The sequence below is a fragment of the Berghia stephanieae genome, chromosome 13 (assembly GCF_034508935.2).
Source record: "Berghia stephanieae isolate SIO BIC M18660-M18661 chromosome 13, UCSD_Bste_1.3, whole genome shotgun sequence".
NCBI lineage: Eukaryota > Metazoa > Mollusca > Gastropoda > Nudibranchia > Aeolidiidae > Berghia > Berghia stephanieae.
In genome coordinates, this window is record NC_088372.1 from 34,817,246 (window position 1) to 34,889,334 (window position 72,089).

General features: G+C 36.4%; 2 protein-coding genes across 3 annotated transcripts; one reads left to right on the forward strand and one right to left on the reverse strand.

The window, feature by feature from the left end:
- Positions 1-22,697: 22,697 nt before the first annotated feature.
- Positions 22,698-33,699, reverse strand: LOC144958732 (elongation factor Ts, mitochondrial-like). Of its 2 annotated transcripts, none has more exons than XM_078890901.1 (6): positions 33,526-33,699; positions 32,576-32,763; positions 30,677-30,805; positions 27,965-28,072; positions 25,580-25,751; positions 22,698-23,931 (listed from the first exon to the last, which is right to left on the reverse strand). In XM_078890901.1, exons 2-6 carry the CDS (start codon positions 32,735-32,737, stop codon positions 23,483-23,485), a joined length of 1,020 nt encoding a protein of 339 aa, XP_078747027.1. In that variant the 5' UTR covers positions 32,738-32,763; positions 33,526-33,699; the 3' UTR covers positions 22,698-23,482. The 2 variants fall into 2 exon arrangements, with proteins under 2 accessions (XP_078747027.1, XP_078747026.1); XM_078890900.1 differs by lacking the exon at positions 33,526-33,699 and adding an exon at positions 33,248-33,448.
- Positions 33,700-33,751: 52 nt separating this feature from the next.
- On the forward strand, positions 33,752-57,678 carry LOC144958772 (uncharacterized). The gene is made up of 10 exons (XM_078890965.1): positions 33,752-34,386; positions 40,040-40,262; positions 41,616-41,749; positions 42,900-43,039; positions 43,293-43,455; positions 45,385-45,547; positions 47,089-47,175; positions 49,757-49,807; positions 56,383-56,732; positions 56,967-57,678. Exons 1-10 carry the CDS (start codon positions 34,326-34,328, stop codon positions 56,990-56,992), a joined length of 1,398 nt encoding a protein of 465 aa, XP_078747091.1. The 5' UTR covers positions 33,752-34,325; the 3' UTR covers positions 56,993-57,678.
- The last annotated feature ends 14,411 nt before the right edge of the window (positions 57,679-72,089 follow it).

Sequence of the window (72,089 nt, forward strand, 5' to 3'; positions counted from 1 at the left end):
ATTATTATTATTATTATTATTATTATTATTATTATTATTATTATTATTATTATTATTATTATTATCATCATCATCATCATCATCATCATCATCATCATTATTATTATTATTATTATTATTATTATTATTATTATTATTATTATTATTATTATTATTATTATTATTATTATTATTATTATTATTATTATTATTATGATTATTACTTTATTTTAAATTTTAGGCTCAAAATAAAACAACTTCAATGTTTATTCAACTATTTTCAAAAGTCTATTCACTGTATGTTGATTGAAGAACTGAAGGCTCAAACTATAAGATAATCGAAAGGAATGGCTATTGGTCAGTACTGACCCACGGGCGCTGGCACATGTTGGTCAGTCCTAACCGAGCCAAGGAGGCTGGGCCTGTACTGACGATGAAAGATTGCGAAAAAGTTATAACAAAATGCCAAAATTATGGGAAAGTACCATTTTTTTTTAATTTGTTGTTCTGCGAAAAATAAATCCTCATTTCCTGTCCCATACTAGTCACAGGGAAGTGTCTTGGTTTCACCCTTTTTGTCGGTTTACGTGAGATTTGTGCGCATTTATCAATTAAACAAGTAGAATGTTTCAAACTTTGGAAAAAAGACCAAATTTGGTGTCGAAATGCCAAACTGGCAACCTTTCATCCAGGTCTCCAACGCGCATGCTCACTGAAGTGTGATTTTTTTGCCCCCCCCCCCCCCCCCCCCGCCCACCCCCCATTGTCTTTATAACAATTTTCTTTTTTTCGCAATAATGATGATAATCCATTGGGAGGGGGGGAGGGGTGGGGGCGGGGTGGCTTCCCCATGCCAGGGACAAGTATGAGACCTATGTGCACATTTGACCCGCGATTCCTTGAAGTATTGGGTTTGGGACTTGAGGTTTATTTATGGTAGATATTCGTATTATAGGAAGGGGGGGGGGGGGGGGGAGGAGCAATCTTGCTGTTTATTCTATCCCCTTTGTTGTCCTCTTAGGGCCTGCTCTCAACTTGTTAGTCCTCTCATGTTAAAATCCTCTCGACATCTATCATCTTTTGTTTTTGTCAATTTGTCAATTGTTTTTGTAGCACCGAAAGATTTAAAACTGACCTAAGAGAACTCTTTCTGTCAAGATTTTAGGATGCACTAGAATTGGAAGGAGAGAGGGAGTTGGTCCCTGTGCTAAATGAATATCACCTATCGTATGGTTGTGATAATTTGTGGTTGAAATATATATTGGTGGTGGAGGCAGTAATGAGAAGTACAGAAAGTCTAGTTGCGATCGTAATAGAATAGAGAAATGGCGACGTAACACCTTCTACTCTTCTGGTTCCAAACTGATGGGAAGTGTGTATTTGACCATTTTTTTGGAGGACTTATAATGAAAAGGTTACATATTGAATTATAAGGTGCAAAACTTGATTAGTTTCAGTTAGTAGTAGGATGTATACCGTAGGCAGATTCTTAAGATTATTGGACATAAAAGAGCGAGAGAAGAGGATCTTTGATAGACGACCAGCATTTATTTAGACTAGAAAAAAAAGATGCCATCAATCTGGAACCAGAAGATCAATTACAGGTATCCTGTCCTCCGGAAGAATGGTTTTTACACTTCCAATAAGATTGGAACCAGTTGGGTTTTTTTTTTTTACATCACACTTGTGTTTCCTAATATGATGATGTCGTTGTGGTGATGATGAAGAGATCAAATGATATCAAATGTTGGTGACGGGAATAGATACTGAGAATCTCACAACATTGCCATCCGGAAATATAACGGACCAACAAACAAAACTATGTGTAACCTTATTATTGTCTTGCATTAAGTGAGATATTATCGTCTCTAAACCACAACCATAATATTGTATCAAACGATTTTATATCTATGTTGTTCTGCCCTCCAGACTATACATTAATCACTCTCTTCAATAAAACACAAAAACTCGACACAAGTTTTATAGATTTCGTGCATAAAATCAATTTGAACATTTTCAATCAGCCCGACATGATACCGTTTTGAGGAAATGGGTAACAAATTTATATGACTTTAAAAACAGGTTGTTTTGGTCACGCTTTAACGATTGTCATTTTACAATACGATTGTTTTGTTGCATAACTCTTATACTTATATAGAGGCACAAAATATTCACTCTTCGTGGATTCTTTTATAACAAAAATTCTATTCATTCCGAATAGACGATTGTGAGAAATTGTCGAGAAATGTCAATACCAGTGTTAGAATAATTTACAATGTAAATGTTACTGCTCGAAGCTCCAAGAAATAATTAATATGAAATTGAATGTTTCCCCTTTATCAACAAAACGATGAATGAAACGCTACGGATGAATGTGATGTGGTAGTGGCGTTGTTACGCTGGCTTCCGGCGACAACAGACGTGTTGTGAATGTTTACCTATTTTCTACACATATTTTTATTCATTTATCATTCAATCGTCGGAATTTAAGCCTAATTTTTATTCAAAATGGATGTGAAGTATATATTGTTCCTGATTTTTATATTTATTAGTATATTTATAGGCATAAATGGTGTTTTAGCCTGTGATTTTGCTGCCAAAATAAGCCTATCGATAACTTATACTTCAGAGACTCTCCGATCCCTCCAACCCGTGTCACCCCCACCACCCACTATTGACACATCGTTTATTAAAGTAAGAAAGAGGGGGAGAAAAGGAGGAATAAAAACAAAATTTAACAGACGGCCTTTTCGTCCATTTTTACCCTGTGTAGTGACAGGTAATGTAAGATCACTGAAAAATAAAATTGATGAACTGTTTTCACTGTGTCGTTTTAATAGTGACTATCGTCAAGCCTCCATAATAGCGTTAACAGAGACTTGGCTATCTCCTCACATACCATCATCATGTTTTAATATTGAACAATATTCACTATTTCGAGGAGATCGGACTAATGTAAATAAACGAACTGGGGGTGGGGTGTGCACATATATTAACAACAAATGGTGCCACCCCAATAACAGTCAGATAAAGAAAATGTATTGTGACGATTATATTGAATTTATTACTGTTTCGTCACGACCATATTATCTACCCCGAGAATATACTCATGTCATCATCATCAACGTCTACATTCCACCATCATCAGACAACACCACAGCGAAAAATATTTTGAGGAAAGAAATACAGGACATTCAAATTAAGTCACCCGATGCCGTATTGATGGTCACTGGCGATTTTAACCAATGTAACGATTTTACTCTCCCGGGACTTCATCAATACGTGGACTGCGAGACAAGGGACAAAAAAACATTAGATTTATTCCTGTGTAATATTAAAAATAGTTATAAATGTTTACCCCGTGCCCCATTAGGTTTATCTGACCACTGCATGCTCTTGCTACTCCCCACCTACCGCCCTGTTTTTAAACGTGTAAAACCAGTAAAGAAAAGTGTACAGATCTGGAACGGAAGTGTGTGTGAAGATTTACGTGGTTGTTTTGAATGCACTGACTGGAATGTTTTTATCGAATCATGTGATAGTGTGGATGAGCTGAATGACTGTGTGAGTGAGTATTTAAAATTCTGTGAACAGCTAGTGTCTTGTAAAAAAGAAATAAAATATTATCATAACAACAAGCCTTGGATAACAAAAGATCTAAAACTTTTATTGAACCAAAAGAAAACTCTCTATACTAGTGGAAACAAAAAAGATCTGAAAACAAAACAAAAAGAGATAAAGAGGGTAATATCTAGTTGTAGAGATAAGTACAAAAATAAAATTGAAAAATGCTTTTCTTCTGGGGATATACGGGACACGTGGCGGGGGCTTAAAACTGCTGTGAACTATAATCCAAAGCCCACGATTATATCAGAAGATATCGAAATTGAAACTTTAAATAAATTTTATTCACGTTTCGACACAGCAAACAAATTTGATATTGAAAATGAAAAACATAAATTAGACAGGGCTTTGGAAGATGAAATGACTATTGAGGTCAGTGAAGAGGAAACGAGATTCGTATTTTCGAAACTAAACGAGAGGAAGGCTGCTGGGCCGGATGGATTGAAAGGAAAACTATTAAAGGAATGTGCCCACCAGCTTTCCCCCATTTATACACATATTTTTAACTGGTCCCTCCAATGCGTTTCGATCCCTGAAATTTGGAAAACTTCAAAAATTATTCCTGTTCCAAAAAAAGAAAAACTTGAAACTATGAACGATCTCAGACCTGTTGCACTGACTTCAATAGTCATGAAATCTTTAGAAAAACTTGTTCTTGTTAAAATTAGGAATCAGTTTATGCCATTGAGTGATAGTCATCAATTTGCTTACAAACCAGGACGTGGCGTAGAGGATGCCATTTTGCTGTTTACAAACAACATCTACAGGCATCTAGATCACGCTAGGAGCTATTGCAGATTGCTTTTTGCAGATTTTTCTTCAGCGTTCAATACAATGCAACCTCAGTTGGTTGTTCAAAAATTGACTAGTCTGAATTTAAACAAGTATATAATTGCTTGGGTGCTCGAATTTCTTACGGAGAGAGCACAATATGTTCAATTAGGACAAAACAAATCTTCCTGTATAACTACAAATACTGGTGCTCCTCAGGGTTGTGTATTGTCCCCTGTATTATTCACAATATACACGAATGACTGTAGAAGTCAAAACCTGAGTGTACCTTTAATAAAGTTTGCAGATGACACCGCTCTTCAAGGCCTCATAACAAATGGCAACGAAGTGGCTTATAGGCAAGAAATTGATAGATTTGTGTCTTGGTGTGATGCCCACCACCTAGAGCTTAACATAAGCAAGACAAAGGAGCTAGTGATTGACTTTAGGAGAGTGAAGGAACCGATAGAACCGTTAAAATTAAAGGACCAATTCGTCCAGCGAGTTCCTCACTACAAATACCTTGGTGTAACGATTGATGACAGGCTCAAGTGGGATGAACACTTGAAAATAATTAGGCATAAGATGTGCAGACGTACATATTTTTTATCAAAACTCTCTCAGTTTAGAATAGATAAAACCCTCTGCACATTATTTTATAGAGCAGTCATCGAAAGTGTTTTGTCATTTTGTATAACAGCTTGGGGAGGCAATTGCTTAGCAGTGGAAAGGAACAAAATAAATTCAAATATTAAAAAATCCATTAAACGCTATATAAATGATGTTGACGATGTAGATCTTTTATACGAGAAATTTTGTATAAATAAAATAACTAAAATATTAAATGACCAGTATCATCCACTAAGACCATCAATTATTATGTCAGAAAGAAGTGGTCGCCCTTTCTCTATTTCAACGAAAACAGAGAGACACCGAAAATCTTTTCTGCCGTCCAGTATTAGGCTTTATAACAACAAGCAATAATCATTTTATATAATTATTTCTCATTTTTACTTTAAAAAAATATAAATATTAATTTATTAATTTATTTGTTTTGCAATCTTTTCAATTTTCAATTTATAGTGACAGTTTTAACTATTTTACAGTGTTTGAAATTATTCATATTATAAAGCGCAGCTCTGGTTATAGAGCTGCTCCTTTTTTATATATATACATCCTATTTCCATTGTATTTTTATCTTATGTGTAAATTATAACACGTCTGTACAAAAAATTTCCTTTTTGGGATGCAATAAAGTATTATTATTATTATTATTATTATTATTATAAAAATAAACAAAACATTGGTTGGCAGGAAATAGTATGATACTTTGTAAGGAAGCACGAATTAAAATAGAATAATAGATATTTCTTAAAGGTGCGCAATTGTGAAAAGAGGTGAGGCGGAGAGGAACTGTGTAATGCAGTTTAGAAATTAGAAAGTGGAATAGAAAAACGTGTAGACCCGAGACTGTTGTTGGAAAATAAATATAACGGAATTGGAAATAAATACAAAAATTAAAGGATGTCGGTATAAGCATAATCATTAGTGGCAGTAGCAACAGCAGAAGGTACAGTAGTACTTTTAGTAGTAGTAGTAGTAGTAGTAGTAGTAGTAGTAGTAGTAGTAGTAGTAGTAGTAGTAGTAGTAGTAGTAGTAGTAGTAGTAGTAGTAGTAGTAGTAGTAACAGTAGTAGCAGTAATGATACTGATTTGTAATAATAGGAAAAGACGATGGATGACCGGGGGGGGGGGGGGGGGGGCAAGAGACAAAGGTAGTATAATATTTAAATGAGGTCGAGTCTCGAGTTCATCCCGTGAGGGTGTTCAGTTTTAGTATCCGTTCTGCCTCCCTATATTTTCTATGTTGTTTAGTGGTGTGAAGGAACTAAAGGACGGCAATTTGGATGTCGTGCAATCCTCGATGACTGGACCCATTGAAGTGGTGGGCGACAGATTTGTCCTCGTCGTTTTCAATAGACCGCAGATGTTGTCCAAACCTGACGCTTAGTCTCTTGCCAGTTTCTCCCACGTAGGTCTTGTGGCAACGTTTGCAGATTATAGCGTAAATTAGGTTACGATCCGTGCAGGTGAATGAGGATGAACTGTGTGATTGCCCAAAGCGAGCTAAAGTATCATTGTCTTGCTTAGAAATTCTGATTGGAGAAATGCACTTCTTAGGCAGAACATGCGATTAACCGGTGTAGACTTAAGTACTATGGTCTTGCGTATAATAGGATTCCATAGCCTGATGCCACGTCCGCCCAGTTAAGAGCAGTTTGGTTCAAAACCAAGAAAATCGGTACTCTTTATTCTTCATGCTGGCTAGAAATGTTTCACATATCATGTGATCATAATGTATAAAAGTCAAAACATGATCAGATATATACTGTTTTTCTCATCTGGATACACGTTTATGCTCGTCGGAAAAGTACGAGGGCTCTTTCAGAAATAACCGAAAAATGCCCATTACTCAGCAACCAGTGGAGATTTTTTAATTCTGTAAACGACATGATATTCCTTATTTCCTTACGGATATTCCCAGAAATTATGAAGTGCATCATTTTGCACAATGAATTTCTAGACGATTTTAAAGATGGCGGTCCACCTTGAAACTTGGTCAAAGGAGGAAATCAGAGCTGTCATACGTTTTTTGAATGCCAAAAGTCTGAATCCTACCGAAATTCATAAAGAACTCCAGAGTGTATATGGTGAGCATGTTATAAGCTGTACACAAGTCTATCACTGGTGTAATTTGTTTGAAGCCGGCCATTCCGACTTGACAGACAGGGAAGGGAGAGGGCGTTCGATAACTGCGACGTCAGAAGACAATGTGAAGCGAGTTGATGAGCTTATTCGTCAAGACAGGAGGTTGAAACTTCATGAAATCGCAAGCAGTCTTAAAATTTCGGAAACTTCTGCCCATAGAATTGTATTTGATGAACTTGGCTACAGAAAAGTCAGCGCAAGATGGGTTCCTAAGCAATTGACAGACAATCATAAAGAACAAAGATTGGACATCTGCAGGGAACTTTTGAGAAGAAGCAAGAGCTCACGCAGGGTTCACGGGCATACTGCCAACGCCGGCGGAGACTTTCTAGGGTACGATGTGACTTTTCTTGACAGCATAGTCACCGGTGATGAGACTTGGTTGCACCATTGCACCCAGAAACAAAGCAAGATTCGATGACATGGAAACCCATCCTCACCTGTCGCGAAGAAATTCAAAGTCATGCGGTCAGCAAAGAAAATAATGGTAACTGTTTTCTGGGACAGTCGTGGTGTTATTCTGTTCGAAACCTTACAACCTGGAGAAACAATCAATGCTGCAAGGTACTGCCAAACTCTTGACAAGCTTAGGGAGGCCATTCGCAGAAAGCGCCCAGGGCAGTTGACCAACGGGGTCTTTTGCAACACGACGACGCTACACCCACACAGCACGAGTGACGCAAGGTTGGCTAGAGAAATATGGATGGGAGATTTTGCCACACCCACCACACAGTCCAGACCTCGCACCATCTGATTATCACCTCTTTGGGCCACTGAAACGTGAGCTGGCAGGAAAGCGCTTTGATGTCGATGAAGAGCTTGTTGACCATGTGCGGAAATGGCTACAAAACCTTGACGGAAATTTCTTCCGAGAGGGTATCTATTCCATGGTGCGGCGTTGGCAGAAGTGTGTCGACAGACTTGGCTGTTACGTAGAGAAATTAAGGACGAGTCAAGGTATGAACACGTGCAAGAATTTTGTTGATAGCAGAAAAAACGCGGATTTTACAGGCATTTTTCGGTTAATTATGAAAGAGCCCTCGTATTATATTCATAAGGGCGTCCGCCATTGTTCTGATAGTTTAGAACCAGTTACTAAGTTACTATGCGTCATTACGAGGGAAGTGACGTCACGACTGTTGAAGCCTTTTAAATATGATTCGAAGAATGAGACACACGGGTAGAGTATGCGATTACCCGGTGTTCACTTAAGTGTCATGGTCCTATTTATTAGCAATGACTATGAAAATTTTTTTTTCCCTTTTTGAGGAAATTTTTTGTCTAATATCAAAGCCCTATCTCCACTGAGTAAAAATGTTTTTGAATTTTGAAAATCCATTCATAAATAAACAAGTTATGCAGTTTCAAAGGTGTCATTTATTTGGATGACCGGCAAAGAGGGAAAAAACGCGAAAATATGGGACGCTTTTTCGGCATTTTTTTTCGACCTTTGATGTATCTTGCGTAATAAGTGGATTAAAAGATTGCAACTTGAAGAGCAAATTAGGATGGTGTTTTGTAAAATACGGGAAAAGTACTCGTAATATTCATATGAAATTTTACAACCAAAAAGAAGAAATGTTCATGTATTACCTTGTCAGCGACAAAACCTCCACGCCCGGTAGTTTTAGAAATATTTTACTCCAAAGAGTAAAAATCTATTTTTAACGGTCTTCTGGTAATCGCACGAGTTTTGTCGCTTGGCATAATCTAAAATGACATTTTTTCTGTGTGCCAACTTTCGGTCATATTCATCGATAAACAGCGTCGTAATTAATTTTTTTTTAAATAGCATATACGAAACGGCTTCGTCCCATATTTTGACGCGAATTCGGGCACTTCGTGAGCGAAAAAGAGGCCCAAAGATTTGTGCGGGATAGTCATTGCTATATTTATAAACTGCAGACACTTTGCAAATAAATTGATTAAATGGAAAAGAATTCAATTCAAGAAATGGAACACAAAGGCAGAATTTGCGACCTGTGCAGACTGTCACTAATTTTATGACATTCACTCCTGATCGAAGGTACCGGGTTCAATTTCGATTTTTGAGCAAGTTATTTTGTGATCGGCGGTTCAATCCTTTTCTCACCACGGAGGAAGCCGTTCGCTGTTGACCGATTTAATCCCATTTGCTGAGCGAGTAGAATGTAATCCTCATCCCTGTCAAAACAGCCATACAGTCTTCGTTTGTCTTTATCGCTTATTTTGTTGTGAGGTTGCCTCGGCATCTTGTTTTGGGTGAATTTTGATGTAAATCGTAAGTAAAATGCTACTTTGTTATTGACCCGTATTCAGAAGATCAAGTAGCAGACGATAAACTGAGTCGTCAGGGAAACTAATTTGTTGACATAATCAGAGTGAGTTCCCTTGGCCCTTGCCTAATGGACAGAAAGGCTGTGATGATAATGTTGATGATTATGACGACGAGAACAATGACGACGACGATGATGATGGTGATGATGATAATGATGATATTTATTTATTTTGTTGCATTTCATTTTGTTTTCATTTTATTCCTGTAATACAACTGTTTATGTTGAATGTGCACTGGAAAACATGAATTCGATTTGGAAAACGGATATATTCGGTCTTTAAAATGTATTAGTATTAATTTAATCCAGCTTTAACCGAAGTTGAGATTCCTGCCCACTATTGCAACATTTCCATTCTGAGTTAGGTCGTATACCCCCTATTGTAAGGCTATTACATACATATATAAACTTATAATAGTTCAGCATACGACTCGCGCTCCAGGGTCTCATTTAAAATGTCTTTGTTTGGGGTTTTTTTATTGTTGTTTTTTTGTTTTTTTTTTTTGTTTTTGTTTTTTTTTTTTGGAATGTACCAACAGTTGTACAATTTTCACTAAATGTGCACAGGAATCAAACTGAAGGAGGGAAATGAGTGGAAGAGCAACATGCAGATTTTAACATGAATTGATACTGTTAGGTTCAGCTTTTATGTACCGGATATTCAAGAGAGATATAAGTAGATATTATTTTTTCAGATAGTTTGCAACATGTTTCTGGCAATCCAAATCAAGTTAATTGCAAATTATCTTAGATAATCACTTGAATTCAACTTGCACGGTCAAATTGGTATAAAATTTCAATTTAAGAAAAATCACAAAACTTTTCTTTGATTCTGAATGGCTTTATTTTCTTTTATTTCCTTGGAGCAGATAAAATTGGTTCATTCAATATTTTGACAGAACTTTTTTTCAGGCAAACCTCTTTCCAATTTTGTTAAACAGAGGCCTTTCTAGGCCAAAGCTGTTGCTGGGGACCTTTTGTTGCATTTCATCACAGATTTTTTTAATGGGACCGTACAGCTTAGTAATATATATCAATCCCCCCCCCCCCCTCTCTCTCTCTCTCTCTCTCTCTCTCTCTCTCTCTCTCTCTCTCTCTCTCTCTCTCTCTCTCTCTCTCTCACAGGATTGGAATACAAGCATACCTGTAGTAGAGATACATCAAATCTATATTTTTGTGATTTTCATCATGAACAATAAAAGTGATATGTATAATATAAACTTGTAATCTGTTTTTAGTTTCTTTGGATTTAACAAGTTGTATAATGGCCCTCAGATACAGACGGGTAGGGGAGACTGATAACTATTCCTCATAATAATAACATCATAGGTAAATTCATAATGCAAGGTGTGGTTTCCATCGATACAGTTTAAAGTGAAACAAAAATAAGAGTAATTTTTGGTTTCCTCGAAAACCGGGTATTTATATTTCATATTTGATGCACATTGTTGGTTTATTTATTGTTGTTGTTATTTTTGTTGTTTTTATTTATTTTTTGTTGTTGTTGTTGTTGTTGTTTTGTGGGGGGGGGGGGGTTGGTTTGTTTGGATTTTGTTAGTTTGTTTTTTTTTTCAATTAAAGACTGTTGAGTTCTGACTCAATGCAAAACAACTTTATTTCAACTCCTTAATTACAAGGAACTCGTATGCCTTTCTCTGTTAACCTTTAGTAGTAGTAGTAGTAGTAGTAGTAGTAGTAGTAGTAGTAGTAGTAGTAGTAGTAGTAGTAGTAGTAGTGCGGCTATGTGGTCTAGTGGTATGACACTCGCTTTCGGATCGGAAGGTCCTGGGTTCGAGCCTCGCGTTCGGCGCATAGTTGAGTCCTTGGAAAAGGGTCTTTGCTCACATTCTCTCACCGTACTCAGGTGTAAAATGAGTACATGGCCGTTAACAGCGTTGTCTTTGTCCGAAAAATTGTAATATCGCCTAACAGGCGTTATGTCCCGTCCTACATGTTAAATGTTGCTGTTGACCAGGGACCCCTTGTAAAGCGCTTTGAGCACGTTTAGTGGAAATTGCACAATATAAAAGCTCAATTTTTTAAATTATTTTTTTTTAGGCTTTAGGTTACTTTTTATGTACGTGTAATAAATATAAGTATAAGTCTACCACAATGATAGATAATCTATTTAACAGATCTCGCAATCATTCTGGGTTACACACACACAAAAAGTTGTTACTGAAGTACCTTGATGTTGAAAAGATAAGCATCTTAACATTTTAATCTTTACCATCTTACTTTACTTCACGTGTATGAGTTCTTCATTTTGCAATCACTCAACCCTAACACTGACTATATCCGTAGTTTACTAGGGTTACTTTTACCCCATGCCTATTTATTACAATTTTCTGAGACAAAATATAGGTGCAGTATCAAAGCTTATGTTTTTAGTTTTTACATGTTAATGATAGTTGAATAAAACTATATATGTAGATACATGCTCATTTTAAATACATTTTTTTCAATTTTGAAGAGTAGCAAAAATCTCTAGGATTGAGTGAGTTAACCCTCAAATGGCGATGTTGATAAACTTTGAAGTCATCATGTTATACCTCTTACACTTTATACATTGGTATAGGCAAAGCTAAACGTTTTCGTCAAGAGAGCTGCAGTAACATTATTTTGTAAACCCGTACTCTTCCTTTAACGGGCTAAGACAATCAACTTTATGTGCTATCTTGTATAATTAAAATGTTTTCACAAAGTCACTGGAACGCCATGAAAACATATATAATATTAGACCTTTATTATTTAAAGATCATCTATCCTTTGTTGTTGTTGTTGTTGTTGTTGTTGTTGTTGTTGTTGTTGTTGTTGTTAAAGTAGTAGTAGTAGTAGTAGTAGTAGTAGTAGTAGTAGTAGTAGTAGTAGTAGTAGTAGTAGTAGTAGTAGTAGTAGTAGTAGTAGTAGTAGTAGTAGTAGTAGTAACAGTGGTGCTTAGTAAATAAATATGAACATTCATTTAGCGCATTTCTATATATAGCCATGAATAATGCATCCCCCTCCCTTCTTTTAGACTTTAAGTTCAAATTTCTGGTCTTGTGCATAGAATTGTAGACCTTTAGAGCCATTGGGCTCATGGAGACGGAGCTTATCCCGGTTTCTATTTTGTGAGAAAGATAATAGCGTCTGATAGCAACCGTTTGGATAGGACGCAAGTGTATCACAAAGTACTTTCTCTCAGATGTATAAGACCCAGCTACCCAATCACTACTGGGTTAACAACGATGGTGAGTCATAACTAAATCACGACTTCACTCGGATTAACCTCGGTTCCTTTGCGAGTGACGCGAGTGCTCTAATATTAGCCTATCGATCCCCCCAAATAGGTCAGAAAAAGGGATCAATAATAATAATAATAATAATAATAATAATAATAATAATAATAATAATAATTCTCAATGCACAGAACATCTTCTTTCTTCTTAATATCTAAAGATGTTACGAAAAAAAAAAATCATTAGATATAGAAGGTATCAGTATCGCTTTGGCGACAGCTGACAGCCTGCTAGTTGCTCCCTTCCTCGCACAAACTACCTGTGTTATCTATGCTTCGTCGGGTACACGCCAAGCTAAGGACAACCCTAGAAAGAGGAGAGCTAACGCTTCTAGAAGGGACATTCCTTCTTTGAGCCAATGGTCACAGCCCTCGCACACTGACTCGCGAAGTGCGTGTGCCTCGCTAAGTGTTAGCCCTAGATACGGCTGTCGCCTGCCTTTCTGTTTATGGATGTGTATCTTTATGTGTATGTTTCTATGTTTGCATTTAGTGTGTGTGTGTGTGAAAGAGAGAGAGAGAGAGAGAGAGAGAGAGAGAGAGAGAGAGAGAGAGAATAAGTAGGAGTGAAATATCTGTTCAATGTTATCGTTATTATATAACGTCATAACAAGTGTAACTAAATGACAAATTGCCATATTGATGGACAATAAAGATCTATCATTATTATAATAATCTGTGATTTTAAAATTCATTTTGGGGTTGGGGATAGATAGATAGATATATTGGTAGGTAGATAGGTAGATATAATATATATATATATATATATATATATATTATATATATATATATATATATATATATATAGAGAGAGAGAGAGAGAGAGAGAGAGAGAGAGAGAGAGAGAGAGAGAGAGAGAGGGGGGGTGGGGGGGAAGAGGGATAGAGGCAGATAGATAGATAGATAGATAGAGAGAGAGAGAGAGAGAGAGAGAGAGAGAGAGAGAGAGAGAGAGAGAGAGAGAGAGAGAGAGAGAAACAAGGTGGGGGGGGGGGGGGGCACATAAAATTAACAAAATGTACAACTCAGCGTTTTCCATGTTCAACTCAATCTCTAAAATATCTCAGATCTTATTTGTACTAGCCAAGGAATTTACCCAATGGAAACCGTACGGTGCTCTTATTGGCTAACCAACCAGCGGCCTCGATGAGAAAAATATCCGCCATTTTGATGTTGGCTGGGAATCGCGTTACTATAGTAAACAAGCGCTGATCGGCCGTTCATGAAAACAAGTTGCTGCTCGCTCGTTTAACTCAAAATTATTCAAAACGATCTCTCTAAAATGATATAAATGTGACTTCTTAAGGTTTTCTTCACGGTCAAAACCACACAACATTCTATTAATGATTACGTCCGAGGCAAAAAGGAATATTGACAGGTCGACCGAGAGTTGAACTCGTGAGACGACAAACATCAATGCGAAGTGTAGCGAGAGTCAAGCTATTGTTTGTCTTGTCCTATTCTATATAGTCCCCGTGTGGTGTCCGGGGTCCCTCAACTGAGAGGGTCAAGAATAGCCCAACGCCAAGCCAGCGTGTCGTAAAAGGCGACTAATGGTGTGTGATTCCCCCATCTTTGAGTCACCTGGTCCTCCAGGTTGGGGGTTGGCAAAGGGTTAACACCCCTTTCCGTTAAACTCAAACCGTTACAGAAACACAGACAGACAAACCAAATCCTTTTTTTAGCTTGGGCGACGAAGAGTTTCTGGAATTACAGAATTTATGAAGGACAACAGACAAAGCCGAAAGGACTCTGCTGACCCGATGACATCTTCGCCAAACAAGCAGCTTCGAATTGCGTCGTGGAACGTTCGCACCATGTATGAAGCAGGAAAAAGCTCTCAAGTTGTGACTGAGATGAGAAGATACAGGCTGCATATACTTGGAGTAAGCGAAACCCACTGGATACAATCCGGACAGAAACACCTCAAGTCTGGGGAGAAGATTTTATATTCAGGGAGAGGGGACGGGATTCATACACAGGGAGTAGGAATAATTCTAAGCAAGTTTGCCCAGAAGTCACTGAGAGGATGGGAACAATGCGGAGAAAGGATCATCATGGCGTCCTTTACAACACGGAGTAAGAAGATCAGCATGAACATTGTACAGATCTATGCCCCAACAAATGATGCAACAGATGAGGACAAAGATACATTTTATGGTCTGCTACAACAAGTCATTGACAAGTTGCCAAGGAAAGACATCAACATATTGATGGGAGATGCTAATGCAAAAGTGGGACAGGATAACGTAGGCTATGAAGGTATCATGGGACGTCATGGCATGGGAGAAATGAATGATAATGGTGAGAGATTTGCAAATTTCTGTGCATTCAACAGTTTGGTGATTGGAGGATCAGTGTTCCCCCATAAGAGGATCCACAAAGCAACTTGGGTCTCACCAGATGGTGTGACAGAGAATCAGATTGATCATTTTTGTATCTCTCGTAGATTCAGACGTTCATTGGAAGATGTGACAGTACGGAGAGGGGCAGATGTTGGATCAGACCACCACCTGCTATTGGCAAAGCTTAAGCTCCGACTCAGAAAACACGGGGCCAGATCACATACAAGAAGAAAATTCGAGGTGAATGCACTTGATGGGGAAAAGAATGAGGAATTCAAACTACAATTGAGTAATAGATTCCAACCTCTTACTGAGCTCGAGGAGGACATAGATGTAGAGTCACATTGGGCAAAGATCAAGGAAGTTTACATAACAACTTGCCACGAGGTATTGGGGGTAAAGAAATCGGAACATAAAGAATGGATAAGTCCAACCACCTTGGACCTTATTGAAAAGAGGAGAACAAGGAAGGAACAAGTGAATGCAAGCCGAACAAGGGCTTCAAGACTGGATGCACAAGAGCAGTATCGAGCCATAGCTAAGGAAGTCAAAAGATCTGTGAAGAAAGACAAGGAAGCATTCATGAACAGACTTGCAGAGAAAGCAGAAGCAGCAGCGACTGGAGGACACATGAGGATCCTTTATCAAACTACCAAGACACTTGCTGGAAAATATGGGAAACCAGAGGTACCAGTCAAAGACAAAGATGGGAAAACTATTTTTGGAAAAGAGGCTCAATCTGAACGATGGAGGGAACATTTCAACTGCCTTCTGAACAGACCACCACCAGACAACCAGCCAGAAATTTTGCCTGCAAGGAATGAGCTACCAATTAGCTGTGATCCACCATCGATAGCAGAGATTGTGGGTGCCATTAACAAGATGAAAAGGGGGAAAGCTGCTGGACCAGACCAGATTCCACCGGAGGCTCTAAAAGTTGATGCGGAAAGAAATGCTGAGGCCCTGCACCCACTATTTGAGAGAATCTGGAATGACGGGATATTCCCAAAGGATTGGAAGGAAGGACATCTTATCAAGCTTCCAAAGAAAGGGGACCTCAGTAATTGTAATAATTATCGAGGCATCACTCTTCTTTCTATCCCAGGAAAGGTTTTCAACCGTATTATTTTAGAGAGAATTAAGAATGCAACAGATGCTAAACTGCGGGACGAACAGGCAGGTTTTCGGAAAAACCGTTCAACCACCGACCAGATTGCCTCTCTGCGAGTCATAGTGGAACAGTCTATAGAATGGAACTCTCCTCTTATTGTCAACTTTCTGGATTACGAGAAGGCTTTCGACAGTATTGACAGAGCAACATTGTGGAAAATTCTGGCACATTATGGACTCCCTGAAAAGATAGTAAACCTCATTAAGGAAATGTATGAAGGATCAAGTTGCAGGGTTGTACATGAAGATCAGCTGACTGACAGCTTTGAAATTAAGACTGGTGTCAAGCAGGGATGCTTGCTCTCTACATTCCTGTTCATCCTTGCCATTGATTGGCTAATGAAGGAAACCTCCAAAGGGAGAAGAAATGGGATACAGTGGACCCCCTGGACACAGTTGGATGATCTGGATTTTGCAGATGATCTGGCTCTTTTGTCCCACACCCAGGACCAGATGCAAACAAAAACCACAATTATAAACAGCCTCTCGGAATCAATTGGTCTAAGAATACACCCTGCAAAGTCAAAGGTCTTGAGGATAGGTACGCGTCAAAGGGAGCAGATCAAAGTAAAAGATCAGGAACTCGAAGATATAGACACTTTCTGCTATCTCGGAAGTATAATTGACAAGGATGGAGGCACGGAAGCAGAGGTGAAAGCACGAATAGGAAAGGCACAGGCTGCATTCACATCTTTGAACAGAGTTTGGAGAACTAAAGATATCTCCCTTCAACTAAAGCTAAGACTTTTCAACTCAAACGTGAAGTCTGTCCTACTGTATGGATGTGAAACTTGGAACGCATCACAGGCATGTATAAGGAGGGTACAGATTTTTGTAAACAGGTGCATGCGTAAGCTACTCAGAATAAAATGGATGGATAGAATAAAAAATGAAGAAGTATGGAAAAGAACACAGCAGAAACCAGTAGGAGAGGATATAGGAAGAAGACGATGGAGGTGGATTGGACACACGCTTAGAAAGAATGACTCAACTATAACAAAGAAAGTATTGGACTGGAACCCTCAGGGCAGAAGATCAAGGGGAAGGCCACGAGGAACATGGAGAAGAATTAAAGAAGCTGATATACAGAGAAGTGGTAAGACCTGGAATGAGATAAAAAAGTTGGCTCAGGATAGAGAAGGATGGAAACTGTTTGTCTGTGGCCTATACCCTGACCCAGGGTGAAAAAGGCAATGATGATGATGATTCTATATAGAGAAAAGGATAAATAGTATAGCCTCGTGTGTGAGTGGTTGCGTGTCATAGTCTTGTTTTTAAATTGTTTCTGTTGTTTATGTGTGTAGTGATGACTCTCTCACACTCAATTTCAATGCCGAAAGAGGAATTCCCGCACACAAGAAAGGGGAATTGGGGTGGTATTTGGCATACATATTGTATAGTATCTAGTTCTAAATAGATAACTGATTAGAATTATATTATGATATATAAACACAATGCCAAATACAATTCCGAAGTTTCCTTATTTCAAATGAAGTAAAGCTCCAAAACCTAATGGTAGTGATTGTAGTACTGAGTGTTAGTGAGGTGATGTGGTGTTGGTGGTGGTTGTAGTTGTAGTAGTAATAGTGATGATGATGTGGTGGTGATGATGATTGTAGTTGTAGTAGTAGTGGTAGTGATGATGATGTGGTGGTGGTTTTAGTAGTAGTGGTAATGGTAATGATATGGTGGTGGTGGTGGTGGTTGTAGTAGTAGTGGTCGTGATGATGATGTGGTGGTGGTGTTTGTAGTAGTAGTGGTAATGATGCGGCTATGTGGTCTAGTAGTATGACACTCGCTTCCGGATCGGAAGGTCCTGGGTTCGAGCATCGCGCTCGGCGCATAGTTGAGTCCTTGGAAAAGGCTCTTTACTCACATTCTCTCACCGTACTCAGGTGTAAAATGAGTACCTGGCCGTTAACAGAGTTGTCTTTGTCCGAAAAATTGTAATATCGCCTAACAGGCGTCATGTCCCGTCCTACATGTTAAATGTTGACCAGGGACCCCTTGTAAAGCGCTTTGAGCACATTTAGTAGATATTGCACTATATAAAGCTCAATAAAAAAATAAAAAATTTCAATGATGATGATATGGTGGTGGTGGTTGCAGTAGTAGTAGTGGTAGTGATGATAATGTGGTGGTGGTTGTAGTTGTAGTAGTAGTGATAGTGATGATGATGTGGTGGTGGTTGTAGTAGTAGTGGTAGTGATGATGATGTGGTTGTGGTGGTTGTAGTAGTAGTTGTAATGGTGATGATATGGTGGTAGTGGTGGTTGCAGTAGTAGTGGTAGTGATGACGATGTGGTTGTGGTGGTTGTAGTAGTAGTGGTAATGGTAATGATATGGTGGTAGTGGTGGTTGTAGTAGTAGTGGTAATGGTAATGATATGGTGGTGGTTGTAGTAGTAGTGGTCGTGATGACGATGTGGTTGTGGTGGTTGTAGTAGTAGTGGTAGTGATGCTATTGTGGTGGTGGTTGTAGTAGTTGAGGTAGTGATGTGGTGGTGGTTGTAGTAGTAGTGGTGGTGGTGGTTGTGGTAGTAGTGGTAATGATGATGATATGGTGGTGGTGGTTGCAGTAGTAGTGGTAGTGATGACGATGTGGTTGTGGTGATTGTAGTAGTGGTAGTGATGATGATGTGGGGCTGGTGGTTGTAGTAGTAGTGTTAGTGATGATATTGTGGTGGTGGTTGTAGTAGTAGATGATGTGGTGGTTGGAAAACACATTACAGGTTATTATAATACATGATTACACACATTCTCTAACTTCATTTTTTGACAGCTTCGTTGTGCCATAAATATACGCAACAGTTCTGAAACATTTTATTGTGGATTTTGATATTGTTTGTTGTTTTTCTTGTGTCGTTATGTTGACATAGATACCGAATGAATGGTAATTACTACATTCTCAGCCAACAACAAAATGGCGCTGAATGCTTTCATTGGTGGACACTTTTTAGGCTTCGTACGTATTCTCATTCGTTTAATTCTATGGTACTAGCCTACTATAGATCTAGAAATCTCAAGTGTCACTGATGGTTGTCTTTAACATGTGGGAACAGATCTCCACTCAATACTAAAATGAAAAAGACTAAATTTCAACAAAGAGTCACTGATGGGTGTCTACAACACATGGCCCAATAAAAATAATAACTAAACAAAGGGTACACACACACGTGCCCAGTTTAATTAGACCTCCCCTCCCTTCCCTCCCCTCTAGTCTAGCCAAGCGAAACCGGCGGCCAGCCAAGGAGCGTGTTGCTAACACGCGCTAACAAATCACTAGGCAAGTGTGGTATGTGCCACGCGAACGGCGACTTGTCCTTTCCAGTCGTAGCTCCTCTTTCTAGGGGACAACGACAAAGTCAAGGTAACCTCGGTACACGCCTGACTAGCTCAACGGTCCAAGGGAAGGAACTAGTAAAATATAAATTACATAACACAGGCTAGGGTTTTCACGATTGTCGCCCTTTGCCTTCGAATCGCAGTTGCTTCAGTATAGATAGTATGCGATTGGCTAAGGAGCTCACAACATTGTCATCCGGACGTACAACAGACCAACACACAAACTTCAGTGCAACCATGAACTTTTATAGTCTGGATAATACAATTAAGTGAGGATTACTCATAAACGTGGATGGCAAGAAACAATAACAAAGACCCGAGTGACGTCAACTTCGTTCTATCTATAAGGGGGATTAGGTTTATCCATAGATTTGACCTATAAGGTCAATAGGTTTAACACTGATTCTGTCCCTAAGTTGTGTCCAACACAGTTGAGAGGACAGCACACATATTAACACTATTGGAGGGGGGCGGGCGGTTTGGCTCTATGGTTTCTATGAACAAAACTCGCAAAATTGCATACACTTCATACAAACAAGCTACAACGATGAGATAAAAAAAAAAAAAAAGAATATATTATAACAGCTTCAAAAAATCGTTATTTCCTTGACAACCCAACTCTTTATATGTTTGGATGCAGAACATTGAAAACAAAGTTGAAACTGTCAAATGACTAGCGTAAAAAGCCTCATTTTTGAAAGAGGAAACAATAAACGAATGAAAACAACAAAGTCTTGTGCGACTCATGCATGCCCAAGGGTTAGAAAATATGACTCAATAAGTCTGTAAAAATATTGTTAACTATGAATCACTGAGAAAACTTGCCTATGTACTTTTTACAAGTTTGGCAGAGTTCCTACAGAGCAGAAGCAAAACAACACTCTAGAAACAATAGGTTGTTGTTTGTTTTTTTTACTGAATTGGAAAGAGCCGAATTTGATTTGGAACGTTGAATGTGAACTTGTGCATTTGACTGGAATTTTTTGAATTTGGTCTGAGCGTGCCGAATTCTATTTGGACAATGTGTGAATTTCATCTGGAATGCCGAACTTGCCAAATGTTCTATTTGATCAGGGAAAAGGTGTAGATCATTTCAGCACCTTTAAAATGTCTTTTTAATTAATTTTAAAAAAAATGATCTTTAATGTAAATCAATATTCATAAAAATGCTCAGCTTTTTGCAATGGGTCCCAAGCCAACAGCAATATTAAACATGTAGGACCAGAAATGATGCCCTTAAGGTGCTATATATTTTATTTGAAAAAAGGGACAATGCTGTTATCAAACGTGTTCACTTTACGCCTGATTTCCGTGACAAACTCAGACTCTACCCTTCATTAGGCAAATGGAGCCGGAGTTTATCCGCGTTTCTATAACTTGAACTGGACAATAGCAATTGTTTGCTACCTTTTGGATAGGATGATAGTCTATCACATGTACTCTCCACTTGATCTACCAGACCCTGCAACCCAATCACAGCTGTGTGGATAGAGGGGAGATGGGGATGTGGTCAGAAAATAATCTCTTACCTTGAAATGAGACAATGATAAGGGTTTCCTTCTCAGTAAAAGATTCTGGGCGGAGCTAGACAAAACTAAAGTATGGTCCCATTTCACAACAAGGACAAAAAGTCGCATGAACAGGACAAATGATATAGGAGGATAAAAGAAAAAGCAAGGCTGATGACCAATGAAATGGTCCAAGTTAAGCTTGACCCACCCACCCACACTTACCCCCTCCATGGGAGAAAAAAAGATGAAGTTAGCAAGATGATTTCTAAGCAAACATATCAAGAGATGATTTTAAAGTAATCCTTCAGAGTTATGGTCCATGACATCAATTTTTTAGCACTACAAAGGTGGGAACAAGGTCCGTCTGTATGGAACACCATTCCACAGAGCATCTGAGAGTCCAAATATTTGTCTGTGTTCAAGAAATCCTTGAAAATATTTTTTTAAAGTTATGTATTATCTTTAATAATATTATTTTGTGTTGAAGTAAAGTGCCAAGAGCCTCATGGTTGAGGATACCGTGTGCTCTTTAAGAGTCCATTATTATTATTATTATTATTATTATTATTACAGACAGTAGAAATAGCTTGCCCCCCATTGAATGGGATACTCACTCACTCACTCACTCATTCCCATGACCAGATGATCATCAGGGAGAATTGTGGGTGGGATGCAGACTTTCACAAATTAACATCACCCTTTCCGGTCGTTGGCCTTATCCAGAAGCTCACCCATGTCCAATCCCATCCATTCCTTGATGTTGTCCTGACACATTTTCTTTTGCTGTCGATCTGTTGTTTTGTTTTGTTTTTTTTTTTGGTGTTTTTTAAAATGTATTTGTAATGTGTTTATGTTTTCATTGTTCTTTTGTTGTTGGCTGAAAAAGGGTTTTGAGCCCGAAACGTTCGTGTTTTTGGTATTTTATTCTTTTTTGAAGCCGTTTATATTCATTTTTGTTCATTACTTTTTGTTCAGAAATAGTGGTTCTTTACAGCCATAAGGCCAATGTTGGTAATGTTTATTCTGGTAGCCTACTTGTACTATCAGAAGAACAAATAAATTGTTTACTATCGCTTGGATTAGACACGGGTCTATTGTAAAGTACTTGCAACAAGATTGAATAGACCCAGCTATCCAAAAACTGCTGGATGAATAGAGGTGTTATCAGTAAAAAAACAAAAAAAACCTAGACTGCATCTGGGATGGATACTGGTCTTTTTGTACCACCAACTAAGCTTTCAGTACCCCTGACATTCAGAATAAAACAATATACAAAGGAATCCACATAAAATCAACACTCATTTTTTTTAACGTAGCCCATGGAACTGAAGTTTATCCCAGTTTCTATAGAGTGTAACGGACAAAAGCGATCCCTGCTACCTTTTGGAGTCTATTGCAAAGTACTTTCCACCAGATCTAACAGACCCAGCTACCCAATCATTGCTGGGAAGACGGGGAGTCAGAAAACAATTATCGACTGCATCCGATATCTATCACTGTCTCATTGTGTTTTAAGTGAAAACTCTACCAACTGAGCTATCAGGACCCACAATAACATCATATAATGATAAAATAACATTGAAAACAATAATCAACTCTTCAATTACTTTTATTCTAAGTCAAACATCAAACATTTCAATCATCATTTACATCATAACTCTATCAAACTCACTCTATTCTGGTTTTCTATCACTATAAACCAAATAGGGAACAAAAGTGTGATGTCAAAAAACTGGTTCCAATCTCATTTGAAGTGTAAAACCACTCTTTCCGAAGGACTGGATACATACCTTGTGTAATTGATCTTCTGGTTACAGAGTGATGGCATCTTATTTTCCAGTCTATGTGTATGCTGGTCATCGATAAAGACCATCCATCCATCCTTGCTCTTTTACGTCCTGTAATCCTTGGAATCTGTCTATAAATTCGTGCTACTAAAATAGTTATGCCACCATGGGACATGGGACAGCGTGGCTCAGTGGTACGGTCTTTGCTTCGTACCCGAAAGGTACCAAGTTCGATTACCCGCTGCGTTGTGTGGCCTTGAGCAAGTCACCTCGCCCTAGCTCAGTTTGCGGTGCTGCACTGCGGCTGATGCCTGGGTTATTCCAGTCTTCCCTTGGAATAGACCCTAGAGACAACTTTCCCCTTTGGGATGAATAAAGGGAATTTTATTTTATTTTATTATGATTCGATATGTACCTAACCTATTCCTTATTGGTCCTCTGAAGGACCAGAAAAGTAGAAGGTGTGACATCATGACTTTCCTTCCCTATTACTTTTATTCTAAGTCCTCTCATCAAACATTTCAATCACCATTTAAATCACATCTCAATCAAACTAATTGTATTCTGGTTTTCTATCACTATAAACCAAATTCATCCTTCCACCTCCTCCTCACCTTCCTCCCCACATGCAAATCGAACAAAATCCTTCACTTCCACTCCGTTCGAATGCAGCAACTCTCCCACCGTCACAGACGTGTCCAATAAGAACTCCTGTGACAACAAATCATTTGCTTCCTGCTCCTGTTCTACTGCACTTGTCTCCTCTTCCTTCTGACCCTCACCGCTAACTACATTTGAATCATCCTCTCCAGATTCAACTGACTGGTGCCTTGTTTTGCTACGTCCTGTTGCGTCTGGCAAGAATTCCCCAATGCTCTTTGGGTTCATGCCTACGATGTGCTGGCAGAGATGACTGCCAAGCTCCAGAAGGTCTGGACTTGTATCAGTTGATGACGACCACGACGATGCATCAACACGACACAATTCTACCACTGCCCCATATTTGCCGACTTTTAGATTGTCATTTTTTTGGTTTGGACCTGTTGACAAATTACAATACACGTGTGATACACATCATATAAATCAATCTTCGCATAAAAATCTGAGGTGTGCATGAAACAGCTCCTGAAAAAAAAAACCAGCAGAACTTTGTCTGGCACTGTTTCATACACATTTTTCAGATGTTTATCTTACAACAGTGCCTGCTTCCTAATTTGTCACTCTGATATTTTCAAAACAAAAATCTCCAATGTCATCAATTCCATCCTTTTGTGTTCAAAGTGTGTTTGCTATAGAGCAGAAAAAAGGGTTTATAGCACAAACAGGTACTCTAGAAGTGCTGGCAACCCTATCCCATGACAATGTGTACAATGGAGGAACACAGTAAGATTTTGGAAAAAAAGAGTACAATCCTTAAAAACGATAATTAACACTAAATCTGATGATGGGGAATTTGACCAAACTACAAAATTATGATTGATATTGATATTATTGAATTAACTTACTCTCTGTAAATAGTATTGACTTCCAGAATCCACATATTATCTGATATGGCCAAGCCAGATAATATTATATTGAACTTCTTTTACGAACTTTCAGGTCAAAAAACAGTCAAAGGTTTTAAATAAGTACACAAAAAATATGTATGATTGTTAAAAATGCCTTAATGATAGAAACTTAAAAGTAACGTACAACCCTAAACAAAATGAGTACAATGAATGAAAATGCGCAAGAATATGTATTTTTATACATAAGTTTGGGGTCACTGCTCCTGTTAAGAATATAAGCATTGAAATACTGATACCAATACAGGGACTAGGAAATTCTGATATTACTTGGCTTTCAACCAATCAGCTGATGAGAAACAATCCTGCAGACATGCCTGTCAGAAAAGAGGAACGCATCCAGCTTCAATGTGTGAACAAAAAAAAACTGGATGATGTTCTGTTCTTCAGGGATCTTTGATAGGCCGATTTAAGCTCTGACAGCTCCTCCTTGGAATAATTCCGATCTCCGGCATTTCTAGGGAAGGATTTGGCAATCAGGAAAGTCTACAAACTACTACTTACTTTCCAGTCTAGAATGAGAAAATATTTGTCTTTTTTATCATTCAATTTTTTTTCTTTTGGCGACCTCTGAAATTCGAAATGGGATTGGATAAGTAAGAACCGCAAAACACTTTAATTTTTATCACAGTTTTTCGGAACAGTCAACTCCATACGAGACTGTCCACCTGTCTCTGCAAGCTTGTTTGGCAATCGAGAGTCTATCGCAGAGTACTTTCTGCCAGATCTAAGGACTCAACTACCCGATCACGGCTGGATGGACAGGGGGGGGGTGGGTGTCATGAAAAAATCTCGACTGCACCTGGGATCGATCTCGATTCCTTTGAACGTTAAGCAAGTGCTCTACCATCTGAGCTATCGGGACTCCCTTGCGATAAATTAGCATCTATCAAATGAAGAACAGGGCAACCAAAATTGGCCATTTAATGCTACATAAACTGAGATCAAGTTGAGCCTTAAGGTTCATGGGCCTGATGACTCTGAATGAATAACATCTTTTTGCCCAGATTCGAACCTGTCCATTTTTGTGTTACTCAAAGTGTTCAATCCCTTTTGCTGTTGCTACCACTTTGAAATTTGAGCCCTTATTTTTTTTTAATTGTAAATTTTCAGGACTACTTACTGGACGGATGAACGTAGGAATAGAGAAAGGAGTCACCAGAGGCTGACAGGTAAGCAGCCCGTCTCATACTCATGTTCTCACCGAGGTTGCCAACGTTTAAGGCTACAACATCCGCCAGCTTGGAGCTGTCTGTCGTCTTCATCTCACCCAATTCTTCTTTCTTTAAATCTACCTGTTTGAATACGTAACATAAAATAAGATTTTTTTAAATCATCCAAAGGCAAAATTGATGCAGGAATTGAACACTTAACCTTTCCTATAATATGTAGTTTGGTGCAGTGTACAATCTTTCTATCTATAAATAATCACAGAAATGACCTTACTTATTTATCCGAACCAGCGACCACCTGAGCTCTAGCCCTTCGGTCTTGTGCCATGACGTAGAAGTTAGACGTCTTTTGTAGTTGTTCCAGGTGACTATAAAGTGTGTTACTGATGCTTGGATTTGTGGGAGGAATGTGTTGACATAGGGGGCAGGAAGGGGATGTGTCTTTTGTAATTTTGCTTAAATGGTTGTTGAGTGGTATGTGCTGTGTTCTTAGTTGAAAGATGATGCTTTGCTGGTGTCTTCTGAGCTTAGAAATGACCTAAAAGTGTTGTAATCGCTATCATTGTGCGGCTATGTGGTTGATTGACATGACACTCGCGCCTTCAAATGGGAAGGTCCAGGGTATTAGTCCTGCTCTGGGGGAGGGGGGGAGGGCATAGTTGAGTCCTTAGAAAAGTTAATGGCCTGAAATGAGAACTTAGTTTTGTCCATTTAAACTTGAACGTGAGCATTTATACAATGCAATTTCCATTACCTGTGCTAAAGAGCTATACAAACGGTAATCAGAAGGTCTGAGGTTCGATCCCCAGTCCAGGTTGACTGATCTTTTGGGATGACAAGTTGGACGAGACATGACGCTTTTAACAGCCAGGTACTCATTTTACACCTGAGTAAGGTTAAAAAATGTGAGTACATAGCCTTTACCAATGACTCAACTATGCACTGCCCGTAATGGGACTCAAACCCTGACCATCAGATCTGAAGGCAAGTGACATACCAAAAGACCACATAGACATATCTAGCTGTACGTTAAAGAAATTCACTGTCCTTAACTAAACATGGGAAAAGTAAAAAGTGGTGGGGGATACCTGAAGCCTGGGATTGTAAAAATACTAACCATTGCCTGTACTCTTCCCATCTGATGCCTTTCCACTTTCACCGACATTCCTTTGTTTATGGTATTACTGATGAAGGGTTTGTATCCGAAATATTCATTGTCAGTACTGTAAACTTAACCAAAGACCCAGCCACCCAATCACTGCTGGGTGGACAGGGGGGGGGGAGGCAGACAAAAAGTCTCGAATACACCCGGGATCGATCTTGGTCCTTTTGCACGTGAAGCGAGTGCTCTACCAACTGAGCTATCGGGACCCCTAATTGAAATGTGTAACCCATGAAATTGTTCAGGCTAAGAAGAAATTATGATAACACTAAAAATGATCATTTCGAGTAATGCAGTTCATGTAGCAGTTCAGTTAATCCTAATGTGGACAGTGTCAAATTGCTTTGATTCCTTTGGATTGGGCAGCGTGGCTCAGTGGTACGGTCTTTGCTTCCTACCCGAAAGGTACCGAGTTCAATCACCCGCCGCTACGTTGTGTGGCCTTGAGCAAGTCACCTCGCCCTAGCTCACTTTGCGGCGCTGCTCTGCGGCTGACGCCTTGGTTATTCCAGTCTTCCCTTGGAATAGACCCTAAGGACAAATTTCCCCTTGGGGATGAATAAAGGGATTTTTTTTTTTTTTATAAGATACCAATGAGAGTAAATCAATTTATTTCAGATCTAAATCAGACTCACCTATTCAGTTTCTTCTGACTTAAAAAGTAGTGTGGGGGAGGGGGAAGGGAGGGAGGAAGGCTAATTTTCTTTTTAAAACCAACATAATTAGCTTGTGTTTCAGAAATTCACCAGATGAAGCACTGCCCCCCCCCCCCCCCCCCCAACCCCAAAGGATGTAGGATTTTACTGTTGTGGGAATACTATAAGGACATATTTCTTCTCTTTTTAATGAAATTCAACTTGAGATTAAATATAAGGCAATAACCTCTGAATGTGGTTAAACCGTTTTATAAGGGGTCCCAAGCCAACAGAAACACTTGATGAGTAAGATAAGACATGATGCCTGTTTTGCGCTATTGCAATATTCTTTTCAAAGTTGAATGAGAGAATGTGAGTCGAGAGCTTTTTCCAAGGACTCAACAAAACCCCATGTTAACTGTTGCTACTGGCAAGGGACTCCAGTATAACACTTTAAGAACATTTAGTGAATATTATCTCACCATATAAATGACCAAGTCTTTTTTTTTTTTCTTTTAAATTCTCACAAAACAGCTTACCCTTTTTTCACCAACTGATATCAAATTCCTATTGCATTCCTGGACCAGTTTTGAGACCATATCCACAAATTTTTCATTACGAGCCACGAAATCTGTCTCACAGTTCACCTGAAAATCAAAATATTTGACATTTTTACGCAAAGGTAATCTTCCTCTCATAATCATAATCAACATCATCATCAGCACAATCATCTACATTGTAATCATCATCATCATCATCATCATCATCATCATCATCAGCATCAACACTGTAATCATCATCATCATCATCATCAGTATAATCGACTTATGACAAACAGCATTGTAATTATTTTTTTTCAAAAAAGTCGGACATGTAAATCATATAGACAAAAATGAAGGAAACCAATAACAAATGCATAGTTACAAGACAACTTCAGCTGAAAAATTTTTTTTTATGAGAAAATCACAGATTTTTTGTCTCCTGCTCTTTATTCAAAAAGAAAAAAGTGACCCATCATGTTAATTTGGTATTAAGTCGTAATTCACACAACAAGAACAGAGACCCGTCTAGCCTACACTCTTTCTTTCCCTCTGCTTATCGTTGATAGAAGCTAAAAACAATACAAAAGATACAAGGGTTTTGGAGGCGTGGAGAGAAAAAAACAACAAATAATGAAATGATCACAGCAATTATTTTTAAATGTGTGTATTTGTGTGTGTATTTGTGTGTGTCTTGAAGTTCATAAATGTGAACTGTAGTCTGATCCGCTACTTAAGAGGCTACTACAACGACCACGAATAAGAAGAAGAAGAATGAACCAGATAAAGAAAATTGAGTTAAAATTCAAACTAATTGTAATTAGGAACAAGTTCCATGAAGTTTAAGAGACAAGTTCACTAAATGGAGGCTCAAATTTTATAAGCCGAGCTCAAAATTCAATTTTAAGCATCAGTTTTGCCCAGATATAATACAGTATTCGCTGGATCCTAGCATGCCGAATGCCAGCATGCTCTACAATACGACACATCAAAATTCAATTTTAAGCATCAGTTTTGCCCAGATATAATACAGTAGCTATTCGCTGGATCCTAGCAAGCCGAACTCCAGCATGCTCTACAAAACGACACATCAAAATTCAATTTTAAGCATCAGTTTTGCCCAGATATAATACAGTATTCGCTGGATCCTAGCATGCCGAACCCCAGCATGCTCTACAATACGACACATCAAAATTCAATTTTAAGCATCAGTTTTGCCCAGATATAATACAGTATTCGCTGGATCCTAGCATGCCGAACCCCAGCATGCTCTACAATACGACACATAAAAATTCAATTTTAAGCATCAGTTTTGCCCAGATATAATACAGTATTCGCTGGATCCTAGCATGCCGAACTCCAGCATGCTCTACAATACGACACATCAAAATTCAATTTTAAGCATCAGTTTTGCCCAGATATAATACAGTAGCTATTCGCTGGATCCTAGCAAGCCGAACTCCAGCATGCTCTACAAAACGACACATCAAAATTCAATTTTAAGCATCAGTTTTGCCCAGATATAATACAGTATTCGCTGGATCCTAGCATGCCGAACCCCAGCATGCTCTACAATACGACACATCAAAATTCAATTTTAAGCATCAGTTTTGCCCAGATATAATACAGTATTCGCTGGATCCTAGCATGCCGAACGCCAGCATGCTCTACAATACAACACACCAAATGTATTGGTCACCTCCCTTGAGCATCAGATTATTTTTTGATACACTCCGATTCTAGCACATATTTGGCTTCTCCCAAGAATGTGCTAGAATTCAGTAAGTCCATATAACATAAGATAATACATAAGATATGGATGGAAATCAAAATATTTGGCACGTAATTCCCCAAATGATCACCCATTCATGAACTATCATTCTTGGCATTGGGGCTCCCGATATAAGCAACTGGTAAAGATCTCAACTCACAGTCACAGGCAAATTGAGAGATTTTGAATCCAGGGTTGTTGGTTTTTTAAAATGTTTCTGAACCTACTTTGCCGTAAATAGAATAGCATCCAAAAAAAAGTGTGGAGCAAGCTCTTGTATCAATAATGATGAGAAATATAGGATATAGAGGAGTGCCAGAGAAAACAGAGAATAAAAATATTGCAGTGTCGGAGACACAAATTTGGAATCCAATTAATCTGACCCGCGGTTTTTTTGCAAAAAATATTTCAAAATTTTGCAAAGAAAATGATGAATTTTGCAGAAGAAAATAAGTAAATTTTGCAGGTTTCTAAATATGTTGTATCACACCTAACATAACTACATGCAACCCATGTCAGAAAATATCCCCCCGGAATTATGCAATTTCAAACTCAAAATTATGCAAAATTATGGGACAAATAATGTCTAATTTTTCTAGAAATTATGCTGATTTGGAAATAAGCACAAAGTTGGGAAAACAAAATTACAATAAAAAATTGCTGTCAATGAAATTGTTATAATAAAGAAGTATAAAATTCAGATGTGACCTTTTATTTAACTTAAATAAAAGGTCATATCCGAATTTTTAAAAAAAGAATCAAAGAATTTGCAAAACGTGCAGGTTTTGAGGTTGCGAGGCAAATCAGAAAATTTTACCTAATTTTGCAGCCGCATTGCAGCCGAATTGCAGCCACAAGCTGTGCAAAAAAACGCGGGGCCAGATTAATACGACTGGATATGCACGTCATAATCTAAAGAAGTCCATGCTCTACATCCTTACCTCCAGCAAAGTGGCCTGTGTATGGTCTCCCAACAGGGCCACAAGACCCTGGGACATTGGTCTAGACTGTAACTTGGTTGCTCGGGCCCAACCTTCTTTTTGAGCTTGATCCTGTAGCCATTGCTTGGCCTGAAATTGTTTTTTAAAAATCAGGTTGATGTCAGAAAGATGCTAAATATATTTCATGGACGAAAAACATAAATCAAATATGTAAGTTGTAAAAGAAGCTGTACAAAACAGAAAACATTCTTCTTCTTGTACATTCCCCATCATATTGACTTCATATTTTAATATCTAGGTGGTGAAGGAATGCTGTTGTCTTCCTCAGCTCTGCAAGGGCCCATACAGTTTAGTTTCCTCTCTTGCTGTTGAATGCTTTGGACAGGACTAGAATATATATGGTGGGCGCCTTCTTCTGCTTCACTGCAATCACACACTCTTGTTTAACCTACTTTGAAAATCTTGTGCATGTGGTATTTCAGGCGATTGTGTCCTAATAATAACCTAAGAAAATATTTTAAAACTAAAAAATAGTCGAGTAAAATTCTACAGATGATATAATGCTTGAATGTTTTGCGACGGATGGGTTTGTTTGTTTGTTTATTGCTTTAGGTCTCTTCCAACACAATTGAGGTTATATGAGAGACCGCTGAAACAAAAAAACAAGCAATCTAACAAAAATAGTACAAATGTAAATCAAAATCATAACCTAAAGATATCATAAGCTAAATTATAAATAACCAAGAACAAACAGGCAGAAGATTTACAGAAAAAAAAAAATCCCCTGTCAAAAATACAATCACAAACCAAAGACGCAGGATAGGCTAGTAAAGAGAAGAAGAAACGACATCACTATCGGATCGTACACCCATGCGAACATCATGGGTATATGATTCAAGGGTGATGCTCCCATCCAACCACCCGCTCGACGGATGGGAAACTAGATCATAGCCAGCAGAAAAATATACAGTGATAAAAAACAAATAAATACATACATTAAAAAATCTTGAAAATCTAACGTAAAATGCTTCAAATATTAAACAATGGTGGAAAAAAAAAATGATATGTGAATGTGCAGACATAAATTTTATGTGGTAGAAAGTGTAACCAAATACCAGTCAAGATAAAGACAATTGATGCCTACAAATACAAAACAATACACTAAAATCACTTTTTCCACAATCTCAAACTGATAACTGTAAACCGTAACTCACATTAGAATTGGCTCAAATAATCTTAAGCAGTCTATGATTATGTGCTCTGCTGCACCAAAGAGCTGGCAGTCCTGGACGAGGTCAGCAATCCACTCAGGTCAATATGCAGTTTATTCATTAACCGTTTAAAGCAAGATACTTGATACCACTTTTTTTAGAGTGGTGGATAGCGTAGATTGTAAAGAGGAGTTGTCATTACAGTACAGTTGTGGGTTCGAACCCCCATCGCTGCAAAGTTTTTATTCCCTGTTGTCTTCTGGCACTTTTCTACTCACTTCATTTCTTGTTACAAGTAATTTTTAGCACATTAAGTGGATTTCACGGAAAACAAATACTTAATTTTTAAAAATATATTTTATTAAAATAAATTAGATCAAATAATTATAACATAATCATAAATATTATACATTTAAAATACATGGTATTTGAAAAATGTCTTACTTTGATATAATATCAGATTCTCATTAGCATCGGTCGAGTCAACAAAATTATGAAATATAAAGGGTTTTCCTTCAATTCTGAATTGTTTTGTCTCGACTTTTTAAAAAGTTAAATTTCAACATATCAAAATTATCTTACGCTGACATGGGTTAAGACATTGGTTCATCAGACTAGAATCTAATGTTGTAACAGGGTGAAAACCTCTCTTTTATCTTATTAGTTTTTTTATGATAGGTTGCCTTACCTCATCAAAATCGTTATCAAATTTTTCCAGTGCTTTCTTACAGTTGATGAAGGGGATTCCTGTCTGTTTTCTGAGTTTACTGAGAAGTGCTTTATCGACAGCCAGTCGACAATGACTTGTACTAAAATTTCGACACAGCAAACCAGAAATAACGGACACCATCTGGACTGATGAAGATCTAATTATACCTGGAAGAAATAAATGTTTCGAAAATGATTTCTATATTTTAAATTTAAAACCTCCCAGAATCATCATACAATCTATTCTGATTTATCTTAGTTTCTGTGGTAATCACCTGACAGGAAAAAATGTAAATGCTGCTGACTGAAGCTCGAAGAATTAAATAACAATAGTCAAATGGAACGGGAATGGTGGCTTTAATTTTAATTCAATTAATGAAGTCAGTCAATGTGGACGGTTCGGGTTCCTCTTTGTAACAAATCACAGTGAATGAAACACTAAAGACGAATGTGAATGAGAGATGGTTATGAAAGGTTGGCGTTGGGCGAATTCAAGAGAGAGAGAGAGAGAGAGAGAGAGAGAGAGAGAGAGAGAGAGAGAGAGAGAGAGAGAGAGAGAGAGAGGAGGAGGAGAGAGGTTGCCAAAAATATTTCATCATTCACTATTACTCCCTTCACTTTCCCTTTAAGGAGAGACTTAATGCTCTATTACCTCTCATTGTTGGAACAATGCAGAACGATTTAAAATCTAGTATTGACTAATCGCAACACATATATTATTATTCTTTTTCTTTGTAATGTAGATCAAATGAGTTAAGTCGTGCCCTTGCACTTCTACAACTTCAGACTAGCAGACCATACTTGAAGGAGCTCTTGTTTCACTTTCACTCAATGACCATATCATGCCGTTTACATAAAAGAGTTTCACCAAAAAACATGACCTTAGTTTGCCCCAAATACATTTATTAATATCTTTTATTACAATATTACCTTAATTATTACTTGTATGGACACAAGGACCGAATAACTACGTCGTTGGCTTTATAAATGACTTTTCCAACGTGAAAAGACGGAGTGAATAGTAAAAATACAAGATTTTCTTCGACTTAATACTGCCACTCCCCCCGTCGCTCTTTACAGATGGAGACATTATAACTCAACCATGACCTAACCTTCAAAAGGTCAATTATTTTGGGGGACCAAAATTTGTCTTCTTGTTACTATTTCCGGTAGAAATATAAACAATTAATTATGATTGTATCGTTTCAATGAACGATATATTGCAACACTCAATAACCTATGATAATTTATTAATTGCTTTTGCCAAAAGCTTGGTTACAAGTCGCATATCAAGGTGATGCACCGTAGACGATGAAAACATTGGCTCCAGCTGAAAGTCGATTTTCGTAGTTCGATATTGCTTACAAGACAATTGATGATGTGAAACTGAGTCCTGCAATTTCCATCCTGAATTCTTGAAATAACGGGTATCTTTTCATTTGGATTTGAACAATGAAGTGTTACCACTATTTTTTATGTGGCGGATGATGGCCTTGTCTGGAAACAAATGTTATCCCTAACCATTTGTGCACATTATTTAAAGCTGTTACTAAAAGTAAGAAATAAAATGGCTGAAAGGAATGTCTAAACGTCAACGGGGATGAAACAAGAAGTCTCAGGCCTTCTCCAGCGCTCGATTTCACAAGAAGAAGATCAGCAATATCATTAACATTTTCCCATTCATATCATCGCAGGAAGGCATTTTGAGAAACGCTGGCAAAAACCTTAAAATGACGAGGATTTTATCTTTACTTTCTGCAGCAGCTGTTTTTGTCGTTGTATATGTTAAAGGTAATATTTTGCACCTATAATAATAATACCTAATATTTAGCGCTTATTATAGCGCTTTTACCATCTAAAGAAACATTCAAAGCGATTTACAGTGACAGCAATTGAAAAAAAACATATATAAACAGTAAACAAACAGAAAATTAATTGATTATATTTATTGGAACAAGTGGGTTTTTAGTTGTTTTAAAAATTTGAAGGGATGAGGATGCTGGAAGGGAATTCCAATATTGAGGGGCGGCAAATTGAAAGGATTGAGTGCCAAACTTACGAAGTATCTTTGGTTATACTTTTGTTTTACTATATATATACCTATCTATCTATATATAATATATATATATATAATATTATATAATTATATATATATATATATATATTTACCTTAGACAGATGGTTAATATACAACCTGGACCCGTTGTGTTAAGGTGGGAATTTTATAAATGATTTGCTTCTCAACAGGCAGCCAATGAAGTTCTCGAAAGTGGCAAGTTGCTGAGGAAAATTTAGACTATTAAAACAATCCTAGCAGTCGCAGCATTATTCGGTAAACTGGAAGGCTTTCTGTTTCTCGTTTGTCACATTTACCAGTAATGATTTGCAATTGTCTAACTTTGAAATTACAAAGGAATATTTATCAAAACTTCTGTTATTTTTGTTGGAATAAGGTTTCGAATACTATTTTTAAAATTTTAAAGAACATTGTTTTTATAATGTTATGGGCCTGACTGAACATTGAAAAATCAGTGTTGATCACCTCGCCAAGGTTTTTTATGCTTTTACTTTTATGAAAAAAATGATAAAGTGATCCCTGAAGAAAGCTCCTTAACATTTGCCATTTTATGTTTTACCTACAACAGATTAAAATTTCTGTCTTATCATCATTCAATATTTAATTTGGGTTATTTCAATCTTTGACTTTATTTAAACAAACCTCAAATCATTTAATCAGATTTCAATATCATCACAAGGAGAAAAACTAAATATTTGAATATCATAAAATTGATATAAAAGATGAAATTTCTTAATAACATTTGACAGTAGTTGCATATACAGTCAAATGGACAGGTTCAAACGACAGAAACCTGAGGAACACAAAATTTCAAAAGACACATATAGGATTTGATACCACAAACCATGATAGTTGCCAGTGGTTAGTAAGATATGATCAGAACCAGCTCAGTGCAGTATCAATTATACCAAAAGTCCTCTCAAGACAGCAGAGCATTATGTTGTGGTCAATAGTCGCAAATGCAGAAGATGAATCCAAGAGACAGGGATTTTTCTTATTTTCGTCTCTATACTCCAAGTCAGATGGATGAATACTCGAAGAAGGGCAGTCTGTGCTCTGTGGTACTCCTTTTATGTCGACTGAAACTGCCAGAAGGTTGGAAACTGGACGATAGTTTTTCAAATTGTTCTGGTCCAGCAATGGTTTTTTTCAAAAGTGGTTTAACTAAAGCTGTTTTGAATGGGGTTGGAACTGTGTCAGATAATAGAGCAGTGTTAATGAATATTGCAATAGATGGTGTAAGAGAATCAATGCATGGTTTCAAGTGCTGGGTTGTTAGGGGGTGGTAGAGGATTCAGCCAGCACGATTTTGTGGGTGCTCTCAGTATGTTTTTAACAAATTTCTCTGTAACAGCCTGAAAATCACAGAGTAGATCTCCATTGAAAGTGAAATCATCTTTATAATTTCCGAACTTGTCCAAACAATTTCTGATATTTTTATTTTTTTCAGAAAAAACGTTGCAAATGGGGGATCAGTTTCATTGATGGTATTGGTTGTAGATGGGTGTATTTCGTTCCAGCAATTCACTGTAAATGCTTAAAAGCTGCTTACATGTTTGCGTTTTGTCGAATTTTAAGTAACAATTGAATTTTGTTTTCTGACACACATTCTTCCAATGACAATGACTCAATGACAGGCTTGAAACAATCCCTGGTGGGTCGACAACCTTGTTTTTTATCCTTATGTAGCAATGTTTTAGTTGTTTTAACATCATCGTTATATATGGAATGTACGTGCATTTTGATATGAGTTGAATTTTAACTTTGTACGTCTATCAAAAAATTTTCCAACACACTTATTGCATTATTCTGCTGTCAATATGTCGTTATTTAGAGGTAGCTTTTGAGGTCAATATTGAATATGTCGATATCAATATTCTCCAAGTCTCTTGCTATTACAGAGACTTAAGCTTGAAGGTGATGGTCAGAAAAAGGGATGTAAATGACATTTGTAAAAATTTGAGATAAAATAATATGTCCCACCATTACCCTGTCCAATATAAAGTCTGCTCTGTGAGTTGGTGAAGGAACGAGCGGGGTCATATCATGCTGCGTCATTATACAGCATATTTTAGATGATTCAGTCATGGTGTTGTAATGAAAGTTGAAATTACCTACAAGTACAAGTTTTCCAGGTTGTCTGCTCATCCATGCAAGCATGTTATTAAATTCTGACTGCAATTTTAGAATGGATGTTTTATTCTTGCAAAATTTTCAGAACTTCCTTCGCAGTGTTTTTTCTTAAAGGTGGATAAAAATATTTCTAAAAAGGTTTTCTTTCATAATAATAGCTGTACAGCTGCCAGCTTGGTTAAAAAGTGGAAATGATTTTAAAATTTAGTTTGGTGGCATAAATGCTTTGATGGTGTTTTAATTTTTTTGGTATATTTTATTTTATTTTATTTTGTCTTAAATTAGCGTCATATTTTTATCAATTAGTTCATGATAATGTATTCATCTTTGTTTGTATAATTATGAGCGATGTGTAGCCTGATAATCTCCATTCAGGATCAATAAAGTATATTATCTTATCTTATCATCCCCTTGCGGAATAAGCCAAATTTCAGTTAACATCATCAGATCAGGCATGTTTTCTAAAAGCAGGTCGTGAATACTATCTGTTTTGTTCTGACACGACTAACAATTCATTTATAAAATTTTAATTTCTTTTTTTTAATAGTGGAAATTTAAAGTTGACAGTGGTCGTTGAACGATATTTGCTTTGTTATTGTGTGAGCTGTTATGACTTTCGTTATATAAATAAATATGTTCTTGACACTAGCGAATCAAGTAGGTTGGTGGTCGGCGATGCTTCCAATTGGTCAATAGACAGATTGCGCGTCGGGGCGCTAACGGGGCCGCTTAGAGATAGACGACGATTGGGATTGTTTGGAAGCTTTAACCCTTTGCCCACTAGTCAAAATGATATCGGAAATGCTATCGCCGTCTACATCTACACCAGAATAGAAATAGAGGGTGGAGCCTACCATGATATAACATTTTATGGAGCCCTAAATTCATCATATCAGTTCTGTCCACTGACAGGTGGGTGGGTATCGCTTTCCAGAACTTATGTCCTTATATGAAATCCTGAGTTTTTGACCAATCAACGATTGCTCTTTTGATAGCTCTCTTGTCAACATGAGACAGCTCAGCCCTTGATTTATGTACAGGCATCACAGGCGGTATATGTTGTGTAACTTCAAAGACCACGGTTGACCGAAAGCGATGAATGGAAGCCCTACTGTGGCGTGGAGAACGAGGTCTTGTATATATAGTTACGTCATATCTCAACGCTCGTGAATTCTTAGTAAGGCTGGATTCACAATCAAAACACGAAATCTGTGTTTTAAACTCTTGAATCAATCGAGTTACATCAGTGCGTTCGTCTCATTGAGAAATTAAAAACGATATATAAATCAAGAACATCGACTGGAAAATAAGGAAATTATCATAAAATTATAAAATTTGAGAAAGCTGTTTTCAAAATCAAATCTATTACAAAAAAGGTTATATCTCGACCGATTTTTATGAGACAAAAACAATTTTTCTCCACTTTTCAAGCTGATTCCAACAATAAGGTTTTCAAATTTATCGCTATTAGATTATTTGTCTTTTTTTTTTTTAAATAACCAATTGACTGCTCAGGAAATGAATACGTAATCCTTGGCGGCTAGCGAGTAGGTGTTAAATTTTGCGTATCCCTTTCCCACGCAGATGCGCACACACACACACACATACACACACACACACACACACACACACACACACACACACACACACAGACTGAACTCACAATGTATGTCTTTCACTTCTGGCCAAAGTTGCCTAATTACAACTTAGACTCGAATGATAACAGCGAGTAGGGTGTCAGATTAAACTCCGGTTTTAAAGGTCTAATTCAATTCACACCGTAATAAATCATAATAATGATCATTCTTGATATATTGGAGCATTAAAATATGTAATTCACATTACTATAAAGATATTTTAAATATATGTATTTTGTAATTATTTTAGGGACGATACGAACCCCTTTTAATCGTCGAGCCGAACGATAGGATGCTAGACGACGATAAGTCTCGCTGTGTGTGTGTGTGTGTGTGTGTATGTGTGTGTGTGTGTGCGTCTGCGTGGGAAAGGGTAAGCAAAATTTAACACCTAATCGCTAGCCGCCAAGGATTACGTATTCATTTCCTGAGCAGTCAATTGGGTATTTTAAAAAAAATAATGACAAATAATCTAATTGCGATATATTTGAAAACCTTATTGTTGAAATCAGCTTGAAAAGAGGAGAAAAATTGTTTTTGTCTCATAAAAATCGGTCTAGAAATAACCTTTTTTGTAATAGATTTGATTTTGAAAACAGCTTTCTCAAATTTTATAATTTTATGATAATTTCCTTATTTTCCAGTCGATGTTCTTGATTTATATATCGTTTTTAATTTCTCAATGAGACGAACGCACTGATGTAACTCGATTGATTCAAGAGTTTAAAACACAGATTTCGTGTTTTGATTGTGAATCCAGCCTTACTAAGAATTCACGAGCGTTGAGATATGACGTAACTATATATACAAGACCTCGTTCTCCACGCCACAGTAGGGCTTCCATTCATCGCTTTCGGTCAACCGTGGTCTTTGAAGTTACACAACATATACCGCCTGTGATGCCTGTACATAAATCAAGGGCTGAGCTGTCTCATGTTGACAAGAGAGCTATCAAAAGAGCAATCGTTGATTGGTCAAAAACTCAGGATTTCATATAAGGACATAAGTTCTGGAAAGCGATACCCACCCACCTGTCAGTTGACAAAACTGATATGATGAAATTAGGGCTGCATAAAATGTTATATCATGGTAGGCTCCACCCTCTATTTCTATTCCGGTGTAGATGTAGACGGCGATAGCATTTCCGATATCATATTGACTAGTGGGCAAAGGGTTAAAGCTTCCAAACAATCCCAATCGTCGTCTATCTCTAAGCGGCCCCGTTAGCGCCCCGACGCGCAAACTCAGTAATGTTTATGTTGACCACACCTTCACTCGCTATAATATAATTGTGGATAATAGGTCTAGTCATAATATAGTCAAAATTTCTCAGTGGCAAGAAATTCCGTCTGAACATCTTCGTGTTTTAGATATAATTCAAACAATTTTGTTTTGGGGTTGGTTTGTTGTTTTTTTGTTGTTTTTTTTTGGGGGGGGGGGGGGGGGGCTATTCATGCTCACAAAATTGTTATTGTAGATCAGTAATATTGTTATCTCATAATTCTAGTTCACTTTGATTTTTAGAAATTGAGGAATTGCAAATTTACTCTTTGTATTATCTAGTTGAAATGAGAATTTGACATGATACCATTTTCAGGTGACCCTGCCTTGGATCCTTCCACTGACGAGAGAGTGCAAGTTTTTCATGTCTGTCAAGGTGATTCAGTCTACATTCCCTGGCCTTTTGATTTCATGAGCGGATCCCATCGAGGTTATCCAAAGGTTAATTTGACGTTTCAAGGCCGACGCTCCCCAGAAAAAATTGTCATTTCATTTGAAGGAAAGAGGAAATCTGAAATAGGTTCAATATTTGAGGGAAGGTAAGGAATGCCTACTTTTCTGTTTAAATGATAAATGACAGGTTAGATTGTAAATTTTTGTTTTTCAATTATCTCCCATCATCCCCTTGTTGCATTATGTTGGAGAAAAGCAGACACTGAAAAGGCAAGGTGGCCGAGTGATTAAATCATTGCACTGTGACCCCATAGGTACGGTATTTGAGCCCCACTTCAGACATAAATATATATATACATAAATGTGACTTATTTGTTGACACAGTAATTTTCTTTCGCTGTGTTCCTGCACGCCACTGCATTAAGTGTCGTCTTTGTGTACACCTTGACCACCACATATTCCAGTTTGATTATGGTCTGATCTCCGATCCACGAACCTTTCTATTGAAAATACCAAACATCGTGATCAACTCCTTTCGATTTGAACCCTCAATTGGGCAATAGGACAGGGGTGGTATGGAGGCCATAACAATTTGTGTCCCATCAATCCTTTGTTGTATTATGTCGGAGGAATGCAGATGCTGAAAAGACAAGGTGGCCGAGTGATTAAGCCATTGCACTGTGACCCTGTAGGTCCCGTGTTTGAGCCCCATATCAGACACTTTTGTTTTGTTTTGTTTTTAACTTGGGCAAGATTGTTAACCCTCCAATTTACTTTCTTTGGACAACATGTGTGGTTCAGGTTGACATCATAGATTTTTTTGATGAATTAACAATATTTCTTGAATGGTACGGCCTGGAAGATTGTAATTATTTTTTATTATTAAATTTTATAAGGCTGACACTGAAAAGTGAATATAAAGTTAAAATGCAAATCTTTTTATTTTCTTAATTATATAGTTTATATTAGTGCTGATGGTTTTCCTCGGATCTGCGGAAATCTGTGATTTTGGAGTCAGAAGAGGTGTCAATAAGTTAGTTTTATCAAGCAGGGATCAGGTGTCCAAAAGTTAACTTATATCAAGCAGGAATCAGGTGTCAGAATGTTAGTTTTATCAAGCAGGGATCAAGTGTCAGAACGTTAGTTTTATCAAGCACTGATCAAATGCCAAAATGTTAGTTTTATCAAGCAAAGATCAAATACAAAAATGTTAGTTTTGCAGGTATCAAGTACAAAAACGTTAGTTTCATCATGCAGAGATCAAGTACAAACAGTTAGCTTTATCAAGCATTGATCAAGTAGAAAAAAGTTTGTTTTATCAAGCAGGGATCAAGTACAAAAAGTTTGTTTTATCAAGCATGGATCAAGTACAAAAAAGTTTTATCAAGCAGGGACCACACATGTGGTTTTTATTATTTTTGTTATATATATATTTGATATCAACCTGTTGTAATACTGTTTTGAGGCAGTGGGTCATTTTTATCCTTGTATTCCACCAGAGTGATGCACTCTCACAAATATTCCGGAGTTTTCATCCAGCGCCTGAATCTACAATTTGACGGACTCTACACCGCACGGGCTCAGATGAAAAATGGCCTGGTATGGACCAGGAAAACGGAGGTGGTGGTGCATGGTATGTGATAATCATTTTTTTTTTTTAAACAACAAAAAGTTGAGCTCTTATGTAGCTCAATGTCCACTAAACATGCTCAAAGCACTTTTCAAGGAGTCCTTAGCCAACAGCAATACTTAACATGTAGGATAAGATGCCTATTAGACGATATTACAATTTTTTGGACAGAGACAATGCTGTTAAAGGCCACTTATTCATTTTACACCTGAGTATAGTGAGAGAATGTGATTAAAGAGCCTGTTCCAAGGACTCAGCTATGCCCCGTTCGGGACTTGTACCCAGGACCTTTTGATCCAAAGGCGTGTCATATCGCTAGACCGCATAGCCACACAATGTAGTCCATTGAGAGAGAGAGAGAGAGAGAGAGTGAGAGAGAGAGAGAGAGAGAGAGAGAGAGAGAAGAGAGAGAGAGAGAGAGAGAGAGAGAGAGAGAGAATGAGAGAGAGAGAGAGAAAATAAGTAGGAGTGAAATGTCTGTTCAATGTTACAGTTATCGTTTAACGTTATAACAAGTGTAACTAAATGACAAATTGCCATATTTATGGACAATAAAGATCTATTATTATTATTATTATTTTTAGGGGCTCAAGACTCATGGAGTGAGAGTCTGTCCCAGTTTCTGAATAGTTAAATGATTATGAAACAGTTGTTAGCATGTGACCTGTGAACAGGATGTTGATCAATAGCAAAGTACTCTCTGCAGGATCTAGTGCTGACAGTTACCCAATCACAACTCGATGGACAGAGGGTTTAGAATAGACCTTGACTGTTGCTTGGACCAATACAGCTCCCTTTGCATGTCAGACAAGTTTTCTTCCATTTGAGTTATAAGGACCCACAAATCTTTATTAAGATACATTTTTGCATTTATCTGGAGCTTTTCCACATTGGATGGCACACTCTAGGTGTTGAACAATTTTTGAAGCATGTTTTGATGGAAAGGAATAGATTTAATGCAAAAGATGAGAAAATGCCCCACCTTTACTATTTTGTTCTTTTATGAAGCTGCCATGTTCATTTTCTTCCAATACAGTGTATATTGTAATTCTAAAATCAGTGTTCCCTTCCCTATAAATCTATTTCATACATCAATCAATACCAATGGCTTTATCTGTCGTTCCCCAACCCACCACCCAAATTCTTCATTCAGTCCGACCCACGGTGAGCAACAACCGTCTGAATATTAGCATCATCAAGGGAGATCAGTCTAAGGAGAGAAAGGACTGCATCACGGTGGAATGTAGGGGCTTAGAGTCAGAGGGCTACCCACCAGTCTACTACTTGTGGAAGGTGAGTTGATGTATCTTACCGTTATACATTTTTACCTTCACGTGTCATTGTTATTCATTCATTCGTTCATTCAATCTTTCTTTCTTTCATTCATTCATTCATTCATTCTATCATCCAGCACCATAGCAAAATTGTATCAGACATACGTTTGATAAGATGTCATTTTTTGTAAGGTTAGACTTGTGTTTGGAAAGACTTCTTTCTTTTCTTTCGTTCAATGGTATAATCCGTCCTCAACTCATCTCCCTCCCAGCACAACAAAAGCAATATCTTGATGAGAGAACTGGGCAGCTATTTCTCCAAGAGCACCTACCAGATTTGCCCTCCGTTCCACGGTCAGCTGACATGTAATCTTGCAGGATTTTCAGCTATGTGTACGTTTGACGTCAGTTCATCTATCGACCTTCACTTGCCTGGTATGTGCTTGAGAAATTTTTGTTATGTCAAGGTCATAAGTGGTCTATTGCTGTCAATCTGATATTATTTCAGAATGACTAATTGAAGAAAAAAAAAAATCAGTCCTTCTGAGCCATTGGCCCGTGGACCCAGAGTTTATCCTGGTTTCTATAATATAAAACGGGCAATAGCAAATTGCTTGCTACCTTTTTGATAGGATGCTAGTCAGCTATCCAATCACACCAGGTGGATGGCGGGGTCAGAAGTTTTTTAAAATGGACTGCATCTGGGATAAATCTCGATCCCTTTGCATGTGAATCAAGTGCACTACCAACTGAGCTATTGGGACCCCTGCTTAATCAGTTAAAGAAAATCATGTTTGAATGATCAGAATTGGAAAAAGAAAACCCCACTCTTTTCAAAGACCTTCATAATATGGGCATTTTATTAATCTTAAATTCTCTAAATTAAGCTAAAGATTGAATTTCAAATCACTGATTTCAGTTCACTACTTCAGTAATACGAGTATTACGTACGAAAATCTGAAGAAGGCACAAAGGCATTTTTAAAAACTCAAATTTTAAAAGATAAGCTTAAAATCAAATTTGGGCGTCCAGATAGCCCAGTTGTTAGAGTACTCACTTCACACTCAAAGGGACCGAGATCGATCCCTGGTAAATCGAGATTTTTCTCTGATCCCCATAACTACCCGGCAGTGAATGGGTAGCTGTGTCTGTTAGATCTGGTGGAAAGTACTTTGTGATAGACTAGCGTCCTATCCAAAGGATAGCAGGCAATTGCTATTGCCGTTTCACGCTGTAAAAACCGGTATAAACTCAAACTCCATGGGCCTCATGGCTCTGAAGGACTACTTTACTGTCACAAGTTTCAGTGGATAATTAGTTGATTTGTCATTTTCAGGTTTTCCCCATCAATGAAGTCAATTAATTGTCCTGACTTTTGCCAGCATAAGTATTTTACATGAATCTTATAATCTAGTCATCTTGTGCAACTATGTGGTCTTGTGGTATAACACTCGCTTTCAGATCGGAAGGTCCTGGGTTCGAGCCTCGCTTGGCGCATATTTGAGTCCTTGGAAAATACTCTTTACCCACATCTCTCGCCATACTCAGGTGTAAAGTGAATACTTGGCCGTTAACAGCATTGTCTCTGTTTTGAGAAAAAAATTTGTAGTATCACCTAAAAGGCTTCATGTCTCATTCTACATGTTATATGTTGCTGTTGGTCAGGGACCCTTTGTAACGCGCTTTGAGCATGTTTAGTGGATATTGTGCTATATAAAAGCTCAAATTTGTTGGTTTTTTGTTTTTTTCTCTCTTTTATTTTTGTAAATTCTTCAGAGTCGTTGACACCGAAGTTGAGCATGAGCCTTTCAAAATTTAATATAATATAAATTGAAATTCTCTACTATCCAGAGTGTAAAACAGCATAGGACTCCATAATAGGGACATTTTATCTTAAATACTCTAAATTAAGCTAAAGATTGAATTTCAAATCACTGATACCAGTTCACTACTTCAGTAATACGAGTATTACATACGAAAACCCCTTGAAGGCACAAAGGCATTTTTAAAGAGAGAGAGAGAGAGAGAGAGAGAGAGAGAGAGAGAGAGAGAGAGAGAGAGAGAGAGAGAGAGAGAGAAAATAAGTAGGAGTGAAATATCTGTTCAATGTTATAGTTATCATATTATAACAAGTGTAATTAAATGACAAATTGCCATATTTATGGACAATAAAGGTCTATTATTATTATTATTATTATTATTAGTATTGTTATTATTATTATTATTATTATTATTATTATTATTATTATTATTATTATTATTATTATTATTATTATTATTATTATTATTATTATTATTATTATTATTATTATTATTATTATTATTATTATTATTATTACTTTTCTCTGTTTCAATTATCATCAGTATCAGCAGTGGTGGCGGGCTCCACCAGTGACACAGTTTTAATGATAGTCATCCCAGTCCTAGCCATTGGAATCCCCTTGCTCATCCTGGGCTTGTGGTTGTGTATCCATCTCTTGAGGGCGCCACGACAACGAGGTCAACAAAAGCATCATAACTCACCAAGGTAAGATATGGTTGGGAATTTTATTTATTTATTTTTTATTTTTTTTTAAGTTTAACTCACTCCATCCTAGAGATTTTTGCTCCTTTTCAAAATTGGAAAAAATGTATTAAAAATGAGCATGTACATAGATAGTTTTATTCAACTACCATTAACATGTAAAAAGCTAAAAACATTAGCTTTGATAATACGACTATAATTTGTCTCAGAAAAATGTAATAAATAGGCATGGGGTACAAGTAACTCCGGACAAACTACGGATATAGTCTGTGTTAGGGTTGAGTGAGTGAAAGTTATATTTTAACAAAATGTCTAAGTAGATTGAATATTCAAAGAGTCAATTTTTTCCTTACACAAAGAACTCAACCCCTATTGACCACTTTGCAATGCTGCTAATATGGCTGATGCCCGAATTGTCTTAGTCTAGTTTGAGATAGAACCTAATGACAGATTTTTCCATAGGGTAAATATAACTTGTTCTTCATAAAACTATTAATTCCAGTTTCTGCAATGTTAATCAGTCTGTTGCAATTGCTTGCAACTCTTTGGATAGGATGCTTGTCTATAGGAAATTACCAGATTTATAACTGGACCAATTTTAATCCCTGTTGGATCTATGTTGGTATCCACAATACTAATATGTAATGTATAATAATTAGAACAGATGAGTGTCTGTTTGTAATGGGCTCTTTTTATCTGTAAATATTGCAGATTCTCCACTAGTGGTCATAAATTTGACTATATGACAACTAAAAACCATCCCAAAATAAAATTGATTGAAGTGGTGGATCACATTTTTGTTAGATCTCACCACTAAACGTGTGTTTTTATTATTTTTTATGTTCAGCTATGAGGTCTTGTGGTAGGACAATCGTTTTCGGATCGGAAGGTCCTGGTTTCGAGCCTCGCTCGGCACATAGTTGAGTCCTTAAAAAGTTCTTTACTCGCGTTCACTCACAGTACTCAGGTGTGAAATGAGGAACTGGCTCTTGACAGCATTGTCTATGTTGAAAAATATTATAATATTGCCTAACAGGCATCATGTCTTGTTCAACATTCTACGTTTTGCTGTTAGTCAGGGACTCTTTGTAACGTGCTTTGAGCACATTCAGTGGATAATTCCTTATATAAAAGCTCTGGTTTGTTTTGTTGGGGTTTGTTTTTGTCTCTTTTAAAACTGTGATTTTCTGTTCCCATCCATGTGCGGCTATGTGGTCTAGTCTAGTGGTATGACACTCGCTTTCGGATCGGAAGGTCCTGGGTTCAAGCCACACGCTTGGCGCATAGTTGAGTCCTTGGAAAAGGCTCTTTACTCACATTCTCTCACCACACTCAGGTGTAAAATGAGTACCTGGCCATTAACAGCGTTGTCTTTGTCCGAAAAATTATAATATCGCCTAACAGGCGTTATGTCCCGTCCCACATGTTAAATGTTGCTGTTGACCAGGGTCCTCTTGTAAAGCGCTTTGAACACATTTAGTGGATATTGCGCTATATAAAGCTCAATTTATTTTAAAATTTTTTAATTTTAAATTTCATCAAAGGACCAACTCGACGGCCGACCATAACCACGTGGGTCACCCATCCAACTCCATAGCCATGGACCACGCCATGCTGCCTCCCTCCATCAGGTAAGGAAGTTTGACCGTGTCGTTGTTTTTGTCTCGGATGGCACAGCGGATAAAGCATTGTCACTAATGCCTGAAGGACTCTGGTTTGATGCCCGCTGCTGTCATCAATCATCTCATTGTTATTTTCTTAAAAGCAGGCAATTTATCTCTTGCTGTTCGCTTATCTACACTATATTTAAACTGAGCTCTGGATCATCTGTTGTTATTGGGTTTTTTTGTGTGTGTTTTGGTTTTGTTTTTTGGGGGTTTTTTTTGTTTTTTTTCTTTTTTTTTAATGTGGCTTTTTTGTATAGCACTCTTTTTCAGACATGTAGGTCCATGGTTTGAGTCCTGCTGGTGGCAGTGCAAAGTTGAGTCCTTGGACATGAATATTTACTCACATTCTGTCAATGTTGTACTCAGGTGTAAAATGAGTACCTGGCCACTAACTGCATTGTCTCAGTCAAAAAAAGGAAATTGTAATAACACATTACATTCGCCATATCGCATCTCACATGTTAAATGTTGCTGTTAGTTTGGAAACCCGTGCAGAGCCCCTGGAGCACATAATATAGTGGATATTGCGATAAATTTGGATAGGATGCACTTCTATTGCACAGTACATTCCCCCTTCCCCCCCCCCCCCCCCCCCCCCCCCCCCTCAGATCTAAGAGAACAAACTACCAAAGAGACCAAGATAAATCTCGGGTAAATCGAGATTTTTCTCTGATCACCCCTGTCTACCCAGCAGTTAGATCTGGTGGAAAGTACTTTGCGATAGACTAGAGTCCTATCCAAAGGATAGCAAGTGATTGCTACTGTCCGTTTTACGCTATAGAAACCGGGATAAACTCAAACTCCACGGGCCTAATGGCTCTGAAGGACTACTTTACTGTCACAAGTTTCAGTGGATAATTAGCTGATCAAGAGATTCAATGACTTACTTAAAATTTAAAAATTGAGCTTTTATATAGTGCAATATACACTGAACATGCTCAAATCGCTTTACAAGGGGTCCCTGGCCAACAGCAACATTTAACATTTGGGACGAGACATGACGCCTGTTAGGCGATATTACATTTTTTTTTCGGACAGAGACAACGCTGTTAACGGCCTGGTACTTATTTTACACCTAAACTACGGTGAGAGAATGTGAGTAAAGAGCCTTCTCCAAGGACTCAACCGAGTGAGGCTCGAACCCAGGACCTTCCGATCCGAAAGCGAGAATCATACCACTAGACCACGTTTGTCTTGTTGATATAGTTGTTGTCACTGTTGACAATGCCGACTGTTGCTTTGTTGTTGTTGATTAGAAATAAAAGGAGTAGAAAAGGGTCAGGATTTTAAACAATGGAGAAACAATTTTGCTGGATTTGAGAATCGAACCCAGGTCCAACTGTAGTCTGTGAAAGAGGAGATCTTTCCACTGAGCTATCCACCACTCCCGTGAAGCAGGTTTTATGGAGGGAATATTATTCTAATATGAGGAAACTTTCAGGGTTGAAAGAAAAGTAGTCTAAAAGGCCCATTGAGCAGATGCAAAGTTTCTCCAAAGTTCTGTAGTGTTAAAGTGTGGCTATGACTGTGAGGTCTTGTGGTGTAACAACAACTCACTTTCGGATCGGAAAGTCCTGTGTTCGAGAATCACTCGGCGCATAGTTGAGTCCTTGGAAAAGGCTCTTTACTCACATTCTCTCACGGTACTCAGGTGTAAAATGGTACTGGGCCATTAACAGTGTTGTCTCTGTTGGAAAAAAATTGTAATATCGCCTAACAGGTATCACGTGAGTGTGTCTTGTTCTACATGTTACGTGTTGCTGTTGGTCAGGGACCCTTTGTAAAGCACTTTGAGCACATTTAGTGGATACTGCGCTATGTAAAAGCTAGTTTTTTAGGGTTTTTTTTTAAAGAGACAGAAACAATGGCTTGGTACCCTTTTGGAAATGGCTGGTCTATTGATAGTACTTTCTGACCCGATCTAACAGACCCAGCAATCCAATCATTATTAAGTGAATAAGAAAACCTGGGGATTGAAACATCTCCCTTTGTTTATGAGGGGAGTGTTCTATCAATTGGACTATGACAACACCTTAGGTTTGAAATAATGAATATTGATGGCTGGTTCATTCATAGAAACTTTCTGCCAGGTGTAACAGACCCAGCAAGCCAATCAATGTTGAGCGTCTAAGGGGGTTATAATAAAGGTGAAAATGGAAGGGATTCAGATGGGAACGGTGCAAACAATGTTTTGGCGGCGGTACGACACCCTTCATCAGCTAAACAATTAACATTCCTTTTTTTTTTATTGTTTTGCTGACAAAGGGTTTGTACCCGAAACGTCCATTGTCTGTACTGTTCCCATCCAATGCTTTTCCATTTTCACCTGCTCGTTAGTATTTTCATGATCCAAGAGTTCAGGCTTTTCTTGCTTTTCTCTATATCATTGTTAGTTTGTTTGTTTTTTAAAATATCCTTCATAACTGGGTTTTCCCTGTGTTGAACAGTTTCATGGCTGAAGGCATTGTTATGTATTTGACTTAAGTTCAAATTTACAGATGACAATAATAATGATTTTAATGACTCAATCCAAAATGATAATCAGTTCCAGCCTCTATAACACGGAAACAGTTTGGCCCGCCAGAAAACGTTCCAAGTAAGATGCTTTCTAAACCCAGCTGGCATTCCTTAGCAGTGGTTAACCCTTTACAGGCATAGAGCAATTTATCACTCTACGCTAAACCCCTAACATGAAATCCTAATTTTACCAATGTCAGCAAGAGAGCAGTAATCAGAGACCCCATTCCAGAATTTGGAAAAAAAAAAGGGGGGGGGGGGGATATAGCTGAAAAGGAGGAAATAGTGCATGATGGGTAGAATTTCAAATTAAACTTCCAACACTGACCCCATTCCAGAATTTGAAAAAAAAAAAGGGGGGGGGGGGGGGGGGGGGGGATAAAGCTGAAAAGAAGGAAATAGTGCATGATGGGTAGAATTTCATATTAAACTTCCAACACTGATATTCTTAATTTCGTAACACCAAAATTTTAGTTTCTATTTAATTCCTGGATATTTCAGTTACTCTAAAATATTCATCATTTGAGACATGAAATCCAATTTCGAATGGCAGGTCAACGAAACGAGTTTTCCCGAGTATAGCTGAATTATGCTATAAAGCAGAAGAATGAGGTCTCTGAGGAATAGCAAAAGGGAGCAATAGTCATAATGTCATATTGGTTCATAATGATAGCTTATGTATCAGAATGGTGGCTTGATAGTTCAGAATGGTGGCTTGTGTTTCAGAATGGTGGCGCTTTTGTTTCAGAATAGTGGCTTATGGTTCAAAATGCTGGCTTATGTGTATCATCAGAATGCTGGCTTGTGCTTCAGAATGGTGGTGGTTATATTTCAGAATAGTGGCTTATGGTTCAAAATGGTGTCTTTATGGTTCAGAATGGTGGCTGATATTTCAGAATGATGGCTTTATGGTTCTCTCTCTAATAATTTTTCCGCCGGTGACATCACAGACTATGGGTGACGTCCAATCAAGGGACGCTACTCTTCCGCTAATCTCATTCCCTATACATAAATGAATACAAAATGAAGGTATTTTAGCAACTTGAGCTATTGACATGAACTCACTCTAATTTCATATAGATTAGAAGTAGGACAAATTCATGCGACTGCCCACAGATATGAACCCCAGAGAGTTAATTGATATGAGAGGGTTGGAATCATTTTATTTAATCATCAGTGTTGTCATTGTGAGTTTTACCATTCTCCATTAACCCTCTCCTTACCTCGTACATCAAAATCGTCACATTCGTTACGACTCTTATTCAGATTTATTTTTGTTCATCACAATGATCTTTGTTTAATTGATAAGAACCTAAAGTTGTTTTGTGGACAGATTGTTTCAATTTTAAAAAGCCATTTTTCTGCTGGGTAAACCTGCCATTTTGGGAAAACACTGAAAATGGTTGGTAAGGAGAGAGTTCACCAGTTAACTGTCACACTCTGGAAAAACGGGTATTTAAAAATTTGGCCAGAAAAGTCGTCCTTCAAGTATCGATCGATTTAAATGATCCTCATTTTGGCAAAAAACTTTCAAACCTGGGACACTAAGAAAGACTTAGCAAAGTCCCAGGTTTGAGAGTTTTTGCAAAGATGAGGATCTTTTCAATCGAGCAATATTTGAAGGACGAGTTTTCTGGCCAAATTTTTTAATACGTGTTTTTTCGGAGTACGGCAGTTAACTGGTTAACAAGCTACCCGTAGTGAAATTTGGTAATGGTAGAAAACAAACGTCAATAGGTGAATCGCATCTGTAGGTAGGCTATGTCCTAACACTGTGGCTTTTAGAAATGATATTGGTGATAATGACTATCATAATGATAATAATAATAAATTATAATAATAATAATAACAATAATAATAATAATGATGATAATATTAAGAAGAAGAATAAATAATAATAACAATAATAATAATAATAATAACAATAATAATAATAATAATGATAATAATAATAATAATAATAATAATAATAAGAAGAAGAAGAAGAAGAAGAAGAAGAAGAAGAAGAAGAAGAAGAAGAAGAAGAAGAAGAAGAAGAAGAAGAAGAAGAAGAAGAAATAATAATGATAATAATAATAATAATGATACTAATGATAATAATAACCATCTTCAGCTGATCTGTCTGTGCCTCTAACATATATATTTTCTTTTCCCCAATTGTCTAATGCTTCTTCCTCCTCCTCCTCCTCCTCCTCCTCTCCTCCCCTCCCTGATCTGTCTGTGCCTCTAACAATTGTCTAATGCTTCTTCCTCCTCCTCCTCCTCTCCTCTCCCCCCCCCCCCCCCCCCCCCCCCCCCAACCTTCTAGAACTTACCGTCAGCTGAATTTATTCAACATGGAACTATACATAATATTCATAGAAAACTAATACAGTTCTGGTTTATGGTTGTATCTGCAAATTTGCATATTTAAGCCATTTGTTTTGGGGGGGGTTTTTTTGTTTTGTTTTGTTTTGTTTTTGGTTTCTTAGTTGGTTTTCTGGGGGGGGGGGGGGGGGGGGGGGGGTTGTTGTTATTCTTTTATCGTGTGTGACTTTATTTTTGTTTTGTTTTTGTTTTTTGGGGGGGTGGGGTTGTTTTGGTCATTTAAAAACCATGTATAAGTTTTTATTTACCGTAAATTGGTTGACCGAATAGGAATCCTTCAGAGACATTGGGCCCATGTAGCCGTAGTTTTTCCTGGGTTCTATAACGTAAAATGGACAATTGCAATTGCTTGTCATCCTTTAGATAGGACACTAGTGTATCTCAAAGTATTTTCCAACATTTTAAATGTCTATTTCATCTGACTTTGTATATTAACTTGTTGAAGTTTCTCCTCCATTTTATCATATGTGAGGCTGGCTGAGAAAACCCGGGAAGATGCGGCAAGCATTGATTCGAGATATGAGCCAAAATCGAAGATAAAGTGTTTCCCATAGCAACAAATTTTATTCAGAAAAAAATTCATAACTTGGGTTCTAATAGACATAGAAAGAAAATTTAAAGTGATAAATGATCAGAAAGACGTGGTCTATCTAACGCATTTATCAAATTTGCGCATCTTTCCGGATTTTCTCAGCCAGCCACACATTTGTTATTCACTGCTTTGAGCTTCAAGTACCTAGCAATATTCATTTGCATTACTCTAACCACCCTGCAAGGCTGTGCTATAATGATGTTAGTATGAAATAGTTATACCCCACCTTTGACTGTCTGATTTTTAACAAAAGCACCCGGTTTTTGGTGGGTTTTTTTGGGGTTTTTTTTTTTTTTTCTTTTGGAGGGGGGGGGGGGGAGTTGTTGTTTTGTTGGGGTTTTTATTACAATTTTTCATGTTGTTTTGTTGGGTTTATTTGCGATTTTTTTTTTTTTGGGAGTGGGGGGGGGGTTGTTTTTTTTTTCTTGTTTTGTTTGGGTTTTTTTTTACCCCATTTATGAGCTTTATTTAATTTAAATAAAGTATGATATTATATGACACCCATAACATCATAACGGTATTCTGTCTGGATGATTGAACTGCTAGAGATTTGAGCAATACAGTGAAAACTGTAAGTTGTGGCTCACTTTTGATATGTTTTATTGACAGCAATAGATAAGCTTCTAAAAGTGACCAAAAAATAGTAACAATTAACATTTCTTACAACTCGTCATTTTGACTTTTTTTAAAAATCAAGCAGTTTTTGACAAGTTTTTTGACATTAAGGCTCGTACTGATATAACACTGCTTCGATGTGATCACTTACATTTGACATCTGGGTGGGGATCCTGACCTCCCATAGTGGGCAGGGAGGTACATGCTGTGTCTTCTATCCCCCCATACCCGTTTTCCAATTGTTTCCTGTCGTTGTCTTGGTATAAGATTACTTAGTTTTGTCCTGACCCTGGCCGGAGTCCTTGGCTGGGAGGGAAATAGTCGAATGTATAATTATAGTTTTGGGAGATGATATTTTTTTTCCTTGTAAATCATCTCTCTGTTATGCATTGTATTATGTTTAGTTTACATATTATATTATATGATTTGTAAACATTTGAGTGTATTCCTCTTAGTTGGGACCTGTGCTTGTGTCTGGACGAGACCTTTAGGTGATTTCAAACTAAGTACTTTGACAGTGTGCTCTTGGAATCTACATCTGTTCCCTATTTGAACCAATTCCCCTTTGTCTTACCTTTTCTTTTGTGCTTTAATTGTAATTCTAGAACTTTTTACTATCCCATTTTCTTCCTTTATACTGGCGCTGATATAACCTTAATGTGTTGCAAGCGCCGTAAAACCCTTCAACACACAATTACATTTGACATGTTGTTTAGAAATCAGCAACATAATTTTTTTTTTTTTTTTCCCAAGGTAAGCAAGTTAGAAAATTTCTTGTATTAATTGTTTGGGTTTTTTTAATTTCCTTGTTTTTAAAAAAAAAAAAAGATGGGTTAGAGTGAGGAGCTTCAAGCAGCAACATTTACATTACGCAATAAAAAAAAAATATTGAGCTTTATATAGCGCAATATCCACTAAATGTGCTCAAAGCGCTTTACAAGGGGTCCCTGGTCAACAGCAACATTTAACACGTAGGATGGGACATGATGCCTGTTAGGCGATATTACAATTTTTCCGACAAACACAACGCTATTAACGGCCAGGTACTCATTTTACATCTGAGTACGGTGAGAGAATGTGAGTAAAGAGCCTTTTCCAAGGACTCAACTATGCGCTGAGCGCGAGGCTCGAACCTGGGACCTTCCTATCCGAAAGCGAGTGTCATACCACTAGACCACATAGCCGCACAGTAGGGAACAGTCAATTGCTTTAATTAAGCCTGAATGTTGTGGAATAGATGTGGTTGTCTTGAAAAACTTTTCGTAATGATGACTGCGCTTTATAAATTGATCATTTTTATGTGCGGCAAAGTGGTCTTGTGATATGACATTTGCCTTTGGATTGGTAGGTCCTGAGTTCGAGTCCTGCTCTGACCAGTGCACGCATTGTTGAATCCTTGGAAAATATTCTTTACTCACATTCTGGCACAGTACTCAGGTGTAAAATGAGTACCTGGTCGTTAACAGTTTCTGTCAGAAAAAAAAATTGTATGATTGCCTAAACAAACGTCACGTGTCTTCCTACATGTTGAGCATCGCTGTTGGCTTGGAGCACTTTGCAAGTGTTTTGAGCATGTTTAGTGGATACAACAAATGCTCAAGGTTTTTTTTTTTTTTTTTGGGGGGGGGGGGGGGGGGTTGGGGGGGAGGTTAGGAATGGAAACTAATATATATAACCCACTATCTCAAAGTGGTATTAAGTCGGGAATAACAAGAAATGAAGTGAGGAGAAAAGTGCCAGAAGACAATAGAGAATAAAAACGTCGCAGCAATGGGGGCTCAAACCCATGACCTTACTGTTACGAAAACCATCTGGAATGGTGGATGGCGTCAACTGCATAGCGTCCCTCTCACGGCCAGGTGGAGTTTTTGTAACAGTAAGGTCTTGGGTTCGAGCTCCCATCGCCGTAAAATATCTAATCTTTATTGCCTTCTGGCACTTTTCTAATTACTTCATTTCCTGTTATCACCAACATATGTGCCTGCTCCACTCACTTTTCTATATTAAGTCGGGATGAACTAGGTATTGGAAATTGAAATGACAGCCATAAATATGAAACACTGGGTCAATTGCTCTTCACTATGGTAGAGAAGAAATACAATTTCTTGTATTTCATGTATGTTGTCATCAAATTGTTGATTTATTGGCGAAAGCCTAAGATTGAATAAACTTTGAAACCTTTGAATATTTGTATTGTTAAAAACTCAGAAGTTCCTATTTGCCCTTCATTTATTTCTATATTCTCTTTTTGGCATCTGATTCAACAGGTCCTATTTCCCCTTATTTATTTCTATATTCTCTTTTTGGCATCTGATTCAACAGGTCCTATTTCATCTGGTCCTATTTCCCCTTCATTTATTTCTATGTTTACTTTTTAGGATCTGATTCATCAGGTCCTATTTCCCCCTCATTTATTTCTATGTTTACTTTTTAGGATCTGATTCATCAGGTCCTATTTCCCCCTCATTTATTTCTATGTTTACTTTTTAGGATCTGATTCATCAGGTCCTATTTCCCCCTCATTTATTTCTATGTTTACTTTTTAGGATCTGATTCATCAGGTCCTATTTCCCCCTCATTTATTTCTATGTTTACTTTTTAGGATCTGATTCATCAGGTCCTATTTCCCCCTCATTTATTTCTATGTTTACTTTTTAGGATCTGATTCATCCTGACATGATACCATGTTGAGTCAGAGGGACACACATTGTATTGATTCATATATAAGCTTCAATTTATTAAATGAAAACAGATAAAGTGGACGTTTGGGATTTCCCCTTTATCAATCAATGAAACACTAGAGACGAATGCCACCTTAAAAGCGCCATTCTCACATATCTCATTCGTCTGTAATGTTTCATTCATGTTTTTTTTGTTGATTAAAGGGAAACCCAAAACGTCCACAGCATATGTATTTGTTTATTAAATTGAAGCTTACATTCAATTTCACATTGTTATTTATGTCTTGGAGCTTCGAGTAGCAGCATTTACATTGGTTCATATATAATAAATGTGGATTGTATTTTTTGTTGTTGCATATTTTATAATCACTGTTTTTCCCCACATCCTGTCTTCATCAGTTTTCAAAGCCACCATGATCTGCCGCCTCCAATCTTGGAGGATCTGAATGAGGAAAGGGAGAGCATCGCCACCATCGAAACATCCAATCGTCTCATCGGATTGCACAGCCCACCAAAACAATACAGAGACCCAGAGGAAACGGAGAAGAAAGACAGTCTTTTCAAAGATGACGATGATGAGGAGTTCGAGGAGAAAGACGATGATGATGAGGAGGAAGAAGAAGATGATGAGGAGGATAGCGACGAAGATGAAGACGATGAGGATGAGGAGGAGGAGGAAGACGAGGAAGATGAAGGTGAAGAAGATGACGTTGATCAACAGACAAAGGAAAGAAGACCTTTGATGGAAGGTAGGTAGTGATATTCATATAGGAGGGAGAGAGAATGAGGGAGGAGAAAGATTGAGAGAGAGAGAGAGGGGAAGAGGGATGGTGTGGGAGGAGGATAGAGAGCAAAGGGTGAGAGAGAAAGGTCTGGGGTTGAAGATGGGGAGGGGGGGGGGAGGATGAAGGTAGAGATATATTATTCTTAAATCATTCATTTATATAACTAATCCAACTCTTTTTATTTTCATTTCTTCCCAGACTCTATACATCCCATAGTCACGTGATGCAGCACTCTCATGGTAACCATGGCAACGATTTAAACTACAGCACTTTCCCCCAATTTTGATTATTGATTGGATGCCCTTCTATAGCATGTTTTGTTTATCATCAACAGTGGATAAGCTTCGTCTATGTTACCATCATCATCATTACTATTGTTATCATCATCTTCATCATCGTTATTATCATCATCATCATCATCCTTATCATTATTGCCATCAAAAATAATGACCGACCAATTTGTAATATAGTCTGACCAAACAACCTACCATCAATCCACCTTTCATTTTGCCTTACTTCTAAATAAGAAGTATTCTTTTTCTTGTTTTGACTCCAAACAAGGCATAGCAAGCTCTCACCAACATGTTTTTTTACCTTTGTATGTATAGACTCAACTTGTCTTTTGTACCATTGTACGTATAGACTCAACTTGTCTTTTGTACCATTGTACGTATAGACTCAACTTGTCTTTTGTACCTTTGTACGTATAGACTCAACTTGTCTTTTGTACCATTGTACGTATAGACTCAACTTGTCTTTTGTACCATTATACGTATAGACTCAACTTGTCTTTTGTACCTTTGTACGTATAGACTCAACTTGTCTTTTGTACCTTTGTACGTATAGACTCAACTTGTCTTTTGTACCTTTGTACGTATAGACTCAACTTGTCTTTTGTACCCTTGTACGTATAGAGCCAATCATGATAGAGTTTTCTGTGAGGGGGGGGGGGGGAGTTTCATCCCGACATGATGCTGTATTGGGAAGATGGATCGGATGACAAATTGAATCGTACTTCTCAATGTTTGAATCAAAACCACCATTGTGTATTTTATCGTCATGCCATTATTGCAACCGTGCAACCACTGCCTTTCTATATACTGTTATCATGTCATTTCTGTATTGTTATTGTTATTATACTTGTTATGATTATGATTGGCATTATTCTTATTATTATTATTATTATTATTATTATTATTATTATTATTATTATGATTATTATTATTATTATTATCATCATCATCATCATTCTTGATGAAATTGTTATGAATTTCATTTTGATTACTATTATTGTTATTAGTATTATCATTGCAATTACGGTTAGTATTGTTGTCATTGTTACAATGTTTGCAAGTAAATGTTACCTCCCCTTCCTCCCTTCTTCACTTCTTCCCCTTACATTATCGTCCCCTCCTCTTACCGTCCCCCCTCCCATTCTTCATAATTTCCACATAGCACTATATTTAATTAAGATAAGCAATGTTTGGAATGATATGTCATAGAGATTTTAACTCATTACATGAATATAATCCAATTGTATTTGGGATTCTTTTCAAAGCAATCTTCTTTTATTACACACCAGCAAAATCCCCTATAACTTTGATGTAAAACTAAACTCTGACCTATATGTTATCTCCACAATACGCCCACTGAATCTGTATAAACCCCTTAAAGAGACGTACATGGTAAATCAATGATCCCTAGAAAAATGATGTGATAAAAAAAATTGCCCACTAAAGTTTGACCGAGTGAAAAACGTGCGCACTTGAAAAAACCTGTGCTGTGGTTTCCAGTTTAAAAAGGCATTGTAAATCTTAGGGATTGAAGAAATTTGATTTTAAAGATTGTATGTGGCCATTGTGAAATTGATGGCATCAAAAAACATCTCAACGTTTTGCATCAGATGGATAGAAATGAACTTGTTAATTTTCATAGCAGATAGAAGTCTGGTTTTACCTGTGGATGACACACATACACACCCATGCACACATTTCTTATCTTCCTAATTCATAACCTCTGATATTTAGATTTCATTTTGTCTAAATAATTCATCCAGTCTTCAAAAGCAGCTGTCGTTTTCATTGTCATCAGAAACTAGGAGTGATTTTTAATTTATCTTTCCCCCTTTCCCTATTCTGTGCTTCCTTTTCTCTCTCTCTCTCTTTTTCTCTCTTTCTTTCTCTCTCTCCTTCTCTCTCTCTCTCTCTCTTTCTCTCTCTCCCTCCCTGTCTCTCTCTCTCTCTCTCTCTCTCTCTCTCTCTCTCTCTCTCTCTCTCTCTCTCTCTCTCTCTCTCTCTCTCTCTCATCACCCCACCATCTCAAGCATTTTTCACTCACCTGAAAAAGATACAGCATGTGTGTTTTAAAGTTTATTTTCACGGATGTGTTTTAGAGTGATATATTTTATGTTTCTTAATCAGTGATTTTCTATACAGGACCGTCGTTGCAAAATAACAAAAGACGCAAACATGTCAGGTGGTCACAAAAAATCTTCTCCGTCAAAGAATTCGAAATTGTGTAATCCACTGGATTCGGGTCGGGTGAGTGAGGTGGCCAGTTGTCTTTCTCTATGAAATGAATATTCTTACTCTGAAGAAAAGCTTGTGTTCTTTTGCTAGTATTGGATGTAGCACCATCTTGTTGAAGACTAGAATTCCTTCCTGGATTGATAAAGGTGTTCACAGTCTATCAAAAGATTTTCGTCCAATAGTTTTATGTAATTATCAGCATTGACCTTAGTAACTGGGCCTGCATAAAGTTTCCCAGGCATAGTAACAAGTGTCTTCTTTATAGAAATACAACGCGCAAATGACATAAGAATTTGCATCACCTTTTCTCTGATATCAAATTTATTAGGTGGTGTTACAAGATCATTCAAAAACCACTCATCCAATTATTTTGATATTTTACAATTCTATTAACAAAAATAGTACTAATAGTAGTAAAAATTTGGAAAAGATATATTTTTACAATAGAAATAAATAAACAGCAGTGACCACTTTACATATCTTCTTGCCAAAATAGAAAATTGATATTGAATTTGTGCTAGAGTGCTAGAACTGTAAAAAAAAAAATATGATTATATAACAGCTTTAAAAAAAAAAGAACAGAATTCCAAACACGGAACGTTTCAGACACAAAATCCTTCTTCAGCCAATTACAAAAACAGCAAAATTTTCTTCACCAGGTTCATTGGGACATTTTCCTATTTTGAGGCAATGGATCTCATCTGTTCACTCTGAACTGCCCGCTTCATTTTTTGTATAAAAGTTCTTTTATGACCATTTTCCAACAAGCAATTTATGACCTAATTTTTTAACTATGGAAGTTTTAACCAGTTAATTTCCAATCGCGAGGTCTCAGGTTTGAGAGTTTTTGCCGAGATGAGGGTCTTTTAAATTGATCGATGTTTGAAGGACGAGTTTTCTGCCCAAATTTTCATGATTCATATACATGTTTTTCTAGAGTACGGCAATAGACTTGTCTATATCTAATCATTTTTATCTAATGTATAAATAAAGATGTTGTTCGAGTCATTCTTGACAATTTAAAGCAATAGGTAGGGAGAACGTTTTTTTTTTCATATTATGTAATTATTGACACGTTTGATGATGATTGGATGGTTTAGCCAAGATATCTCTGTGAGATAAATTAGGGAACAGGCACTGGTCGATGGTAAAAATCTGAATAGGTGTTATGAAGCTACATTATTCTATTGGTAAAAATCCGAATAGGTGTTATGAAGCTACATTATTCTATTGGTAAAAATCTGAATAGGTGTTATGAAGCTACATTATTCTATTAGTAAAAATCTGAATAGGTGTTATGAAGCTACATTATTCTATTGGTAAAAATCCGAATAGGTGTTATGAAGCTACATTATTCTATTGGTAAAAATCTGAATAGGTGTTATGAAGCTACATTATTCTATTGGTAAAAATCTGAATAGGTGTTATGAAGCTACATTATTCTATTGGTAAAAATCCGAATAGGTGTTATGAAGCTACATTATTCTATTAGTCATACATTTTATCAATAGTCAGGGGATCTGAGACGCCATCTTCACTAAAGATGGGCAGATTTTTTTTTTAATTTGGACATTTTTTTTTTTGTATTTTTCTTTGGGCTTTGTCCAACATTATACATATCCATTTCCTATTTTTACCCAAATATTTCAAAACCATAGGAATTTTGAAATCTAGAACAGCACTTTTTTTTTCTGATTTGTTAGCTCCCGAAACATGTCATCAAGTGTGAGGGCAGAAGGCCTTTGTTAGCTCCCAAAATCTGTAACATGTCATCAAGTGTGAGGGCTGGAGTCCTTTGTTAGCTCCCAAAATCTGTAACATGTCATCAAGTGTGAGGGCTGGAGTCCTTTGCTGAGAGAGAAATAGTCAAATGTATAATAATATTAATTTTGGTAGATAATAATTTTGTCCTTGTAAATCATCGCTCTGTTCGATACAATTATAGATTTCTTTGTTTTGGATATATATTATATTTTGTAATCATTTGCCATTAGCATCCACATCAAAAGATTGTTGAAGGAATTGACAAACGATTTGAGGGGCAGTTGAGGCATCCCGGTGTGATGATTAGGAAGTGAAAGGTCATAAGTCTACTAAGTCTTCCAGTTGAGTGTATTTCTCTTCACAGGATCTTGTGCTTGTGTCTCGTTGGGAATTTGAGGTGATCTCAAACTTTGTACATTGACAGTATGGCTGTTTGAGCCAATCCCCTTTGTCTCACTTTTCCTCGAGTGCTTTTAATTAAAAATCTGTAATTTTATTTTACTTATCCTATTTTCATTTTTTTAATTGCTCTAAAATGACCTAAATGCTTCGCAAGCACTGTAAACCCTTTAAAAACAAACAACTAGACTTATAGGTTTTGTCTTCAGTGATGACTTGACTTGACTTAAGCCTCTTGACTCCTCATGGAACATGGGACTGCAACAGCACTTTTCCATCTGACTCGGTTTCTGGCTGTGCAAGACGACTACTTTGGGTACCTTGTTCTCAAATATACATGATAGGAATAAGTTTTCTCATTTTCCTCACTCATACCAAAAGTATTAATTCCACCTCTAATTGGATTTCAAGACCGTTGATTCGTAGCCTCCTCCTAGTCAAAATAAACAATGATATCAATAATTGGAACAAAACTCATTTTACCACTTAACCGATGGGGCTTTGATTTCCCTTTTGACGAACATGACATTTTGCCATAATATTCACCAAGAAAGATTGCAGGAACAACAGCAGTGCTTCATCAAGCATTTCAATGACTCTGGTCCCAATCGAGCTTCAGTCAATGATGTGAGCTTTTCTTATATAACATAGCGCAAAATCCATTCACTGTGCTCATTCTGATTCTGTAATTTACAAGGGGTTTCAACCCAACAGAGGATCACCGATAGCTCAGTTGGTAGAGCACTCGCTTCACAACCAAAGAGACCGAGATCAATCCCGAGTGCAATCGAGATTATTTTTCTGCCCCCCCCCCCCCTGCTTCAGCTCCACGCAGCAGTGATTGGATTGCAGGGACTGTTAGATATCTGGTGGAAAGTACTTTGCGATAGACTAGTGTCCTATCCAAAGGGTAGCAAGCAATTGCTATTGTTTGTTTCATGTTATAGAAATTGCGATAAACTCCGGCTCCATGGGCCTAATGGCAACACTATGCATGTAGGCTATACAAAATTTTGTTGAGCAAAACAAGACAAAGTTTTTGTAAATATGATAAAGATTTTTCTTACAATTACAATTTTCTGTTCTGTAAAACAATTCCAAGTCAGAAAAATGTTCGTATCGTAATGGATGTGATGATTTTCCTACAGTTGGTATGGAGAGGGTTAACTCTCGGCCATGACATTGAATTGAATCCACTTGTGCAATAATTATATATATATATATATATATATATATATATAATTTATATATATATATAAAAAAATAAGGACACTCGCATTGTATTTCATCAAGATCGTTTCAGTGCTGATCGCGCACCCCTTCAGTTGACGATAATTCCGTATATATATATATATATATTATATTATATGTAAAAACAAGGGGAGCTTCATTCACGTCTTGACATAACTGTATGTTTCAATATAAAGGCCACTCAATTTCATATAAAACCGTCATCCTCATATCAACTCCACACAATGTCCTGGTCTGATCTCTCTATTTACTTTTTTTTTAAACACTTCACCAATTCCTTGTTCTAAATTACAAATCAAATAATTAAATTGGCCCATGACAAGAAATCAAAACCTCATTTAATCTGGGAGAAGTAATTTGTAAGCACGTGTCATGTTATGGTGTGTAGGCACATTTCTTGTGTGTTTGGTGTGCTGTGTTTATAAGGCAAGCTAATGAAACAGAGATTTTAGCACACCTCCGTTATTTAAAGATGGCTTTTAGATTATATATTTTTAACAGGGTTTTGCAATTCTGTATTTTTGGCGGGTTATAACTTGGTGACTTTTTACTTTATACAGTCATGACGTTTTAAATAAGGCAAAGAAAGATTTTAATGCAGGACTGAAACACTGGGTGGGGTTCCTGACCTCCCATAGTGGGCAGGGAGGTACATACTGTGTCTTCTATCCCCCTATGTCTGTTTTCCAACATGCTTTCAGTCTTTGTCTTGGATTGAGATAACTTGGTTTTGTCCTGGCCCTGGCTGGATACCCTAGCTGGGAGGGAAACAGTCAAATGTATAGTTAAAGTTTTGGGAGATAATTTTTTTTCCTTGTAAATCATCTCCCTGTTAGGCACTATATTGTTTTGTTTACATATTATATATGATTTTTAAACATTTGAGTGTATCCTTCTTAGTTTGGGCCTGGGCTTGTGTGTGGATGAGACTTTTAGGTGATCTCATACTAAGTACTTTGATAGTTTCCTATTTGAACCAATTCCCCTTTGTCTTACCTTTTCTTGGGTGCTTTAATTGTAATTCTAGAACTTTTGACTATCCCATTTTCTTCCTTTTTACTGGCGCTGATATGACCTTAATGTGTTGCAATCGCTGTAAAACCCTTAAAAACAAAAAACAAACAGGACTGAAACATCCATTTGTCATGACTGTAACATCCATTTGTCATGACTTTAACATCTATTTGTCATGACTGTAACATCCATTTGTATTCAGTTGTTTAGTGATTTGTATTTATTGACTATCTTTTTTATAAATAGATGCCATAGTAAGAAAAATCATTTTTAATTGATTTTAAAATATATTTCTATATTTTAACTTAATTTTGAAATGCATCGATTTATCTCCACAACCATAAATGTGTTTTCTAGCCAATTCATCAGCCGGTACATTATCTGTAAATTTAGATTCAATTTGGAATTTTGATGTAATTGAAATATTTATTGATGTTAAAGTTTCTCATAAATTCATATACACAACTATTTTTGATGTGTCTATCCATCCCTCCCTCGTTCTATCCCCCTTATACCTCATCCCGTCCCCAAACTTGTTTTTCCTACACATACAGAAATCCTCCTCTCACCCTAGATCGTGTGTTATTGATTGATTGATTGATTAATGATAATAATTGATAATATTATACAAGTAAAACCAATAGTATATATTATATATATGTATATAGATGACATATCACATGACCGTGTATAGCATACATATCACATGACCATGTTGTATCCTATTATATTCTCTTCATTCATCCATTCCGTGTTGTATGATTGCAATGACTGTGTTCGACATGCACTTTTTTGCAGGTCTGATAACCCAATTCATTATGGGCTCATTGCTACAATGGAAATCTTTTTTAAAAAATGACGTAATATATTGTTCATTACAACAACGTTAAACTAGACCCATAATTGCATTCGGATGTCAGATCTGCGTAGATGTACACGTCAATTGTGTTGATTACAGTATGTAGCTGGCGTGTAACAGTCTTCCTCTATTTACACCTCAATAATCTTCATCTTTAATTATTTTTTTCTTGATCATCTTCCTTTCTTTTCTTTTTCTCTTTAAACTTTTCTCAACCATGATTTTATACTTATTTTTGTGTTCCCTCCTCTTGTTTTGAAATAGTTTTCATTGTATTGCAATGTAAATATGGTGACACCCTTTATTTGATTAGATTGTTTTCCATTTCCTTTGTCATGATATTGGCAGCTGATTTAGCATTCTTAAAATAAGTTTAGATGGTAATAAAAATGTTGTTTAAATGGTAACAGTAATATTGTTTGACTAATTAACGGCCATACTCTGGAAAGACACAGTATTTAAAAATTTGGCCAGAAAACTCATCCTTCAAATATTGATCGATGTAAATGACCCTCATCTTGGAAAAAATATAAAAAACTCTCAAAAATGGGACTTCAAGGAAGACTTCATGGGAGTCTCAGGTTTGAGAGCTTTTGCCAAGGGGAGGGTCATTTAAATCGACTGATGTTTGAAGGACGAGTTTTCTGGCCAAATTTATAAATACATTTCTTTCCAGGGTGTGACAGTTAAATGGTTAAACAGTAATAATAATGTTTACAGAGACCTAAAATTTTCGGACACTGATAATGATTTTTTGTCACTGAAAATGATTTTTAGTCGCTGAAAATGATTTTTAGTCGCTGAAAATATTTTAAATCGCAATTTTAGACTTACCCTCTGTAGGCATCAGGTTTTGGTTTGTGACTTGATGTGCATTTCATTGTGGTTGGAAAGGATTATTTTCTATCTTGTTTTCTCAGGATGTTTTTTTTTTTTTTTTTTTTTTTTTTTTTTTTTCGTATTTCAAAAGAAATATAAATCTATAATTTCGTTTTTAGAGCTGTTTTTGTGCATTGAAGGTAGCATTAAAAAATCTCCTCCAATATATCTAGTAGTACATTGTTTTTATTATTATTATTATTAATATTATTATTATTATTATTATTATTATTATTATTATTATTATTATTATTATTATTATTGTTATTGTTATTGTTATTATTATTAATGCTATTATTATTATTATTATTATTATTATTATTATTATTATTATTATTATTATTATTATTATTATTATTATTATTATTATTATTGTTATTAATGTTATTATTATTATTATCTCTTTACTCTCTCAAGTTCATATGAATGGAAAATGGAACAAATTCAACTTATCATGAGAATGGTAATTAGCTGACAATATCATAAAAAGTTACTTTTATTTTTCTTTATATCCCTATAGTGGATTACTTAAATATCATTTCTCTTTGACGATAGTATTTTTTATTACATTTTTAAAACATGCTGTTTGAATCTACTTGCTTTCAAGTTGATATCAAGCTCTTTTGCCTTCAACCTCCCTGCAATGCTAAAAAAAAAAATGAGCACGTAATTTATAGTGGTTTATATTTGCCGCTGTTTCCAATAGAGGAAATTTCAAAAAGATATGTTCGTGTTTTGTGGAGAGGCCTCACATTGCTAATCCTTTATTGACAGTATTTCTGTCCACAAATCTAGACATAGATCCCTGCAGCTATTTTAACATATCATTATTTAGTTTGTTTAGCTCGAATTTTGCATGGTATAAAGTTCACCACAAAGTTTAGCACACACAAAAAAAGAGTTCTTATGATCAAATGGAGTCATTAAGTCAAGTTTTGATTTGAGACTAAAAATTTTTCCCCACTATTTACTTTTGCCTTCCTAATTTATTTTCTTAATAGAATTTTTTTTTTTTTTGATAGAATGACTGCTGCTGTACGCTGAAAACAAAACAAAACAAAACTAAAAACAACAACGCGTTTTTTTTTTAAATGTTGCCAGAAAACATGCCTTTCAAATATCGGTTGATTAAAACTACCCTCCCTTTGTTAAAAATTCTCAAATCTAGGACTTGATTGAAGTCCCAGGTTTGAAAGCTTTTGACAAGGAGAGGGTCATTTTGATTGATCGATTTTGAAGGACGAGTCTTCTCTCCAAAATTTTTAAACCTTTGTTTTTGTTGTTGTTGTTTACAGAGTACGGCAGTGATGTTTGTTTATTTTTCTCCATTAGTTTTGATGTTTTGTTGTTTTGTTATGTTTCAATTGTTTGAATTAGTTTAGATTTAATCACCTAAATCCTTAGTATTTCATGTCTCCAAGTATTTCCGACATATAATCTCGCTTTCAACGATTGATTACTTTGTTCTTTTTCTAGAAGTGAGTTTTCAATTGTGAAAATGTTTATTGCCTATTTTGATTATCATTTTTGTAGATCTGATGCACGAAAAAAACATAATATACGCATAAAATACGAATTCATGGTATTGATGTTGTGGTTTGGGTTTGTTTTGTTTTGTTTTGGGAGGGGGTTTGTTGTATTTTTTCTTTGTTTTTTTTTTTTGTTTTTTTGTTTATTTGTTTGGGGGTTTTTTTGTCTTGCTTTTTGTTTTTTCAAAGTCATTTCTTATTTATTGATATTTTTTTTTAATTTGCTCAATTATATTGTTTAAAACCTTTTAGAATTCCTGTAGTTGTGTAATTTTTATATAACTCAAGTATACACTGTAACGCAAAATGACTGATACAGTTTGTAACACACCAGTTTGTAACACATTGGTTTGTACCACACAAGTTTGTAACACGCCAGTTTGTAACATATTGGTTTGTACCACACAAGTTTGTAACACATTGGTTTGTAACACACAAGTTTATAACACAACAATTTGTATCATACCAGTTTGTAACACACCAGGCTGTAACACGCCAGTTTGTAACACACCGGTTTCTAAGAAATGTAAGAAAATTAATTGGTGGCTACTCCTGCCATCTGGTGTTTATAATGAAATGTCGGGATGAATAATCGGATACCAGAAACAAACTCTGAGTTAGAATGATAAGGAAAACAAATTTTTGATTTTCTGCAGTCTAAGAAAATTGTGTCCTGTTCTCCACCATAACTCTGAGAGATTAACCCAATTTTATATAATATAGTAGAAAAAAAGGCTCCAAAACCACTGGTCCAGAGCTGTCAACTGTTCGCCCAAAAATTCGTATTTTTACGCTTTTTAAAATCAAATTACACTTTTTTACTTTTTTGTTCCACATTACGCCTTTTTGTTATCATCAAGGTCATGTGGGTGATTTAAGCTTTTTTTTCTTCATGTGAAATCTCGTCTCATTGACAACGGAAGAAAGCTGCATTTTCATCATCCACTTCCAGCTTATCTTGTTTTCTAAAGCCTAAACCAGAAGTTTTATTTGGGCAGAGGTAGCTTTCCTTTCCCAAATTTATTGTCAAATCCCATCGAAAACAAATGGTATCATTTTTTTTAGCATTTTGGTTATTGTGTGTCAACCTTCCAATTAGCGAGTATGACAATGAAGTGGGAGTACTTGCATTAAATCAAAACCAGTTGATGGTTCCTCTCATTATTTTGAATACAATCAATTTCTTAAAATAATATTGGAAAAGAATTCTATGATAAGTGAGCGAAATATATAAGATGTTATATGCAGAAAATATCTCTCCATACCCAATTGAAAAGTTCTGTGGCATTCTCTTATGAAGTTGAAAAATGTATTGCCCATTAAGACAATAGAAATTGAGTTCACATTTAGTTCAACACTTGAATCATGAATTTTTAGTTGATCGGGCAGCAATACTTATATATAGAATCTCTAAATTCAATATCTCGAACCTTTTCATGCTGATATAACACCATTTTGAGATGTTGGGTCACATTTTATTATTATTATTATTATTATTATTATTATTATTATTATTATTATTATTATTATTATTATTATTGTTATTATTATTATTATTATTATTATTATTATTATTATTATTATTATTATTATTATTATTATTATTATTATTATTGATCATGATTCATTTACTTTGACGCCTGGGTTCACAGTTTTGACCTCTTCATTACTTAAAGCTTTAAAAAAAAAAAAGAATTATAACGCTAATTGTTACCCATTGCTTGTTGATCTGATCTGTTCGTAACATTTTTATAAAAGGAAAGACAGATCAGACAGTGGAGCACAGAGGTATGCACAGCTGACTATTATACACACAACAAAAACAAAAAAAAGGTATTTTTACTCATAACAAGAGTGAAGCTCTTCTGGAATTCAGGGTGTATTTGTTTATGTGAAATTGATAAAGGCTAATGAATGCACTGTACTTAAATGTTGCTTGTGTGAACTTATTATGTACTTATTACACAACACTGCCATAGTACTCTTGAAAAAAAAAATAACAAGAAAACACTGTATTTAAAATTTTGGCCAGAAAACTCGTCCTTCTAATATTGATCGATTAAAATGACCCTCATCAAGATCGGAATAAAAATCTCTCAAATCTGGGACTCTGGAAAAGTCCCAGGTTTGAGAGGTTTTTTTTTGCCAAGATGAGGGTCATTTAAATCGATCGATATTGAAGGACGAGATATCTGGCCAAAATTTTATTGACATATTTTACCAGAGTACGGCAGTGTACTTTACATAATGAACTGAAACACTTTTTAAAATATATAATAATTAAGTATAATAATTTATAATACACTTTTATGCATTGTTCAGCTTCGGATTTTTTAAAATGATTTTTGTTATGAGAATATTTACATATGATTTACATTTTTGTTTTACTGTATTTACATACGGTGTGCTGTGTCATAGTTATTCTTTTAGTTTTGCATTTGGATGTTGATTTGCTTTGTTTTTTGTTGTCTTATTCTTTGGGGAGGGGGGGGGTTGTCTCTTTTTTTTGTCTTATTTTTTTCTTTTTGTCATTCACTCTTATTTCAGAGTATTCATTTGCCTGTCTTTGACTTTAAATTCTATGGTAAATCGTATATTTTTTAATTGTTTATTTGATTTATGTTTTTTTTTGTTTTTGGTTTGATTTATTATTTGTTTTTTGGTTTTTTTTTAAACTTCTTTTTGTTGTTGTTTTTTTTTTTTTTGGGGGGGGGGGGGTTGTTTTGGGTTTTGTTTTTTGTTGTTTCTTTATAAAGGATTTTAAAGAAAAGATTGGTTGGATAATTTGGTGCAGAAATGTTTACTTTATGTTTAACAAAAAGACATTTTAAAACAATTATGCTTTTGCTTTAAAATCAGTTGAATGTGATATCTGACTTTGGTTTTTTTTTAACGATGTGATAATTTTCAGCTCTTTTATATTGATTGAATTTTTTATTTGACATTGCTATTCACCTGTTTATTTCGTTTTCAAACTTTTAAAAGCTACTCTTTGCAATATGGTGTTTGGTTTATTATTTGAAATTAATTCTGAATCTCTTGCGTGCAGTATTATTTGGGTTTGAAAGCATTAAAGTACGAATTGTATTCTTTAGTTATTTAAATGTTGTGATCCACCGTATTCTCCCATAGAGGGCAGGGAGGTAATTGCTGTGTCTTCTATCCCACTCTATGTTTTCCAATTGCTTTCTGTCTTCATCGTGGAATGAGATTACTTAGTTTTGTCCTGATCCTGGCCGTAGTCCTTAGCTGGGAGGGAAACAGTCGAATATATAGTTATAGTTTTGGGAGATTATATTTTTTTTTCCTTGTAAATCTTCTCTGTTATGTAGTTTTTGTTTGTTTTGTTTTTATTTTATTTTTAACAAATGATTTGTAAACATTTGAGTGTATTTCTGTTAGTGGGATATTGTGCTGATGTCTGAATGAGACTTTTAGGTGATCTCAAACTGAGTACACTGATTGTGTGCTCTTGGAATTTACACGTGTTTCCTATTTGAGCCATTCCCCATTGTCTTACTTTTTCCTCGTCCTTTTAATTGTACGTCTAAAATATTTAAACTATCCAATTTTCTTCCTTTTTACTGGCACTGATATGACCTAAATGTGTTGCAAGCACCGTAAAACCCTTAAAAACAAACAAACAAATGTTGTGATCCACGTATTAATCCGGTATTAATAATAGTAGAAATCGGTGGCCCCGAGCATAAACCTGATATAAACCACAATTTCTTGAGAAACGGGTCATTGTTGCAGTTATGGATGCTATGCATTTGGGTAAAAGACTCACAATATCCACCAGCCATATGTACCAACACACCAAAACTATGTGTAACCTTAGACGTTTATAGTCAGATTAATACAATTTATTGAGAAACACTTTTTTTTCTCTCTTTTTTTTAAAAATATTCTACGAATTTGAAATTCTCTAGGATTGTTATGTTGGTTTTGTTCTTCATTTGCTTTTCTTTCTTTTTTTATTTTTCTTTATATGTCTCTACTTGTAATGCTTTTTTACCGGATGAATTGAATTCATCGTCATCATTTGTAAATAGTGTTTGCTTTTTTATATCTACCCGCCTTGGTCCGTGCAATTTCTCTAATTACATATTACTATGATTATCGCTTTAACTATGATAATTGGTATTATAATGACAATGCTTTTACACTGTATAGTTTAATTTATATACTTATATGAACTTTTATTTAGTACTGCATTGATATGATTTATACTATTTTACATATCATGTATATTATACAATACTATATAACTCTACCTTAGAAGTTTGTCGTACTGGTATTTTGTACAAGGATGGTCCTATTGTCATTATTATTATTATTATTATTATTATTATTATTATTATTATTATTATTATTATTATTATTATTATTATTATTATTATTATTATTATTATTATATATTATTAATTATTATTATTATTATTATTATTATTATTATTATTATTATTATTATTATTATTATTATTATTATTATTATTATTATTATTATTATTATTATTATTATTATTATTATCAGTGTAACGCCAATATAAAAAAATTGTTTTGGGGTTTTTATTTGGGTTTTGTTTCCAGACACATTATTCGTTTGTTTTTTATCAACTCAAAATTGGATGCATTCGAACTTCATTGAGAATCTCACATAACAGAATTAGAATATACAGCATTTGGTAATCCCACAACCTCTTCTCTGTGATTCGTGTTTGTCCTTGACCTCACTGGTTTGGGGACATGATTTGTTTTCTGTCATTTCCATATTTTTTTTGTCTTTTTTTTTTCTTTCTCTTTTTTAAAATGAAATGTGACCTCCCATAGTGGGCAGGGAGGTACTTACTTTACAGGCCTTTAAAAGGACTTCGACACGTTTTTTACAATTCTAAATTGGTATAGGGCCTTCCCATATTGAATGTTATGTTGAATATTATTATTATTATTATTATTATTATTATTATTATTATTATTATTATTATTATTATTATTATTATTATTTCAGATAAAAGGGTTTAAGTGATTCATAGAATGTATAATACAGTAGTCTCTGTATTCTAGCACGCCGAATTCAAGCACGCTTTGCAATACG

What these genes read in the sequence shown, in the direction of transcription:
- LOC144958732 (XM_078890900.1), bottom strand. An exon ending in TTGATAACGATTTTGATGAG is followed by an intron (nt 30,806 to 32,575) that starts GTAAGGCAACCT and finishes AAACAATTTCAG; the next exon opens with GCCAAGCAATGGCTACAGGA. An exon ending in TATCAGTTGGTGAAAAAAGG is followed by an intron (nt 25,752 to 27,964) that starts GTAAGCTGTTTT and finishes GTATTCAAACAG; the next exon opens with GTAGATTTAAAGAAAGAAGA.
- LOC144958772 (XM_078890965.1), top strand. Translation starts at nt 34,326, where the DNA reads ATGACGAGGATTTTATCTTTACTTTCTGCAGCAGCTGTTTTTGTCGTT. An exon ending in TGTCGTTGTATATGTTAAAG is followed by an intron (nt 34,387 to 40,039) that starts GTAATATTTTGC and finishes TACCATTTTCAG; the next exon opens with GTGACCCTGCCTTGGATCCT. An exon ending in CCCGCCAGAAAACGTTCCAA is followed by an intron (nt 49,808 to 56,382) that starts GTAAGATGCTTT and finishes TGTCTTCATCAG; the next exon opens with TTTTCAAAGCCACCATGATC.